This window comes from Stegastes partitus, unplaced genomic scaffold (assembly GCF_000690725.1).
Source record: "Stegastes partitus isolate 25-593 unplaced genomic scaffold, Stegastes_partitus-1.0.2 Scaffold103, whole genome shotgun sequence".
Lineage (NCBI taxonomy): Eukaryota > Metazoa > Chordata > Actinopteri > Pomacentridae > Stegastes > Stegastes partitus.
This window is the reverse complement of record NW_007577834.1, coordinates 438,897-510,985: the sequence shown is the minus strand read 5'-3', so window position 1 is coordinate 510,985 and position 72,089 is coordinate 438,897. Positions and strand designations below refer to the sequence as shown.

Genomic DNA, 72,089 nt, shown 5'->3' with positions numbered 1-72,089 from the left:
GTCCCATACCTGCATATTTATTTATATATTCGTACCATCTATTGAAGTAAAAAATTCTCTCGAGGACTGCTGATGAAGGTCACAGTTGTCGTACTATTGGACTTTAGCTGTAGCCTCTGACACTGTATTCTGATTATAAGATTGTAGCACGGCTTCTCTGGGATAGCCTTGAAGTGGTTTAACTTTATGTTATTAAAAAAAATCAATAAATCCATTTATGACCATGTTTCATTTATCCTGTGGGAGCACACTGGAGTACCCCAGGGGTCAATACTAGGCCCCCTTTTCATTTTCACTATATATATCCTGTCTTGGCCAAATGTCTGTAGGTATTGCAACCCCTTTAGGCTGATGACACACAGCTCTGTGTCTCTATAAGGCCTGAATAACTGTTCAAACGCTGTATTAGATTTTAAAAAGTGGATTTCCATGTTAAAAACTTTCTTTGTTTTTTTTTTTTTTGGTCCTGGCAATCTGTATCCATCAGTTCAATCTTCACTTTTCCTAACAATCCTGTGTTTTTTGACAGGAACTAGATTTATTGTTTAAGTCCAACTTTAATTTTGAAATGCAAATTAGAGTTGTCCATCTTGCCTTTATCACATATGGAAATCTGTCACTTTCTGTGTTTCAAAGACATCACATCCATCAAGCATGCTTTCATTTCAGGCTGGGACAAGTCTGGACGTAACATATGCTGTACTTATACACAATATATATAAATCATGCTATTATCTTTAAAGTAGAATCAATTTCTGACTGAATCCATTGTGCTCTGACAGCAGTGAGGTGTCACATAACCGAGGTGTCAAAATCGTCCCACAGCAACCTGTTAAAACACTACATTCTATTCCTGACACAGGACTGTAACTGTGAAGCAGCATGAAAATATAAGTAGCAGCAGCAGCCAGCAGTTTGGGTGAAGATATCCACACTGACAGAGCTGGGCCAGCGAGTGGAGGTGCTTAGAAAGATGTTTGTGCTTTGTGTCAGCTTTCCTGACATTTTTCAGGCATGCCACGCTTCTGTTGCTCCTCTGAAAATGGCAGTTTAACTTCAATATTTTGTCCATGCTTGGAATGAAGACGGATTGTTGAAGCCTTTTCTTTTCTAGATTGACAGTTCACGGACACAACAACTTCAGCAGAGTGTGTTACTCTTGGTGGGAAACATTAGATTCTTTGCAGGGTACAAACCTGTCCGGTTAATGCCTGAAACAAAAACATCATTTCAAACATGGTTGTTGGATTAATATTTGATTTGAACGTTTTTATAAAGTTAAAATTTCAGATGACAACAGCAGCTACTGCATAAGTTAAAGGTTGAACTACTCAGTTGTGCAAGTGTCGTCTGAAATTTTAACTTCCTCTCATCTAGATCCCAAAAAATGCTGATCAACCCCTTTAATCATCTCAATCCAAACAGTTCCTGAAAGCATTTTGCTCCTGTCACATTTTTATTCACCATGTGCTCATTTTCACCACAACACGGAGAGTTGAAGTTGAATTTCTTAGATTATTTAGTCTACAAATATTTTTTAAAATCCCTTGAATCAGCAAGTACAATATTTTACCAAGGCATTACTACCACTGGGGGAAAAAAATGCTGAACAGACATACTATAGATATTTTACAGTTATTTCTAAATGTGCTCTGTGTACACACTGCCTGCACTTCAGCCCAGTTCAGCCAAAAAGTCCCAGAATTTTTGTCACTTGACAGTTGATCAGAGCTAAGTTCAGTCCTTTACAGAATCTAGTTAATGCAGATGCTTTATTTTTGACAAATTTTGCATTGCAACATGTACAGCGATTTCAATATATCCCTTTTTATTTTGTTGTTTTCCAGACAAAACTATAAGTCACACATGGTAAGTTCTAAGACTGTAGGAAAGTTGAAAATCCAACATTTTCTTCTGTTTTTACATTTTCTGGCTTTGATAAACGTCATAAATTTTATGATTTTTGAGATGCCTTTCAAACCCACCAGCAGAAGTTTTGGGGTCCAGAAGGTTAAACACTGCGACTACACCAGACAATGAGGCAGCCATTATATTTGGTGCAGAGTAACATGATTGCCAAGTACATCTTGCCTCACCTAAATCAACTTTACTGATTATAAAAGTACACAAGGTGCAAGTTCTGCAGCTGCAGGCTTTTGCAGTATCAAATCAAATCAAGTTTATTGTCATGTTGCTGTACATACACAGTAGTACAGGCAACATGAGAGAGCGTTTCTTCAGGATCATTTAATGAGTAAGTTTTGCAGAATGCACGTTTGGGATAGGCAAGACACTCAACGTTCACTCTTGCTGTCTCCTAAAGGGGCGTCCATGCGCACCGCCATCACGTTGAACATGGCGAACCTCTTCATGTATAGTATGTATAGAAATAAGTACAGTGCGAATGAAATGACTGTATTTGGAGTCAAAGGCAGCAAAGTTGAACATTTGGCATAAGGACTAACACAGATGAGTCTCAAAGACCATCATAAAAGCCCCACCCCCATCCTCCCTGCTTCATGGATGCAGTCTGCCTCTGAAATACGGTAACACACTGATGGTGACTCATGTTGTGGTAACAGCGCCATAGCAGCCAAAGGGAACACTGCACGCTGTTTATGTTTCTCATCGCTTACCCTCCTGCTTCTTCCCCTTTAACAACACACACACACACACACACACACACACACACACACACACACACACAGCAGGTAATATATCCTATGTTCACTGATGGCATTTGTGTGTGTAAAAAAAAAAAAAAGCAAACTGTTAATTGGAGTGACTAGATTTAGAGCAGCAGCAGGCTGGTGATAATTATTGCGGAGAGAATCTCGGTCCTGACACTCAATCAGAGACAAGGTCACGATAAACATCGTCGGGGTTTAAACACTGAGCGGGTGTAAAGAGGACAGAGAGGGCGACGCGATGCTGTAGATTTTCTAAAGCGTAACCTTCAATCAAGCCGTAAGCCTGTTCTAACTTTCTTAACGGCGAGAGGATTAAGAGGTTAGGGCAACATGAGCAGCAGCACATAAAGATGGAGGCTGTTAAGAGCAGCAGGAGTGGCGGAGCCTGTCTTTGGAAACACAGCCATATTCATTTGGCAGACGCTCAAATCCTGTTACACTAGTTCTAGTTGTTTCGCTCTGGGCCGCAGATACCCTGCATGTCCTCTGATGCATGCTCTGGGTCTTGGGAGTCACACTGAGGAGAAGCTCAGTTGTCAAACCAAACCAGAAAAATGTTTAGAGACCCCTTGTAAAGCCTCTACTGCTGAAGCAGAAAGAGAAAAAAATCTGTGCTAAAAATACGCACTGCTCCTCTACCACATTATAATTCTAATATTTCAAACAGTACTGTCTGACTCTCTTCCCACACATCTCTGTATCATACTGTTAACAAGTGTTGCTGAGCATGTCCTGCCTGAGCCATTCCTCACTCCACTGAGTCCGGTGGCTGCCAGCATGGCAGATGGTCACATTAGTGCACCAAGATAATTCAAAGGAATAACCTAAACTTGGAGGTAACACTTTCAAACATAATAAATCTTTGTAAAATTATGTTAATGTCACAGTCACACGTGTAAATACTGCAGGAGTAAAGCTATAATACCACATTAATGTTATTGCCACCTGCTGATGGTTTAGATTGGAAGTAGCAAGATCTTCCCTGCAACTAGAATCTTACATATTAACTCTATTCTGTTTACAGATATATTTACATACAGCATACACATGCATTTACTTCCTCATAAAAAAAGATTTTTTATATTGCAAATCTTAAAACGTTTGGTAGCTTATAGTCTTTGCAACCCTCTGATGTTAGGGTTGGAAGTCGCAACATCTTCACTGCAACTAGAACCTTACATATTAACCCCATGAAGTGTATAGTTATATTTTCATTCAGTGTACATACATGCATTTCCTTCTTCATAAAATCTGACTTTTAATATTACAAATCTTGAAATGTTTGGTAGCTGTTTCCATGACACAGAGCTTCAAGTGGTCAAAAACTGCAAGTGGTACCTTTAATTTACAGCACAGCAAGCTTTTGCATCATGGCACAAGATTTTAAAAAAGGATGCCATTGTTATCACACACAAGCTTTTAGACAAAAAAAAAACAAAAACCACCAATATTCTTTAAAAAATGCTCTCCTTTGTTCACGGTAATAATCCTAATGTCTTGAAAAATTTCCACCCACTCAGACTCTTGAGTCACAGCTGCATCTCCTCCTCCTCTGCACCACCCTGCTCCTGCCCAGAGAAAAGGACGCTCAATTGGATCCACACTCAAGTCCTTTTACTGGGATGATGCCAGAGCCTTCTGGCATACAAGCACCTTTGTGGTGAACGTGCCTGCATGGCCTCACATGCATGGAGTCAGTGATTGTCTCCGATATCAGGATCTTTCCGTAAGACACGCTCGGGGCATGTGGGGTGTCGGGCAATCTGTGCCGCTGCCTGAGCTCTAATCTTTTAAGAGTTTCGGAGACTTCCGATCCGTATCGCAGTCCAGCTCTTAAAATAAACAGCAAATGTGTCTCCAAATTCTTGCTAAACCCCTGGAGACTCACAGCTACTACTGAGCCTGATTTATTTTCTCCCTGGCCTTTATTTGTCTATTATGTCCGCTGTTTGTGACTTAAAGAGACAAACCATTTGGTCAGTTATAGTTGTGTGTTCTTTTTGGGATATATAATAAGTTACACTGACAGAGGGTTTCCAGCATATATTCTCAGACTTTTCTTTCATCCTCAGCACCTAAATCAGTGAAAATCCTCGCTGACTTCAGATTTTCTCAGTTCTTCTTTGTCTGTCTCTATCTGAGGCTTCAGGGCCACAGAGTGATGAGCTTTCTGCTCTGGGTGTCACTTGAACCAGACCAACACACATTTGGCTGTTGGTGGAACAATCCATGAGAGGTATTTTTAGACCATGAACACGGAGCTCCCAACCCGAGTCCCCTTCACTGTTCGATGGAATTTTCTGTTTCAAACAACTTGTGAAGTCAAACAAAGGTCAGTACATAATACTCAGTATTTAGAACACGTGTATCTACCCGTTTCCAATTTTAAAAACCTCCATAACATTACTCATAGATGCAACGAAGGTCTTTTTTCTACTTAGCACTGGGTCTTTTTGTACTCCTAAAATATGAATATGAATTATAAGCTCAAACGTAATTATCCATCACACACACACACACACACACACACACACACACACACACACACACTGTTGTTATATCAGTCAGCAGACGTACAGCACCGCCATGCACACACACACACACACACACACACACACAGGTTAATATCCATGAAGTTGCCAGAGGGGGAAAACAAGGAGGCGCACCGATCTGAGCACATTTTTTTCTTAAAGAGTCTCAAAACTAAGAAAGTTGTGAGCTACTATGTTTTTTCGAGTTTACTTGTGTTATTTTTGCTTTCCAGGCTTTAACTAGGGCTCATTCTCTGGTAGATTTGATTCATGTTTTAACAAGTCATGACCAAAATGTGTCATCTTCAGGAACACAGGGGAGATGTACACCATTTTCAAACGTTTCATCTAAAAACACAGATTTGTGTCACATGTTTTGAATGATCGGAGTCTTGAGTATGAGCAGAAAAGACGCTACTTTCCCAAAGAAGGAGAGAAAAGTGAACGTGTGATCCTCTATAGGACAATAAATATGTGACATTAAGAGAACGCTTGAGAGCTTTCCTGCATTACACTCCATTATATGTCGAACCATCACCTGGTGTCTGAATTTTGTGTTCCTTTACATAAATAGACATTTTCAGTATAAACAGAAAATGCACAAATCATAAAATCACCAGAATGCAGGACTAAAGTAATGTATGTGCTTATTGCTTCCTCTTAATATTCAAATGGAGTCTACATCTGTAATCGACTTTATTATCTAATGGACGTCTCGACTGATGGTTGCAGCTCACTGGGAGAGAGACAGAAAAGCAAGATAAAGAGATATCTTTCAGTCATCTTAATTGATCTGTTGAGGTCATGTTTCAGGCAAACTGAGGAGCAGCTCTTCAGGTTGAGAGCCACAGTCCTCTCTAAATATGGAATAAATGAGAATTTGTCAAAATGTAAGAAGGCAGTCAATATTATCTTTCCAGCATCTTAATATAATTAAAATATGCAAATGACTTCAATGATAGTCAGAATAACTAGAAGTCAAAGACACTACATGCATGAGACTGTGTGGTTGGTACATTTGATACAGCTAGAAGTAAGGTGGACATCAAGCCTGTCATTATGAAACAGGACCACAGCGATTTCGGAGGATACTGACAACGCTTTTGGCAACAGGTTTCACAGACGATTAAGATTTATCTTTCCGCTAGCGGCCACAGACGAAAGCAGGACATTTTTTCAGTAGCCCTGAGCAGCACAGAGGTAAATGTCAGCTGTGGAGGAAACAGGATATACTGTAATGTCAGACAACAGGCCTGAGGCTGCTTCTGCTATGTGGAATGAATTCCCTTTTCACATTTAATAAGCAGGTTTGTTAATAATAAGTATGTAAAAACTCATGAAGTTTCATGCTATACTGCAATCTTCTGAGCACCTGTGGGTTTTATCATCTAGGACAAGTGCCATTCTGAAGTTGTACAACTGCCAACACTCATGCTGAGTTCCATCAAATTATGGTAAACTGGTAATATTTAGAGTTTCAATGTGTTGCTTTCAGCTCTGCATTTAGCTTTAAACCAGGACAACAGGTTATTAAAGTAGCGGTGACTTCCAAAGATTTTCTTGAGGCAGTTGTTTTGAAGACATCTTCACTGTGTCACCATATTCACCCTCCGCCAATATTCGAATATCTGAATTCACTTTTTCCACAACGGAACAAAAAAAAGTTGTGTCCATGGCATACAACTAACAATCCCACAATGCATCCACACAAAAGACAACTAGAAGAATGTGAGGAGATATTTAGCGACTTTGGTCCAAATTGCATTGAACAGGATTGGCTGACTATACATTTAAATATAAGATGAATAATGTGTTTGTTTTTAAAGTTGTTTATTCGCTCTATTTTCTCTGCATAAACACAAAAAGTAGAACACAACCTACATCAAAATTTCACCTAAACCAGTCAAAATCAGCTTTTCTGATTACTACAGCAACATGTATATGAAGACTGAACGTGAGAATGGATGGTCATAAATTTGACAATAGATCATCGGAGACTGTTTGTGAAATGTGATGTAGAGAGCAGTATTTCCTTTTGCACTCACCATTAAAACAAAACGCTGACACCAACTTTAGCAAGGAGGCCCGCTTTCCACTTAGTTGTGCTGATTTATTGCCGTTCGTCATTCATTTTTATATTTTACCGTGGACACGATAAAACTGGTGGATGGATTTCTCCCAGTGGGTTGAGTAAAGCATTTCCTCAGCCTTTAAACAGAGAAGTGGACTGTATGACACCCCAGAGGCTCCAGTCACACAGCACAATCGTTTTGCTGTAACGGCATCATCTTTGCTTTGACTTGTTTTCAATATAATTACACAAACAAAATGACACAAAAGTTATTACCTCGCTTGGAAGGTTCAAAGGCTTCCTTTCCTTCATCTCTTCTCTGCTTCCCAGTAAATATTCATGTTGCCACCTGTAACCTTTTCCCTTTGTGTCGATGTGGCAGCCATTTTGTTCGTACATTTATTAAGCGAATCAAATATTTTATTATATACTTTGATTATATACACTATTATTTTGTTCTGCCCAGAATCACAATGTCTTCCTTCATGTGCCAATATAAACATTTTAGCATACTGGTGCTCTTAACATTGTTTTCAGCTGCTAAACACTGCTAACTTAAGGTTACCATGAACTAAGCTAACCCTAATAGCGAGAAATTTTCTCTTTGTGGATGGTCTGCTATTTGTTTAGTCCCTTTTTAATATTTATTCTTGTAAATATTTATATAACAGGTACATTAGTTATTTTTTAGTATACTGCAGTGTCCTTTTTCATGTGCCAAAATAAAGATTTTAGCATACTGGTGCTTTTAACATTGTTTTTAGCAGCTAAACACTGCTAGCTTACTGTGTCAGTGAGGAATTTTCTCTTCATGGATATTCTGCTATTCTTCGTCCCTTTTTAGTATTTATACTTGTATATATTTATATAACAAGTACATTAGTTCTTTTTTTTAGTATACTGTAGTGAAAAAGTTGCTTTAACTACTAAGCACTGCTAGCTTTAAGATACAGTAATTAAGCTAACAACAAAGGTGTTAGCTTGGTGTAGGAACTGGAGCGGGGAGTTTTTTAAGGTGAGATTTAGAATAGGGGCAAAAAGTTGCTTTAACATCTAATGCACTGCTAGCATAACATTATGGTTTTAGGAGTATGAACTGGATCAAAGAGCTGTATTTCAGCAGCTTTATTTATTGCCAAGTGTGGTCTGGGTTTATTTTCTGTGTTGTATATTTTATTATGAACCATTAGCACTTTTCTAGTTTGGAAAAGAAGCTAGCAGACAATTATCTAAATGCACATTCAGTGGTTTTCTTGTTTGTTTGTGTCAGAATAAACTGGTATGAATTCCAACGTGATCTTGTTCTTGGTGCATATATCAGAGATGCTTAGCCTCCAAGATCACTCAGGGTGCTGTGTGTGCAGATGACATTCCCTCTAATGGCTTCACTACTGGTTACCACTGAAGACAAAGGCTGTTAAAGGATACACACATTCTCATTCAACTGGAGTCTTTTTCCATTAGTCTGAGAAAGCAATTGATATTGTATAAAGACACACTGACTAAATGAATGTTGGTATCTAATCTGGCTGTATAAATAAACAAAGATTGGATATTGACAGACAGTTTGTATGATATCTGAATGCTGAAAAACAATAGAGGTTTCATAGACCAGCCCACACAGGCATCTCCACACTGCTGTATCATCGGTGGAGAATGGTCTAGCTGGTGATAAAAGGATTCTGTATTTCTCTAAACCGGTCGTCTTGGGCCGTGCGAAGCCTAGCAGTGACCCCAAAATAGTGATGGGGCAGTATCAAGTGCAGGGAGGCGAGCACTGTTATTAAAATGTCATCCAGGTCATGGTTGTTCTGGTATATTAATCCTAGAAACTGGACTTGCTTGAGTTCCTTGAAGACGTTTCACCTCTGATCCAAGAGGCTTCATCAGTTCTGACTGACTAGTTGAGAGTTGCAGATGTTAAATCCTAAAGGAGCCATTAACACCTGAGTTTCGGTTTCAATTGAGGGTTGTTACTCCTCCCCCTCGTTATGTGAGTCATTAGTGCTCCCCCTGCCACAAAGGGGTTCGTTGGGGTCTGTTGTGGCAAGGTGTGAATGTAGAGAGAGATCTTAGGACTGTCCTAAGCCTTAGATCTCTCCCCAGGAAGATGAAACCATCGTAGGACTTAGGACATTAACATTTTTTAGATGTAGATCCCTTTCTTTATATTACAACCATTTTGAGTGATGTCTTCTGTAAACGCAGGATCTTGGGCAGATCTGGCAGCCCAACACATCTGAATACAAATGTGATCGTTACATTGGACTCTTTTGGTCCAATTGTCACATGTTTATTGTAGAATATCTTTAGATAAAAATCAGAGGCAAATAATTCTAGTGCTATGGTTGGAGAAGTTTTACTGAGTCGGTGTAAAGCTCTGAAACACAACTGAGCCATCCAGTGACATGTGAACACACAAAAAGACACTACATTCATGTGCATGTGGAGGAAACCACACTAGCAGCCAAACTGTGAAGGCCTATGTAGCGTTCACACTCCTAGACATCACTGTCTTAGTGTCATCTAATCTGTGCAACAGTCTTTGAACATTTCAGTTAATGTCATGTATGGACGCTCACCGGGGTTTGGCATTTCTTTCTTTATAAAACTGAATGGGTGGCAGGTCTCCTCTACCATCCCACTCGCTTGTTTGGACAAATCAATAAATCAAAAAAAAAACTCCACGAAGAAAAAAACATTGACAGCACCACACATCTTTTTTTTTGTGCCACCATCGGGGGATAAGGCCCCAATCCGAGAAGTCCTGTGTGTTCACTAATAGCTAACACTTTTAGCATTCAATTATGCATTTCCTGGCACCTGAGCAGCATGGGGGAGCCGGTCTACAGTCAGCAGGAGCTGAGTACCTGGTTCAGGGCTTCATGGGAAGAAGAAACCCTGCTGTGATTAGGTGATTGGTTTGATTTGTTTCAATGAGGCCTTGCATTAAAATCATGCATGTGGGGCTGAATGACAACCTCCATGCACATAAATGCTCACTGGAGAAATGGATGAAGGTGGGAGGGGGAGGGTGACCATGATGGCTCTGGTGCATGGCCTAGTTGTACATGTGGATGATGGATGGAGGGTGGGAAGGACACAGTAGAGATAGACAGATAGATAGATAGACAGATAGACAGATAGATAGATAGATAGATAGATAGATAGATAGATAGATAGATAGATAGATAGATAGACTCACATTCCAGGTGTTTCTTCTTGGGGGCTGTCTGTTCATGTGTGGTGGCCTTACACACAGCTCGGGACACCTCGGAGCCCGTCAGGCTGTACTGCGCCGCGGCGATGCGGTCGGTCAGCGTCTGCCCCGACATCTTCTCTCCAGACGGATGGAGCGTCCAACACGGTCCTACCCCCCCAACACCGAGGCTCAGTAATCCCACCTGGATTAGGAAAAGGAGTAGTAGTACTTTCTAAAGAGCTGCAGCTGGTTTAAGTTGCATAACAACTGGAAGTGGCTGATTCCCACTCAGCGTTTCTGGAACAATCATGAACTGACTTTCTTCCCCCTGAAGAAGCCCAGTGATCGTTCAGTGTGTGGGCTAAACATCCAACAGAAATGTCCTACTCCAGGGTTTAACGTGGGTTTCTTTTTCCCTTCTCTTATCGTCGCCCAGCCGCCCTGACAAAAACCCGTCCTCTCCGGATGATGCTGCTGCCGCTGCTGCTGCCTCCCCCCTCCTCCTCCCCTGTCTTCCTTCCTTTCCAGCCTCCTGGATAATCCTCCAACAACCACAACCAGCGAGCAGCCGACCGACGGTCCGTGTGTGTCAGCGGGGCGTGCAGGGGAGCATCAGGCCCTCATCCTCCTCCCCGGCGGTGTCTCCTCCTCCTCCGGCTGGACCGCTCCCTCTCTGCTGGCCCCGGGAGATGAGCGCTTACTGAAAACCGGCTCGGTCGGATGGCGCTGGTGTTTTCGGCGGATTTATTTAATTTTATTTTTTTTTTTTACATCCTGTTCTTTATTAAATTATTAATTTATTTATATTTCTCCACATGCCCAGCCCCCTCCTCGGAGTCAGGTGACGTGCTTTTTCACCAACCCCGCTGCTACCTCAATCATCGCGAGAGTTGAGAAGGGGAGGAAAAAAAAAAAGCGTAGTGGTTGTGGATGTGTGAATCCGTGAGGGTTAATGATGCTCTACAGCCAAGCTTGATGTTCGTCGTGCTGCCTCCATAGTATGAAGGTCGTATGAAGTGTGCTGTTATATATTTAAAAAAAAAAAAAAAAAAAAGAAAAGAAAAGAAAGGCTGCAGCCAATCACAATAAGGAGGAGAGTCTGCATTGTCCCTGTCCATGGTACTGATCTGCTCTGCTGTGCAGTCAGTGCCTTCAAATATAATCTGGTACAATTTTAAACTACTTAATTCATTTTAACACTTAAATTTGATGCTACCTTATAGTATTCTATACCACTGCATTTCAGAGGGACATGCTACACTGCATCTATCTGACTCCTGCATGTATTCATTTCAAATAAGGAATTTAATTACAAAATGCGCTGCAAGGTGGCGCAGTTGGTTACTACTGTTGCCTCCTAAGTCCTAAGTTAGCTGGGAGAGGCTCCAGCCCCTCGCAACCCTAGTGAGGATTGAGCGGTGTATAGATAATGGATGGGTGGATTACAAAATGTCAGCATCTAAAATATAGAATACTGTTCAATAATACACTGCTCAAAAATAAAGGGAACACTAAAATAACACATCCTATATCTAAATAAATGAAATATTCCAGTTGAAAAACTAAATTATTTACATAGTGGAATGCAATGAGAACAAAATAACATAAAAATGATCAATGTAAATCAAAATTATTATTTCATGGAGGTCTGGATTTGGAATCATACTCAAAATAAAAGAGGAAAATCACATTGCTGGCTGATCCAAGGGGCTGCAAGGTGGCGCACTGTTGCCTCGCAGCAAGAAGGTCGCCGGTTCATGTCCCGGTGGGGGCACCTGGATCTTTCTGCGTGGAGTTTGCATGTTCTTCCCGTGCAGCGTGGGTTTTCTCTGGGTTCTCCGGCTTCCTCCCACACAGTCCAAAAACATGTTGAGGTTAATTGGTGATTCTAAATTGTCCATAGGTGAATGTGAGTGTGCTTGGTTGTCTGTCTCTAAGTGTGGCCCTGTGATGGACTGGCGACATGTCCAGGGTGTCCCCTGCCTTCACCCTAAGTCAGCTGAGATAGGCTCCAGCCCCCCACGACCCCAGTGAGGATTAAGCGGTGTATAGATAATGGATGGATGGATGGATGGCTGATCCAACTTCAGTGGAAACTCCTCAAGACAAGGCAAAATGTGGCTGGGTAGTATGTGTGGCCTCTATGTGCCTGTAGGACCTCCCTACAAGGCCTGGGCATGCTCCTGATGAGGGAGGAAGGGATCTCCTCCCAGATTTGGACTAAAGTATCATCAACTCCTGGACAGTCTGTGGTGCAACGTTGGTGGATGGAACGAGACATGATGTCCCAGATGTGCTCAACTGGATTCAGGTCTGGCCAGTCCAGGCCGTCAATGCCTTCATCATGCAGGAACTGCTGACACACTTCAGCCACATGAGGCCGAGCATTGTCATGCATCAGAAGGAACCGAGGGCCCAGTGCACCAGCATCTGGTCCACAATGGGTCTGAGGATCTCATCTCAGTACCAAACAGCATCCAGGGTACCTCTGACTAGCCATGGAGCTCTGTGCAGCCCTCCAAAGAAATGCCTCCCCACACCATTACTGATCCCCTGCCAAACTGGTCATGCTGGAGGATGTTGCAGGCAGCAGAACGTTCTCCACGGCGTCTCCAGACTCTGTCACGTCTATCACATGTGCTCAATGTGAACCTGCTCTCATCCGTGAAGAGCACAGGGCGCCAGTGGTCAATCTGCCAACCTTGGTGTTCTCTGGCAAATGCCAATCGCCCTGCATGGTGTTGGGCTGTAAGTACAAGCCCCACTTGTGGACGTTAGGCCCTCATACCACCCTCATGGATTCTGTTTCTGAAAGTCTGAGCAGAAACATGCATGCCTGCTGGAGATCATTTTGCAGGGCTCTGGCAGTGCTCCTCCTGTTCCTCCTTGCACAAAGGAGGAGGCAGCGTCCTGCTGCTGGGTTGTTGCCCTCCTACGGCCCCCTCCACGTCTCCTGGTATCTCCTCCATGCTCTGGACACTGTGCTGAGAGACACAGCAAACCTTCTCACCACATCTCGCATTGATGTACCATCCTGGATGAGCTGCACTACCTGAGCAACTCCTGTGGGTTGTAGACACCGCCTCATGCTACCTCTAGGGGTGAGAGCACTGACAAAATGCAAAAGTGACAAAGATATCGTCCAGAAAGGATGACAACAGAGACATGGTCTGTGGTCACACCCTGCAGAACCATTCCTTTATAGGGGTTGTCTTGCTAATTTCTTCTCATTTCCACATGTTGTCTGTTCCATTTGCACAACAGCAGGTGAAATTGATTCACAATACGTGACACAATAAAGGGAGGCTTTAAGTAAATTATCTGAGTACTTCTAACCTTAAACAGCACAACTACAGGTTCATTCATTCATACCACTCCCATTATCAGAAAATCTTATTGTGGAGAGCATCAGTATCAGATAACAGGCAGCAAATACTGCCTAGTTTCTCTTTTATATGGCAGCGGCAAGAACAGTTATCTGGAAGCTCATAATGTTCTCTTAGAATGAATGACATTAACATAGTCAAAGTGCTTTTTAAATGTCATAAAGAGAGCAACAGAGCCCACGTAACCCTCCCATTAGAAATCTTTATTTATTAAGTCACATCAATATGGAATGGCACAGCATCTTCACCTTGTCCTCAAGGACTCACATGAAATGTTAAAAGTCATCAAAGCTGCTCCATATATACAAATAAGTAAAATTAAATACAGTAGCTTTTGAAAAGTAAAATAATCATTATAAATACAAAAAAATGTACAAACTATTTTCCCCAGTTAATTTTCCCTATTAATGTTCTTTGATGTACAGATTGAGGTTTTTCACTAGTGTTGATCAGTTATGTGTTAATTCTGTCCCGTCCCTTGCTGTGTTCTCACGTCTTGATAAGGCCCTCTAGAAAGTCTTTTTCCACCATCTCCTCGATGTTCTGTCGAGCTCGACTCCAGAAGACTTTCTGGCTCTCCAGCTTGTGGCCCTCTTTGTGGCCGGGAAAGGAGGAGTCTGTAGGGTTGTGGGTGTAGGCGGGACCTGAGCGGCTGCTGGCCTTACTGTTGAACACCTGGCTCAGCAGGTTGAAGAAGGGCAGCAGCTGCTCCATGCTGCGGATAACGTAGAGGGTCAGCATTAGGTGACCTGGCTCCCAGGACAGGGTTCGGGTGGAACAGTCCTCCTCTGGGTTTTTCTGTGGAAAGTGGGGGAATAAAAAGCTATTTAGTCAAGTAGTAAATTCATCATCCATCCTGCAGGGAAATTAAATGAGGTACAAAAAAAAAAGTGTTCTTTAATGAGCATTTTCCTGAGCATGCTCTTTGTTAGAGGCAGTCATTTGTCTCCATAATTTAATAACCTTTTGTAGACAGAGGGAGTATGAGATACCTTGGCTCGTTTCCTCAGCAGCTTGACCAGTCGGACCACGTACGGCTTAAACTCTCTCTGATGAGTTCCCTGACGTCTCACTTCCAACCCTGAATCGTCTGAAGCCTCTGGTATGAAGGCCCAGCGGTACCTGTAATGAGGCAGAACTCAATTAGAAAGAACACCAACTTCATCTACAATACCTAATGAGCCACCAAAGCTTTAGAAGAGTGATATCCACGTCCTGAGACCGAGCGATTCTTCTAAAATTGTCATCACTAATGATCTGTGCTGCAGTCATCCATCTCAAAAAAATGTCACATACACCGTAGCACACATTTACACTTTTAACCAATTATTATTTTTTAATTGTAATAATTTTTTCTATGATTCATTTCTATATCATGCAAAGCCTAATCGAACTCATGTTGGTTCTGTACTGACATTTGGAACTGAGGCAGGCTCTCGGGAGGCAGGGCCAAGGCCAGATCCAGGAGCTTGCAGGCAGAGAGATAGAGGTTGAGCCAGCGCTGGCTGTTGTATGAGGTGGAGAAGCCGTTTCCTCCAGAGTAAGTGGTCTCCAACCCAGCCACAGACGGCCCCGACGTTCTAGAAATGAACACGGAGAATATATCATCAAAGGAAGCCAGGAGGTAGTTGTATATGACTTGTGTTTGTTATATCACCAGATCATGTACCTTGATATGTCTTCGTCTGCTGTTAGCTCCTGCTCCATCAGTAAGAACACCTGAACCTACAGGGAAACCGACGCACAGGTGTATGAATGAGTGAGTGGGTCAATTTGTGTGAAAGACAACGAAACGAATGAAGGTAGAGTAAGCAAGAGAAAGACAGTCAGTGCTCACCAGCTCAGTGATCATGGTGGGCCACAGAGAGGTGAGGTGTTGAGGTGACATGCGCAGCAGCAGCACTCTGAAGAACAGGAACACCTGAGCATGAAGGATGGGCACCTGAGGCAGGCGCAGGCTCTCCACCAGACGCTCTGAACACACACACACACACACACACACACACAATATAATCATCTTCTTGACTAACATGGGAAAACATGCAGGGTAAAATACAGCTAAGAACTTCATCTGTCAGTATGAATACTTCATGTAGGGCTTTCAGGTGACAGATAAGATATTTATCTATAAGATAATATAGATAAATAGGTGTGATTTTTATTCAGATTTCTGTGGTGAATGTTCTTTCAAATTAAAGGTGTTAACTGATACTGCATGTTTGTGTAGATCCTGGTACACGTGACTGTGTGTGTTCACCTTGTATGTCTGGCAGGTATTTCTGGTACTGGTCGACCTCGCTGCTGTAGATGGTAAAAGCCAGGCGTTTGAGCAGCATGGCCCTCTGCTCCAGCTCAGCGTCTCTGTTGGTGAACAAACTCAGAGAGCTGCTCTGGGCTACAGCCACCCGCGCTAAAGGGAAACACGCAGACACAGTATGACTCTTCCTGCCACAATCTTTGACTTTTTAATATCTACATACATCACATGAGCATTTTTTTTTTGCAGTTGAGTAGGTGATAGACCTAATCTAAGTGGAACTAGAAGTTCACAGTGATCAAAGGACTTTGCGGATGCAGGATTAATTCTGCCCGAGATTAGATACGGAAAGGGTAAAAGCTCCAATGCCCTCTGAGTGTCAGTTAGTGAAGAATATCTGATTAATGGGCTGTGACTGTTCCCAGTGGTAATATCTCTACACCTAAATATAAATGAGACTCTAGCAAGAAAAGGAAACTTGAAGCTTACTCATGAGGTCTCTGAATGTGGTCTTGTCATGAGTCATCAAGTGGTCAATGATCGCTCTCCAGCTGAAAAATTAGGAAAATATTGTTGCAGCAATATCCCATAAACATAAAGAGACAGATTTTAAAAAACAGCCCTCATCTATCTGGCAAAAACATCTGCCGTATTTGGGTTATCATAACAGAAAACAGAGATAAAAATGCATGTACACTTTGACTTTAAAACCTATCTCTGATGTCCCTGATGTACAGTGTCTTCTCAGCATAGGGCAGACACCCCATTAATAAACTGTACTGTATGTCATTTAAACTTAAAGGAAACACATAGTCCTGGTTCTTTCCATGCACAGGTGTGATACTACATTTCAAACAAATACAGCAATATCCAAGTTTTTCATTTGATAACACTATATGGTAAATTTTGGGGTGAATATGTATTGTGGGGGTGTGGCATGAAACAAATAGTCCAGAAAAATGAAGTTAATAAATGTAAGTACTGTAACTGTTTAGAAAGTCTATTCCATGCAAAACACAATATTTCAATAACTCCAATAGACATTATATTTTTAGAAGTTGTAAAAATATGTCCCAGTTGTTTGGAAGAAAATGCATGTACAATCTCCAAATCTAAAATCTAAATCCCCCTGTTGGGTGGCACTGTCAACTTCACTTATCGTGAAATTGAATAATCAAACAACTTAGTGCTGAATTTCATTTTGGGGTGAAGTATTGCTCTGAACTTGTCTTTCTACTTCTAATTATGAAACTAGTTTAGATGTTAGAATCTACATGCATCTTGAGTTAATGCGTTTATATGGAATTATATGGGCTACAGCTGTAAGTGTTCATCTACACAGAGGCAAGGCTCCTCTCCTACTCACTGGCTGACGCAGGAGGAGTCCATCTGGAAGAAGGTGTGGTCCATGAAGAGGTCGAAGGCCTCCTTCTTCCAGGCCCGACGGGTGTACTGGTATCCACTTAGACTGCTTAGCAGTTGGATGCAGGCCCGGTAGCTGGGGGCGTTATGAGCACTGCCAGGACAGAGAGGAAACAGTACGCCTTTAGATAATTTTAATACTTGGCAGTTTAGAGCACTTTATCAATTATTATCCTTCCTGAAGTAAAAAATAAATAAATAAATAAATTTTTTTTCACTTGACATTTTAATATTGTTCACTTTCATACAATTTTTTTGTAATGAAAAACCATATATAACAGACTCATCCACACCTGTGGTTGCGGAGGTAGGGCACTACATAGTGCATGATATTAACCAGCAGTGGGATGACCTTCTCCTTCTCGTCACTGTAGAACACCATGTCCAACAGATGAGCCAGCACCTGACAAATAAATCAGTGTTCATTCAGTCTGACTTACATCATATGGTTTCAGCAAACACGGCAACACTGAGCTGCACCCTTAAAAAAAAGGCATTAATCTTTAAATACAGTTACTTTGACTCAATGGCTGCAACACTACTGCACCAATCTACAGTTTCTGCAGCATATACTGATATCCTGCCTTGAATGAACTCATTGACCTACGAGCTGCAACATTAATGAAGCACAGGCAACATCAGCATAGTTCGCTACACACTGAGCTACAACAGCCAAGATGGAAGAAGGTGGGCAGTGATTTCAATTGTCCACTTCCTCCACAGCATAACTAAACCCTACAGATGGATTTACTGGTTCAATAATAAAGCCTGAGGAGGCAGAAATATGGTCGTAAATCAGCTCAAAGGAGCTCAGCTGGAGTGTGTTAGTGTACTGAAGGATTGTGCAGAATCACAACAGGCCTGGACGTTGCTGGTAAATGTGAGTGAGAGCAGCTTGAGACATAATCAAGATGAACAATGGAAATAACTGCAAAACAGCAGTTAAGTAGAAACGGTTGAGTTACAGACACATGGGTGTTTTACCTCGGCCAACAGCGTGAGGGCGTGAACGCTGTACACTGATGGAGTGAAGCTGGAGGCCTCCATCACTGTGAGCATTAAATCTACAAAACACACACCAAACATTAGCAGCGTCTACATAGCAGATTATAATACTGCCATGGTGAAGCATCCTGAATGTATTTCACATGCTTTTTTGAGAGCAGCTAGCGTATGCGAACTGCAGGATCTAAGAGTTTTGCTCGGCCTTAGATACACTTACATTTAGAATCTAAAACTCAGGTTAGAACTGAACTTTTTGGTTGAATTGCATTCATCTCTGACAATGCAATTACATTTGACTTTCAAAGGATCCATGTAGTCTTCTGTCAGCTTCCAAAGACTTAAGTTATTAGATGTATATATGCCTGTGCAACATCTGATTCACTGCTAGAACCCAGACAAGGTGATAAAATTTGTCATACACAACTGAGCACAGAGTAAACCATTCATGTTAGCTGCACAACTCATAATTCGTGATAGTTCAGGAAAACAGTGTCAAAAAAAAGTTTCAAAAAAGTTAATCTACAACAGCGATCAGTGACACAGCTATTGGCACTTTTCCAATGCAACTATAAGGTTTAAGCAGTAAGTGCTTGTAAGCAGCACACCTTCGACATCAGCTTCCAGGTTGGTTCCATCCACAACTATCTGAGGAGAAGCCTTCACTTCCAGGTTTCTCCTCAACCACGTGGTTTGCTCCAAAGAGGAGCCTGCTATCGTCCCAATGGCCTCCACCACTTTATGTGTCACGTCCTGAATACAAAAATATTACACAATGTTAAGATATCATACTCAATGTGATCATTTAACTCTGGTTTGCTTTATCAATCTAAATTAAAATGTCAAATTACCACTGAAATGACAAATTTCCACAATACTCTACAGAAGGGAAGATACGTAATCTAAATGTAAGACATAATGGATGCAATCACGCGCTGAATAGGAGTCAGTAGTTGCAGAAAATACCTGCAGCTCTCGCTGGTCCTTCTTACTCTCCAAATTAGGGTTCTTCAAAATGAATTCATTCAGAACCCTAGAAAAGAAAAATAAAGGAAGACCCGTTCTAAGTAAGTTTAAGAATTCAATATGAAAGTGGAGGAAGGTGTAGTCACACTGATTTATTCAGACCCACACTGAATAAAACTCATTATCATTCATAGACTGACAATTTCAAGTGTGTATAAACAAACAATTCCCCAAGGTCTTGTGAGGATAAACAGACCCCGTAGGTCAATGAGGAGGAGAAAAGGAAGAGAAACCAACCCCAGAATGAGAAACTGTCCAGGGGCAGGCAGGCCTAACTGTACAGAGTCCTTCAGCAGTGCCAGCAGAGATGGCCAGCTATCAACTAAACTGGAAACAGGAATCCTAAGAGAGAGGGAATAATCATAAATGCAAAAAAGTCTTAGTGGTTCTAAGGCTCTGTACAAGTGTGATATTTTTGGAAAGCAATAGTGGTATCCTGTGCAATAAATAGCAACAAATATGTCGTCTAAATATATGCTGATGCTGGGAAGCAGCGTACTCACCTCTGGACATAGGCATAGAAGAACTGCAGCATGCAGACCTCCAACGAGAGGTGCTTCTGTGGAACAGTGGAAAAATACAAACGTAAATTAAAAGAGTCAAAGAACTCATGAAAAAACTCTAAATAAAACTAAAGGGACTAAATTTAAAACAACATATATTCCTGGTAGTAGTCCTCATTATTACCCACTTCATGTTCTGTGGAATAATTAATGAGTGTGTTCCAGTTCTAGTGCTGTAATGCAAAATTAAAAACTTGAGCTTGTGTTGTGTGACCAGCCAAATCTGTGATGTTGTTATACACTGGCAGCAAATCTTACAGCTCTTCACTGATTTATGCCGAGAGGAAAAAAAAAAAAGATCAAATGATTTAAACTCATGGACGTCAGCAACAAACACTTGAAAACCAACCTTGTCTCTCGCAATGGCAGGCGGCTGTTTCAGGACCTCTTTAACTGTCTGCATAACAGTCTCAGTGCGCATGGCACTCACTGAACGAACCAGCTCCACCAGCAGCAGCTGCTCTTCACTGGCTACAGGAATCACCTGAAAGACAAGCGCCATGAACATGCAATAGGACAAACATAATGATTTAAGAGTGGACTCAGACTGAGACATACTAGAGTCTGGGCATCTCTTGAAAGCAAAGCTAAAGAGAGAGCAAACAGAAATGTGCTGCCATCATGTTTTACCTGCAATACAGTTTACTTCAGCATGCTCATACAAACCACTACACTCTGCTGCTTACTACAGTGAATACAATGTAAATAAAATAGGATTTCAGCGCATCAAGACAATAACAGACATAATGATTAAAAGTGTGGGTGGACATTTTCTTATTTACCTTATTTCGGACTGGAGTCTTGACCTGTTTCCTCTCATTCCAAACGTAGGCTATTGCTGCCATGAAATGAGCACCATGGTTCATGGAGATTGGACCAAGCAGCTCCAGGATCTGCTGACGGAGGTTCTGTAAAACCAATGTCAGCAAGGAGGTGCGATTAGACATAAACAAGTGACAGCTAACCAGGCAAACAGTTCAATCCATACTGTCACTGCTAACTTCCTACAAAAACCTTTCAATGTACCTTGTAGTGTGATGTGTTAGCAAAAACACAACTGCATGCAAAAAGTGCATTACAGTTTACTGTCCAAACACTTCAGGGGAAACACTGAGGGGGCAGTCGAGAGGATGAGTAAGAAGACAGAAGATGAGGAAACAAGACTGATATCATATCCAAACATCCGCATTTATCATATTACGTTACACAAATAAACTGTCAAACATCATTTTTATGATGTGAAGTTATTTGGCCTTCAATTATTCCTCCTCCAGGGACACAGGCCCTATAATGATTACAAATTGTGTTCAGTGCAGAATAAAAATCACCATATTATCTCAGTGAAAATTCCATTTCCACATTTCCACCCACCTTCAAATACAGAGCTATTATTTCAGAGAAAACAGTCCTTTGCCACCAGTAATGAGATTCTGTTCCTACTGACGTGGTCAGTATTAAAATCTGTATGCATTCAGATATTAAGCCAAATTGCCCACATTCTCAGGTAAGCTCTGGGACTGTTTTTCTATTTGCCTTGTACGCTGCACACACCAGATTCTAGGGAAGTGTATCACAAAGTGGGATTAGATGATTATCCAGCTAACAAAGTCAGAGTTTATCAGTAAAACAAAGCTGTCTTAACAACAGTCACTTGTGCTTGCAGGGCTATAACCTGATCCACACCTGTCAACAGCAAAACTGCTGACAGGACGAATAAGTTTACAAAGTCGGAAATAATAATGAGACATCGATGCTTTAATAGATCACTTAAATCAATTTTCTCTTTCAGTCTGTTTATGTTTTACTCTGTTTTTAAGCTATAGGATTTCTGATAGTGTCAATGCTTTGTCATTCTTATTCAGTCATTACAACTCAGAATAACACAAGAAGCCTGCGCAACAATTGAAAATAAAAGCTAAAGATCCAGTTGCCTTTAATTACATAGATAATGCAGCAACTGTTAAATATTTTGAATTAGTATAAATACCACATATACACTTACTCCATACCAAAGAACCATATAACAATTCCAGTACCTATTACAAACCTTATCTTTATCTTTTTCTGGATTTTTTTCATTTTCTAATTACAATTACATCCATTGTAACATCTCTGAGTCTTTAGTCTAACCAAATTTACACACGTCTCACACGTTCACCTCAGATCATAAAAAGCACTTCATTTATGATTCTGCATATGTTGCTTTTAATTCACAAAGCTGTCTCTTCCACATGTTTGTGCTGAGAGCTGTGTAGGTAAATCCAGAGGTAACAGATGCAGGTGTTAACCAACCAGATACAATAGAATCTGAATAGCCTGAACTTGCTTCTTGGTAGAGCTCTTTGTCTGTGGGTGATGTCCTAAAAACTAATTTGCCTTTATCCAATGTGCTTTTTATGGACGCAAAAAGGGGCACAGTCAGGGTTATTATCACAGACACTCCACTCAATTTCCTTATTTAGCCGTCATGACATAAGTTCAACGGTTTGAGCTTTTTATCATGTGTCTAGACTTGCTACATTTGCATTAAAATACAGTATTGTGTCATTGAATGAACAACCATGAATACATAATGCCTGACGTACCTTTGTGGAGCCAAGATTGATGTTGGAAGTGGAGGCAGCAGAGGCAGCGGCGGGCTTGTCGGAGTTGTCAGCCTGGTGGAGGACGCTCCACAGCAGGGTGACAGAAGACATGATGGTGTGGAGAATGGACAAGATGCCTGAACGAGCCTCGGCCAGGTGCTTCTGGTCAACACTCACTTGTAACTGAACAGCAGAATATGCAACAAGACACTCAGTAGTGGTATACTGGTAAGTAATAGGCAAAAAACCAAAAATAATAATGATATAAATCATCCTCAGTAATGTATTAAATAGGGACATGTATTTCTATTATACAATAAAGACAACTTAATTTAAAATTGTTTCACACTAAGTATGTAAAGGGCTGTAACCGTTTACTGAGGTTGGTGCATGGTGCCCTCACCTGGTGATACTGGGAAGTGGGATCGAGCAGGCAGTAATGGATGATGGCTGTCACCCCCTCCAGCACAGTTAGAATCAGGTCAGGAGGGATGCAGAGAGCCATCCACTGGGGTCTAGATGATAGAAGGAGTGTATGTAATTTTAATAACACATGTTTTTAATTTACATTATTCAACATGTCAACACACAAAAAAATCTAAATTTTACACATTAAGCAAACTTACAATATCCAACTGAAAAATTATGTACAAGTGAGAAATTGCATTAGATGGTCAAGGGTGCCATCTGGTGACCAAGCCTCTATTTGCACTTTATTGTATTGTACTGCCCGTATATTATATAGTAAATAGGATCAATCCAAACATGAATACCTGGTGTCAGATAGGCCAGTCTCGTAGCGGTACTGCTGGAGAAGGTTATCCAGGTTCCTGCACAGCTGCAGAGTGACTGAGGCCACCACCCTCCTTAGCACTCTCCCCATGTAAGGAAGAGTGGCTGTGATGAGTCCTATCCACTGGGGATGCATCTTACATGCATGGTGCTGATGCAGGGCCCTGATCACTGCACACAGGAACATACCCTGTGCTGTGATCGGTTGTCCGTGGAGGTACTGGAGTGATGTCATTGGCTGTTGAGGGTTGACATGCTCCACTTCCCCACCAAGGATCTCAAAACCTGCTCCAGCACTGCCTCCTGTCCCTCCGCCTCCTGTCCCTCCTCCGACAGGTCCTCCTTCCCCTCCTTCATCAGCTGGCACCAGGACTCTGTGCTCAAGAACAACTAGACTCTGCAACAGTCTGAGCAACTGGGACTGGACGGCACTACAGCTGTCTATCTGGTCCTCTGAGAGGTTGATTACGCTGTCCTCTGAGAGACCTTCCTCCACCGTGTTCACGTTGACCCCTGCCACCCGCTGCTCGTGCCATTTCTGGGCACTGAATATGGAAGAGAGGAGGCAATGGAGAACCACCTTCTGTACTTTGCACTTAGAGAGGACATCGCTGATGAAACTAGCAAAGCCCTTCGCTGAGCCACCTGTGACTTTGGCGAGCTCACTGAAAAGGAGAGTTAAGACCTCCACACTGGTCAGCTGCATGGCCCGGTTACCTGCCAAGTCCTGAGGGCCTGCTGACACGTGGGCAGAGTAATAGCTTCGCAGGAAGTAGAGACAGAGCGAGATGATGATCTCTAGGTACATGGCACTGCGAAATGAATGGGAGTGGGAGTCCTGGGGGATGGGGCAGTAAAAGTCTTTGCCCATGACAGAGACCCTGTGACGAGCTAGAAGGTTTTGGAGCAAAGAGAGCTGTGGAGTGTAGGTGTTGTTGATGCTGGTAGTGGAGATAGCACTTACAAACCCTGAGGGAGCAGCTCTTAGCATGGCTGCGATGGCTGACAGGGAGTGGAGGGTCCGGGAGGAGTCATACAGCTGAAGGTAGAGCAGGACATGCTGGTAAAGAGGATGGATGTTAAAACGAGGTGGGGCAGTGGATGATCTGCGTCCTGTGACACTGACACCCCCGACAGTTCCCCCAGAGCCGCTGGGTGAGCCAGTGTCACTCTCAATCTCTGATACCTCTCCTTCCCCACAGCTGTACCAGTTCTCTAGATCCAGACTGTCACCAAAAAAGATACTGGGTGGACGCAGTTTGTCAGCTTGATTTGCTGCCTTTTTCTGTCGCTCCTCGTCTTTCCTCTTTGTCTTCTTAATCTTAGGCTTTGCCCCTGGAGATTTGTCTGCCAGCCTCTCCATGATCTTCCCTTTAAGGCTGAGCTGGGTGCTGCTATGGCTACGTTTGCGGGCTTGAGGATCGTCTACTTGCAGGTTGTGGTCTGGGGTGGCTGGATCGGAGCTGTCTGGCAATGTGACGATGGAAGGTGATGAACTGTGGCGAGTGATGCCCTCTTTGTGCTGCTCCTCTGCTGAGAAATCAGCTGTTGTGACAGAGAGAAACTCCAGTGTGCCTCCAGCTAACATCTCTGGCAAAGTTTGGCGATTGGGGCCATGAGGAGGACAACAGTCCAGACGGGGACCAGTGGAGGTATCTGAGGAAGTGCTGTCAGAGTCTGTTTGGGGCCAGTTTTCAGGTGGAGGTGGGATTTCAAGAGAGCCCTCATCTACCAAATTCAGAACTCTGTCAATGAGCTCTTTTATCACACAGGACACAACTTCCTCTATAGAGTCCTCAGACATGTCATCTGAGGAACCAGGTTGTTGGTCTGAGCCATTTGCTGTACTGTTGACCCCCTCTGGTTCCTCAAAGCTGCCATTTTCCACTGTAGATGAATGAGAACCACTGGATCCTGAGCTTTGGGCCTCCACCTGTTGGTCAGCAGGCTGATATTCACCAGCTAGCTGCAAGTTTTCACTGCTCAGGCTCAGTATAGACAGACTATCACTCAGGGGGTTGACAGTGAGGCAGAACGGCTCCATGTCACCTATTACCAGGCCTCGGAGATCCTCCTGTCCAACCCGTTCACCTTGGATCTGACTGAAGTCTAATGAAAAGAAAGATTAAAAAAAAAAAAAAAAATACAGTTAACATGATGTGACAACACTGATGCATAAGACGTTATTATCATCAAGAATCCCCATCATTATCAACAGAACTGAAAAAAAAGAGTTAAAGGCCATTTCTCACTGTCTGAGAAGCCAGAGTCTCTGGTGTAGATGGGCTCTGATTGCTCTTGTTCAGGTGGTTCAGGAAAGACCTGGGCCCAATGGCGCTGCGCCTGTACCCTCTGAATAGAGACTCGATGGGTCTTGGGGTGGAGCAGAAGGAGGAGGAGAGGTTCGAGGACCCGGGCTATGTCATGTCTCTGAAGGACTTGATTTAACCAAGCTCGACCAACAGCACTGGTACATGGATCCCAATAACTCAGGCTGTCTAGCATGATGAAAAGAGATCTGAAGGACAAAGTGACAAGAAGTGAGGAGAGGAGAATAGTGCAGATAACAGAAAGATGAACACATGAAAAGATATCACAAGAGCAGGCGATAGCTGCAAACAACTGCAGTAATGGTAGACCTGTTCAATAAATCAGCATTGATTCCTTGTGCTCACCAGATTTAAACATACCTGTCAAATGTGCGACTGAAAGGAGAAGACTTGGTGATGTTCAAATCTCGCGTTAAATGCCACAACACAGAGAACTTGACGTGGGCTTCCAGTCGAATTCTCTGAAAGAAAACAGGCAAGTCAGCACAAGCAAAGAAAAGTGAGTATGTGTACTTTTGTGTGATTTTGCCTGGTGATGTGACCACTGTGCTGACCTTGTCTCTGTGCATGAGTTGCTGGCTGATTACGTCCTCACAGATGCTGGAAGAAGGAACCAGGTTGTGGAGCTGGTAGAAGAGCTCCACGCTGCGCTGATGGTGCTGAGGTGTTCCTTCATTCAGTTGGTCCCACAATATCAGAGCCACACTCTGAACGAAAAATAGAAAATTAAACAGGGTCGCCAGTGTCACAAAAACAACAAAAGACCAACAACAACTTCATTGTATCCTGAAACCAGATTTGTACCTTGAAGAAGTCTGTCTTGTCAGCAATGTACTTAAGGATTCCCTGAGTGAGTGGTGGCCTGATGACCACAGCCACTCGACCCTGGCTGGGGCTCATGGGCTGAGTGGACTCAGAGCCACCACCAGATGCCACACTCTCAGCAGTCACCATGGCAACTGACTGGGTAAGTCCCACAAGGTCCATGAGCAAGGAGATGGCAACGCCCTGCAGGCTGAAGTCATTGGCAAGGCAGCAAGCATCCATCAGTGTCTGCAGCCACACTGGCAGCCGGACCTGCTCATTGTCTGCAAGAAAGCAGGAGGTACATTAAAACAGAATATATTTATTTTGCACTCAAAAGGTTTATTGCCTTGCATGCATGTACGTTCAGAAACTCCCCTTTTCTCCAGATACAGAAATGCTCTGCTGTGTAAGAATGGCAATAGTTTGCATCCTCTATGGATTTAATGAAAGAGAGAGATTTCCTCAATTTGTTAAGTGTTTTGGTGCTTACCAAACTGCTCTTCCTGTGTGGGTGAGGACTTGAGGTTGCCTTCTGCGATGTAGACAGGGAAACTGGAGCATTCTAGGAAGAGCTGGCAGGCAGCAGTGAAGGCAGCGACACACTCTCTCTGAAGCATAACAGATCCTGTACACGACTCCACATGATCACTGTGCTGGGAGCCCTCTGAAACCGGGAGCCCTAAGTGCATGATCTCACCTCTTTGACCGTCAGCTTTGTCTACCTGCCCAGGAATAATGTACAAGGTGATGAGGCGGGAGAGAAACTGCTGGAAGTGTTCCAGGCAGCACTGCATGACTGGTTTGTCTAGAGGCTTAGCCTGACATGGGCCTGAGGAACGACGGCCTGTTTTCAGTGTAGGGTGGGGATGAGGGGTTCGCTCTGTCTCTTCAGGGCCGTCTCCTTGGTACTGGACAAAATCTGTAAAGCCACTTTCGGAAGAGCGACTGCTGGGTGGATTTTCCCCATCTTCAAACACCTCCCCACTGCCAGGTAGCTCCAGAGTGGAAGACAGAGTCTATCAAGCAAAGTGCAGACAGCAAAGGAGAAAAAAAAAAACACATGTTGCTCAGTAACTACAAATACAGAAAGCATTTTATGCATTTCACATAACAATGACACATTATCCATCTGTCTTTTGCCAGTCTACAAGGCACTCATCACATCAACACCAAATGAACAAAACCAATAAAAACAAAGGTCCAACAAAACTAACAACTGACTGGTGCATGTGCACACCTAGACAGTCCTGAGTAGAGATCTAATCAGGCAACATAACACTTGTATAATTAGATGACAGGGGTGCAAGAAGTACAGTCAACTGTCACAGCAGATGTTTTAACCTGTCACAGTATGAAGAGCACAGGTGAAGCCTAATAAAGGCTCACTCCAATTAAATGTCCCTGGAAGTCATTCCAGTGAGCCAGCATGTACAATATTGTGGGACCTGGAACAGATCCATCGGAATGAAATGCAATCTTAATTAAAATTATTAATTACAACTGTGCTTTCTCTTTTTATTTACATACCCAAAGTATGGGTATCGGATTTGGCAAAAGAAAAACTGTACTTCACATGAGATAATGTAATTTGTCTAGCACCATACACCAATTACACTAATACATATGTAGACATCTCTTTATTATCTCTGAATCTATAAGGCTCATCAGACAACGATGCTGGACACGATATGGCAATACTTGTGGCAGTATTGAATATACAAAACTTTTGTATCACACTTTAAATGCAACTTACATAATAAAGCACCTTGATTTCCAAGGTTTTAATTCAGCATTCACCACAAATATCTTATCTTAAATTGAATCAAATGGCTTTTTCTGAATTAAACTTTGAGAAATTGCAGGGAAATTGCAACATGTATGATAATGCAACACAAAATAGCAGACTTTATTTACACTCCCAACACCCAGAACAAGTCTGTAATTTATTCAGTTAAAATGTGTAATCTACCTAGTAACTATACTATTAGTTGTAATAGTGGAGGTCTCTCATTAGACAAATAAACGCCTGTGCTGTGTTCTGAACACTGGTCTGTATATAGTGAGGCTGTGTACACAGCTGCTGGCTCGGCCCTGAGGGACTTGTACACACTCAACTGTACACCAGGGTCGCATCTTGTTGCAGACAGACTGACAGATTTAAGTTCTTACAATTCTTTGTCGCAGTCATCCTTTGGGGGCCTGAGGGCTTCCTGGGATACAGTTTGATCGAGGCAGCGTGCGCATTCTGGAGCCTGGACTCAGATGGCACGTTAGCTAGAACGGTCCCTATATGCCCCTCAGGGTGGGGGTGGGGGCGTTATAGTGTTCGGGGGATGTATGCAGGATGTTTTCCACTCCGATGAATACGACACACCCTGGAGGCATCTCAGGCTAGTTTACTCTTCTACTTCCTCAGAGAAAAAAAAGGGCTCAGCTGTTGGGTAACCATCTTCTGTCTTTCTAATCGTCCTCTCTACTGCCCCTCACGGGTCTACCTCAATCCATCCTGCCCCTATCCATCTCTGGGCATGGGGCTGACAGACTGAACTTTAAATCATGCCTCACTGGCCTCTTTCACTTAAACAACCAGGTTGCTGGACAAGGACCAGGAGGACCAGGACGGCCAAACGAAGCATTTGTTCTGAACAAGTCTTCAAATGCCTTGTGTCAAGGGAGTGTGGGATGGCAGGGCCACCCAGCCAACTGCAGTACAGGCCAGGAGGCTGGCAGGCGGCAACAAGAGGCCCTGTTCAGGGACCAGGACACACCATCAGAGCCTAAACTGATGGGTTTTTGGGCAATAACTTGGAGGGTAAGTGGGTCACATGGATTTGATGTGTCTATGGCAGCAACAAGGCCTATGTGTTTTTCAAAAGACTTTTTAAAGGATCAGAGACAGAACAGAATTATCAGCTGGAAATGTTTTTCAAAGTCACGGGATAGCCTAGTAGTAGCTTTTGTTTTGGTGCTTGTGAATAGTTTTCATCTCTAACTGACAACTACGGTTTGCAGATACTCTGATCGTATAATTACTAAAGTAACAGGAAAACAACAGCACTTCTCAATAATCTGTGCCTGCTTCTGATCAAAAATAACATTTCACTACCATGGAACATTTTCAAACATTTTCCTCACCCGTTTGTCCTCTGTGTCTCTACTTTTGTCCTTTACTGAATTGGAGGAGTTGCCAGTGGAGTTGGAGAGGCCCTGAGCCTGGGGGCCTGAGGGCAGGGCAAGTGGGGACACCAGGGGAGGTTGCACTTTACTGAGGATCTTGGAGCACAGTCGAAGGCAGTGGGTGAGCTCCCCGAGGCCGAGAGCCTGCAAGTGACAGGTCAGAGCCGCCACCATCCGCAACAGCAGCTGAGGGAGATGCTCTGTCTGGATTTCTATGTACGTCTCCTAGAAATGTTGACAAAAGTTGAAGAAAATGCTCAATTGAGGAATATAAGTGTAAGTACTGGGCATCTGGAAGAAGATAAACACAACATGATGTTGCTTAAGTTGTTAGCTACATCCAATGCTGTTCTTTGACTTTAGACATCAAAATAATTCTAACATTTTGCTTGAATGATTGTTGATAAAAATATGACTCATGTGTTGAATTATCTTTTGTACATCTGGTTGTCAAAAAGAAAATCTCAAGCCCTTAACCAGTGCATGAATACTATAAGTATTTGTCTTTTTTAAACACATATCAACCAATTTTATGTTTTCTTGTTCAAACAAAAATCTTTCACATCCCTGTTCTAGTGCAGTTGCAGATGGTCTTTTACTGTACAACTGATAAACTTGCAGGACAAAATGCTATCAACCACTGTTGGGTTAAGTTTAAAAATATCAATAATCAAAATAATAACTACATAAAAATCACAACATGAGAATGCATATCCAAAAATGTCTTCTTCTCTGTTTTTGTAAGTTAAAATGTAATCATATCTTGTCTTTCATTGACTAAAAATAATCTTTGTGTGCTCAGTCCGAATTCAATTATTTATTTGGTCGCCTGATCATAAAATATACTGGACTTATGAATCTATATGGAAGTACTTTTTACTCAACAAGCAAAGCACATTTTTATGAAACAAAAACAAAAACAAAACTCAAATGACAAAATAAGCATTAAATCATGGAGTACAAATATGTGAGCACTGCAGTAGCATGTAACTGCATGCAAGCTTAACAAAAAGCACATACACACTGGGCAGAGATTTCATTTTCACAAGATCCACACCAAACAGCCAGGGTAAGTTTTGACCACATGTAATGACTGTTATAATCCCATGGGATCATGTTCTTATTTGACATTACAATATGATAACAAGTCAAGTTGTTCTGAAATGATCACTCAAAGCAGGGAAGGGACAAAGATGGCCTGAGGGATGTTGGCAGGACGTTGCAGAAATGTTATCGTAGCCTCAGTGAAGCAGGGTGAGGTGATAAAGCAGGAAAGAGCAGTACTTTACCTGGCAGATTACCCTCATGCTTCTAGTAGGCTTCAAGGAGAAAGAGCAGATAGTTTGAACAGACAGGAGCAAGCAGAGCACAGGCCACACAACACTTGACAGACACACACACACAGGCCCACACACACACTCTCATTCTCTCTCTCACACACAAGAATTACTCACGCACACACACATGCACTCACGCACACACACAAGCTTTTAGACAGGGTAATAAAAGAGTGTGGGATTTCCAAACTATTCAGATTGGAAATACAGTTCAGACAAGCACACGGTATCTCTAAGAAGATGCAAACAATATCTTAGGCAGGGAAATAAACACACAGGCTTTTTAAACCCGTGTAGGGATTGCACACACACAACACACAGATACAGAAGAGACAGGAGGAACACACACACACCCTAATGGTGACCGTAACATCCTGAGACTGGACCCAGAAACCGAATTGAATGACAAATCTGACAACATGGATGTCAAATTGTAAATGTTTGTGGAAGGTACTTGTAGGAAACATAGGGGATTGAAGGAGGAGGTGTGTGAGTCAAGAGGGAGTGAGAGAATGAGAATGAAAGCCCAAGCAGGGGTGACAAAGAACTGCAGGGGAGGTGAGAAAAGATGTGGTAGAGAGATACAGAAACAAAGAGGAAACTTGTGAGAAAACAGAATTCTGTGAAGGAATGAAAATTAAAACCTTAAATAATAGGGTGAAAGAATGACCAACACAGACTAAGGATGTCACAAGAGCTGGTTCATCTGTACTGAGTCGACATCAAAATTTTAAAACTGTGAAGTAGCTGCTGGAGATACTGGGCAACAATAATAACAACATGTAGAACTGCTGTGTTGTTTGTGAGATAATACAGTTAACAACTGTAGTAGCAATGCTGCAAACAAAGCATTCACAAAATGCTATTTGTTTAGGCTAATGCAGCAAAAGCACATAGTGTGACCTCAGTGTTGCTTGAACATTAGTGGGTTACTATCAGTACAGCTGTACGCAACTGTGATTTTGTGTTTTAACAAACTGCGGGTGTGTAGCAGTTCTTTTTATGGCATTGAACTTAATAACGTCAGTGGTATTGGAAGAGACTAACAGAGTTTTGGTATTGTGACATCCCTGGTATCGAGTTAAAAAAAGACAGCAAATGAAAAACTGAGCAAGAAAGACACTCACAAGAGATCAAGAAGTACAGAGAAAATATTAACAATGAAAAGAACAGCATTAAAACGCGTGACAGGAAATGAACACAAGAAATAAAAGTTTAACAGTTTTATAGTAAAATATTTGTAAAAGCAAAGACAGAAAGAAAAGATCAGAAAAAAGGCAAAATTAGACAGAAAGAAAAACAGAAAGAAAAAACAGAAAGAAAAAGATAGAAAAACAGAAAGAACAGAAAGAAAGAAAAACAGAAACAGAAAGAAAAACAGAAAGAACAGAAAGAAAAACAGAAAGAAAAAACAGAAAGAAAAAGAAAGAAAAACAGAAAGAACAGAAAGAAAAAACAGAAAGAAAGAACAACAGAAAGAAAAAGAAAGAAAAACAGAAAGAACAGAAAGAAAAAGAAAGAAAGAAAGATAAAACAGAAAAAGAAAAAACAGAAAGAAAGAAAAAACAGAAAGAAAAAGAAAAACAAAGAAAAACGGAAAGAAAGAAAGAAAGAAAGAAAGAAAGAAAGAAAGAAAGAAAGAAAGAAAGTCTCACCAAGGAAACTATATCCAGTAGAAAATCAACCAGCTGACAGAACTCCACCAAAGAGAGCTCTGGAGGATCTAAGCTTCCAGCATGTCGTGTTGCACGTGTGCTGCTGGTTACTGTTCTCCTGCAACAGACGAATATTGTAGATTATTGTTAGATGATAGAGAATGATGCAAAATGGGAAAAGCATCCAGGCACACATTAGGCTCCGGCTTCCAGAGAGCAGAGCAGTGATTCAACACCACAACGTACCCAAACCAGCGGAGCAGACCAGTGACATTACTTCAAGTAAAAAAAAAATCCCATCCATCATTATCATCTTTATGTTTCTGTTATAAGCTAATTGGTGATTTAAGTGTTTTTAACAGACCTGCAGCACTCCTCAAACCAGCGAGCGATGTAGTCCCACATATAGTATGGTTCAAAAGAGTTGAACAGGAGATTGGCTGTTTTAATCAGTTCTGCCGTCTTCTTGTTCTCTCGTAGTTTACTAGGAAAGAAAACAAAATTAGCATCATGCCATTCATGATTTTCCACCATCTCTTTAACAGTGCTAGAGTCTGTATCAATTATAGAACTGGACATGAGGGATGAATTCTGTAAGCAGATAAAATAATTCTAAGTCCTGTCTTTTTTCCACTTTTAATCAATTTCTTTTTATCAATAAATAACATAAAAATAACACCTGACACATCTGATAATATTTGTCTTCGTTACTATATCATACAGAGGTCAGCTAATCTGTTCAGACCACTTGTGACCATAAGAACCACTCAGTTTACAAGAGGACTAGCATGATGGCTTTGTAGTATTCCATTAAGAAAACTCTGTCTTCTCCTTATTGTACAGCATGAAACTTACCAACAACTGAGTGTTTTTTTGTGATTTGTAAGCTCACAAGAGCTAAGGCGGTTTTCCCACACCATCACCTGTCACTGTCTGACACCATGTATCTGCTTGCATGGCGTTTGTTGTAGTTTTGCTTTTCTTGTGTCTGAGTGATTTATGTATTTGATGTACTGTCTGTGCTTCTTTTACGTTTGTTTATAATATTGTCTTCAGTCCATATTTCTATTGGCATTATTGTTCTTTATGTATGTCAGACAATGCGTAAAATATGCATATAATGGTGTCACATAGGTTTTTTTTTTTCAGAACGTTCATGAAGAATCTCTCTAATGTAATTTTAATCTTATTTTGTGTTTTTAGGGTGACACTGTAACATCTGTCTCCTGACTAGAAAGACCAAATAGCTATTTAGAGCAGTGCACTGTCCTTGTCAAAAACAGGTAATACATAACTGGGGTCACAACAACATTGTCATCACATGGTCCATTTATGCATTATCATAACACAAGTCTGATCAACCAAGAACGGCGAGTAGTAGACTGGACTGACCTGCTGAGGTGTGTGTGATCTTTGCTGAATGGACTCTGGTTTTGGAGGTCCAGCTCTGTTCGGCACTGTGTGTGAAGAGTCCGAAACACCTCAATCAGAACATCTTCCAGGATGGCTGGCCCTGGGGAGACACAGCAGAGTATGTAATATATCCAGAGAACAAATTCACATTCAGTTTATGTTACAGGCTGCTTGCACAACACGTTCTATATTTACAACACTAACTAGACAGTTGGTGTCGACACAATGACACACTGATTACCAAGTTCTGGTTTGTCCAGCAGACTGATTAAGATGCGAAATGGCTTAAGGTCATGCATGAGAATGCTCTCCTCTTCTCCGCCTCGGGCTTTGCCCTGCAAGATCCCCACCATTGCCTGAAAGCACAACGAGACACACACAGACACACACACACAAACCTCTGTTACAGTAAAGATCAAAAATGTCTGTTAACTCCAGAGCTCCTTTCAACACAGTAGAAGGCACATTCCTTTGCTTTTCATCTTTTTTTGTCAGTTTCAGTTTTTTATTATAGACCTAATTTCATATTTGCATTGAAGTCCTTTCATTTATTCTTTTTTTGTGTGTTTCACGCTTCGTCTGCCACATAATCGGCTGAACCATAGAACAGACGGTCCCTGTAGTATCAACCTTCTCCCTGTGGAGGGAGCTCCAATAACTAGCTCTGAGCAAATGGCCAAGGAGCCAAAAAAACAAACCAAAAAATGATTTCAAAAACAAAACTTCCCCTCCTGGCAATTCTCTGTGCCCACTGTTCCAACCCCTGGAGTACCACAATGTTTCACATGCCAGGAAGGCTGGAGCTGTTCTGAGCGTGACAGGACATACTACACTAGAACTGAGAACTGTATTCAAAGCAGAGGCTGCTGGGAATAAGAGCAGGCCGTACAGTATATGCAAACCCCAGAGAGAAGGTGTGGGAGGACAAGGATTAAAGAGGATGGATGAAGTGTGCAGCAGACAAAAGAGACAAAAAAGATCTTCCAAATTTAGGACGAACTCCAACCAACACACACACTTCCCCACAATAAACGTATACATGTCCACTCTCAAGAGACATCAATCAGTGACTACTTTGGAAGCCAATTTGAAACACAAGAAACTATTTTCCATCTGCGACCTGAATATGCAATTAGCTTGAAACCTCACCTGGACCAGCATGTCCTTAGAGAAAGTGTTGAAGTAGTGGCTTGCGTGCTCCTCTGGGTTGCTCTGTCGAGTGCTGCGGGGGCCTATCATCACCCCATTGTTGTCAAAGCCTTTAAAGATCAAAAACATACAGTTAGAATCGCTTAAACACTCAGATGTACACGTAGCACATCCAAGCACAAAGAATGAAGCAAAGCACATAACCGGAGAAAGCAAATGGAGGTTGAATCTGTGCTGAGATTAACTATCTGTGTGATCAGGTACTGCTGTTTAAATGACGTCTTTCATAGTTCACCCTGTTCTTCTTCCTTCCTTTTAACCTCCTTATGGTTTTTGCCAGCATTACTAAGATTTCAGCCAAGGTACAGTAAAATATGTCTTGGACTGCTTCACCCTACAGAAGCCCGTAGGACAAAATTAGACTGGGCCTTCAATATCACTGAACCGTTAAACACAACACCAACTAAATTACAGATAGTCCAGAGACTACTCACGTCACAAAATAATATGCCCCATGGCCTAATATTTGACTCACAGATGAAATTAGAACCACACTGGACTACCTTAACCTCAACGTAAAACCCTGACCTGATTTGTTCCTTATCATTCGTGGTAAATACAGAAGTTCGGCACATTCTAACATCACAGTCATGCCAAGCTGCTTTCGCTACATAGTGTACGTTTGATACATTCAGTGTCCATGTTTTAGCCGTGCTTACACTTACCAGTGTTTTCGCCCACAGTGAGTTGCAAACAAGAGAAAATAAAAGTAAGACGATGACCAAAGCAGACACAAGTCTACTGCATGTTGTTTAAAAGAACAGAAAAAATTGAGGACACAAGCAAAGCACACATACCTGGTGTGCACGCAGTCACAAAACAGAACAGTGTGTTTGTAAAGATTGTGTATCAGGGTTCCTGCCACTGTCCACGTAAAATGTCTTGATATATTTACTCAAAATGGCTTCATTATATGTAAATAATTCTGCTGAAGTAGTGACACACAACAACTTAATAAATGAGTGAGGTAATCAATTCTGGATAGGCTTGTTCCTCAATAAATGCAAATTCTCTTACATACCCTTGTTTGAAAACTTGGAAAGTATCTCTCCATTTCTACAATATCCACAAACTACATGATGAGCAAGAACTCTGATACATTAGCGTGTCAGTACTGTGTCTGTGTGTGTATTTCGCACCCAGCAGCCAGGCGTAGAGTCTGCGGTTGAGGGACATGTCTCTTCTTAAAACCACATGCAAAGCTGCTGACAGGATCCGGATCATGTCAGGGCGAGTGGCCTGAACACAAGAGACCACAACATTTGTGACTGTGACTTATCTGTGTCCCTTTCACGCATATTAATACACACATACAAGCACACACAAGCAGACAGATTATGGGGGGAGACCTACAGATATCAAATGGGAGCTGTGTCCCAGACCAGACAGGTTCAGAAATATTTTGAGGGGAAGGATTTAACAAGTAGACAGCATAAGTCACCGAGCTGGCTGCTAAAGAGGCCTCATAATTATCACACACATGCATCTGCAAACACACAGACATAATAACAACGCTAATTAATACTAATACTAGCCGGTATATCAATATCAGAGTAAATATTTTGGTGTGAAAACCAGCACACATAAAGACCATTATCATGCAACAGACACCTCTTAGGTAGAGAGTTTCAGCCAAATCTCACACACACAGTTTCTTTACCTGGCTCATATGGAAGGGGAAGCAGAAGAGGATCAGGTCCAGGGTGCTCCTCTGCACCAAAACACTGGAGTCCTGGACTGAAGTACTGACCGCCTCCACCTGGTGAGAATAGAAACAATTCACTATTCAACCAATCTACATAAAATATGACACAACCCACTCACACCAATGCAGTGACCCTGGACAAAAGCTGTGCTGGCAGATGATATGATTAGGTCATCACACATCACCCTGCCTTGGTTAAAGATGTGTCAAAAAGTACTTCAGTAAATGTGATTTTGATTCACGTTTACTGACCTTTGAACATTTCATCTGAGTAGGTGCTGAGCTGAATTAATTCTTGAGACTTCTCTTAAAAAAAACAATGGAGAAAGATTGTTTGTTCCTCCATCGTGCTTTAATGCAAGATAAGTTTTATTTAGCTTGACTACTAATCTTGCAGCTATCTGCACTTCTTCCTGGGAGGGAGGGAAGGACGGACAGACAGACAGATACTCTATTCATCCCTGTGGGGAAACTTACCTTCTTTTTTCTGTTTATGTTAAGGCTTTGTTTTAATTCTTAACCAAAAAATTGCACTTGGACAACAATATTGATTACTGAAGCTAAAAACATGCACTGCTGCTAAATAAACTAAAGAAGCAAAATATCTGCATTATTTTTTTTAAGAAAGAGGTGCAACATACTTTCTAAATTAGCACCCTTGCTGAAAATGTCCTGGATGGACAGATGGATAGTGTATTCTGTATATAGCACCCTTACTGAAAATGTCAGGAGTTGAACTATATTATTCATTGAAGGGCATGCAATGCTCTCATTAAGTACTGTCAGCAAAGATATTTTTAGGAATATTCTGTCGTGTACCATGAGCTCGATGTCGCTGCCCATGACGTAGAGTTGGTCTTCCATGGAGAGCTTGCGGTTGAGGTGCAGCAAAACAAAAGACACCCCAGGAAGACGCACAGCGGGGCTGGTCAGGATGCTGCCCCACAAGGCACTGTAGAAGGCCGACTGCTCCACGGCTGAAGCTACCTTCTCCAACAAGGTGTTGGTTCTATGGTGAACACAGAAAGGACACATTTACCAAGGTTATTAAGTACATGCCAGCATTAACCTCAAACCACACTGGCGCTGCAAATGATGCAGTAGACAAAACAAAATAAAAAATGGTTTTATCAAGATATCAGCGTATCCCAAGGTGAAGGACATTTACACGAGATAAAGCTTGACCAAAAGAAATTCCAAGAGGAAGGCTGTTCCCATTGCCAAATTAGGCCCTGGCCATCAGCATGACAACTAAAAGGGATGCTAAAAGAGACACACTTAAGTTCAAGGAAGTCTTTACTCTTTTCAGGTGGATGGTACGTTTGGAAACTGAGGGCTCAGAGAAATCTGTTGATAGACGTAGCTGTGTTAGTGGTACTGTAGTAATGATCATTTCACTGGAAAATCTTTTTGTGAGTGGCCTGTGTCATTTCAAAGGTTTTTCTCATCATCAGTCAGAAAACAATATAATTTAAATGATAAACTACTGTGGTCTACTGTAGTCATCATTTAATATCCGTGAGTTATATGAGATAATGGGCCAACAGTCAAGTGTTGTAGAATTAGCACCGTGTCGTTTGGATGTTGAATGGAAAGTTGTAAAATGACTGTAGGATATGATGAAACCTTAATGTCCTCTGAGAAAAATCAAACAGCAAAAAGTAACAGGAAATGGCATTAGGAGGGTGTGAAAATGATGCAATTTCCTGGTAATGCCATCTGGCAGAAGCCAAATCAGCTCAATAATGCATAAACAAGTACTAAAACTAGAACTGGTGATAATAGAATAATCGCACAAGAAAAGCAAGGTGACAGCACACATACAAACACATAGGCCTTTATGTAAAGCAGCCATTTTGCAATGTTATACTAGAAAATGCACAGGTGTATTTATTAATATTGATTACATGTGGTTTTACTAACTGAGACACTTCAATTAATTAAAGGTAAAATTATTATTATTGTTATTATTATTTGACCTGTGGTTTTCTGGCTAAAATGAGTTTGATGGTCCACTATGTAGAAGATCTATGATGCAGGCCTCATATCAGCCAGTTGTGCCAGCATGACTTAACTGAAACTGCAGCGCCCTCTACAGTCATCTTCACATGGGAGATATAATCATTTTTCAAATGTCTGAGATATTACTCACAATTAGATGTACAAACAATTGTATGAGTGACTTAGTTAAATAAGTGAAAAATGTGCCTCTAGTCTCCAGCCTGGGTGGTTACCCTCTAGCACTTCAGGATGTTTTTCAGTAGATTGTTCTCATGATCATCAGGAGAACAAACAGTTTGTTTGAAAAGTCCACACAGAGACACAAGTCTGAGGCTATGTTCATTCTAAAATATTAATACCACAGTGACTCACATATCTCATGTATCATTCATACCGCAATCAATTCCTTTCCACATTATGCAATAAAATGCTTTTTCCTAATGGTCTATCCTAATAGCCGTCTGTGCAGTGTTTGTCTTTTCATTCCTGCTCTCCTTACCTGTCGTAGTACTCAGAACCCTCCTCCAGACCAGGCAGGACTCCAGTCAGCAGTCCCTGTAGGCCCGGTTTCAGAGTCTTTCCCAGGGGCAAATAGTAGGTCTCATAGAGCCCCAGCAGCACAGGCTTCACAGACATAGCGGCATTGGAGAGTAAAGGGAAGAGCCCAGAGCTGTGGTGACGAGGAAGACACGTTTGAGGTTACACTCTGCTTCCAGCTTAGACACATGTGACTAGTTTGCTTTGCAGGCTCTTGAAGCTGGTAGTGCAGCATTACCTATAAAGAAAGAGGTCCTTGGCCAGCCTCTTGGGTCCAATGATCTTGAAGATAATCTCATAGGTCTCCAAGGCCTTGCGGTGGACACCGCTGGGCAGGGCAGGGTGGAGGCATTGGGCCAGCCGTTTGCCTATTGTCAGCTTCTTAGGGACCACTTGGTACTTTGCATTGTTCTGCAAAACCTGAAATAGGATGCAAAAGTTAGGATGTGGGCAAACATTGTGACGACTAGAATATGATCTGTACAATTCATACAAGGGATACGATTGAAACTGATTTTTTTGTAGTCATGAAAATGTTGCATCGCTCTTACTTTAAACTCATGCAATATGGCTACATATCTACAAAAAGTATTAAATGCCATTACAATTTGTGTTTGTCAATTACAGTAAATCACTGAGGGGAGGTGTAAAACCAACTACATTTATGTGTTCTGGTTGTATGCATTCAGTCTATATGTAAATTCATAATAACACCGTTACTAGTGCAGCGTAAGCCAAGCTGTGTTCTGCCTGATTCTTACTTTATTGAGTTTGCCCAGTGCAGAGATGAGGTCTGCCCATTCACTGGAGTACTCAAAGTTCTTGAGGGCTTTGTCCACAGCTGCCACATAGTTCCTGTACTTGGAGTCACTGAGCAGCTCCACTTCCTCTGCATTCATTCTCCTGGGTGGTTATTGAGCTAATGTACAACACCAGCCACGCATATGTACATCACACCTGCAATTCAGAAAACAGAGGAGAAACGAGGTCAAAAATTAACAGAGATCCTAAGCACACTTTAGCTCACGATGTCTGTTTGTTATCTTCATGTCGGACCTTGAACCAAAAGGCCTTTCAATCAAAACCCGGCTGTATCTGGAGCCACTTTAATAGAGCGAGTCGTATAAATCAGCAGAAGCAAAGTCTGACATGAGTATCCATTACGATATATATTTCATGTGTTTGGGAATGAAACAAGACATCTGACAAAATAAATCATAAAAAAAAAAAAAAAACAATCTACAAAGTTCGGAGATAAAGAAGAGTCACTCCTACAATGCAATCCTTCAAGAACACATTTTGAAGGAATGATGTTCCAGCCAACATATGTCTGCAGACAGGAGCGGAAGAGGAATGAATCTGTCTGGTATTTATAAGTAACAGCTCCAGCATGAAATGGGTTTTTGTTGGCATGCCGTGTTGTTGAGTCCACATGGGTGACAAGAGGCTTTGTCAGGCCTGCTCCCTGGACTACACAGTGTCAACCAGGCTGACACACTACAGCTGAATCTATGAATACTATTAGACTGGCTGCATGTTCTTATTCTTATACGGTATTGTATACGTAGTTTAGCTTAGTGGTACATGCAACGTGACCTTTAACGAGACAGTGCTAATACCATATTAACATTTATCATTTGTTGCTACACTACCACAATAGTCATACTGAGGGATGCATTTTATTCATTAAATGCCAAATTGTTGTCTGAACTATCAACGTGGAGTTTGCATGTTCTCCCTGTGCAAGCGTGGGTTCTCTCCGGGTTCTCCTGCTTCCTCCCACAGTCCAAAAACATGTTGAGGTTAACTGGTGATTCTAAATTGTCTGTAGGTGTGAATGTGAGTGTGCTTGGTTGTCTGTCTCTAAAGTGTTGCCCTGCGATAGACTGGCTGGGATGGGCTCCAACCCCCCCGCGACCCTAGTGAGGATTAAGAGGTGTATAGATAATGGATGGATGACCAAGATGGACACTGGACCTGACATTTTGCAGAATCAAAATAACCTTGCCGCTTCTTGTGGTGGACAAATCATGTAACAGCAACACTGTTACTACCACTTCAAATACCTCAGACTAATTGGTTGATAGATGCACTGATGGCACACACAAATAGACCAATACGCTCTGAAACAAATATCGAAATCTTCTGATGTAAGTGGGACTCAGATTCACATATATGTGTATTGGGCTCTAACCACAGACTTTTTCTGAACATACATGACTTGTCAGAGCAGGAAATGTGACCCTAATAACATCCGCAGTGACAATTACAGTGCTTGAGGAAACCCTATCAGTGAGCCATGGTGCACAAAGCAGCCATCACTAATTCATGTTATTAATCACACCTGCGCTTCTTCTGCTGTCATGTCAAAGTGTCAGCCGTGAAACCCGTCTGTGGCACAAAGATAGACGCCTACAGGCATGTTGTTTTTCCCCTTTACGGTTTCAGACGCATACTTTCACTTGGACTTCGTGTGGTTGAGAATTCAGGGAAGTTTAATGCAGTGAAACAGACGCTAGCTTACACTTCTGCTCTCACTGAGACACAAAGTTCAGTGGTGCTGTAAAGTGCCAACAATAACAACAACACACAACCGTCCCATGTACCTCTTGTACTACACCTATATGTAAACGTTATGAGGCGGACAATATATGTTACTAAAAGCAGTATAAAAACGCCATTACAAGAGGAAATATTCCCAAAATGTTACCACCGTTATGGTAGTAGGCATAAAGGTAACAGTTACAGGGGCTAACAGCTACCTTGTCTCTAGCTAGGTGAGGTTATTACAGCTAACGCAGCGTGTACGACATTTTATTACGTTAAAATCCAAGCATATGTTAAAAAATCTTACCGTTAGGATATAGACGAGCTACTGTCATTCAATCATGTACCCGTCTCGATGGGTAAAAACGACTGACAACGTCAATAATACGACCCGTGAGCTAGCTCTGTTATTAGCAGGTTGTTTAAATGATGGGCCCGGCTCCGCTGTCAGCCGTTCAAGCACGTAAAGGTCCGCTGGCAGGAAGGCTTCGGAAGCAGACACTTGATAAGGATGCTCTACATATTCATTTTGTCTCCCGGTATTGTTCCGCCGCGGATAAATAAACAGTGGTGAGCGCATCAGTAGCTCCCAGCGCCAGAGATACAAAGCTAAACGATTGACAGTTCCCAGACTGCACTGCAGATGAGCGCTACGTCCAACCCGTAGCGTCCCACTGCTCTTCCGCATGGACGTCTTCCGCCTCCCCGCTATGCGGCGGAGACACGGCCGGAAGAGCGAACACACGACGAGCTGCGACTTCAAAATAACAGCAGCATAGTTGAATGAATTTGAAAAGTTGTTCTGTGGCTTTAGTAGTTGCAGTGTATCAATATTTTATCATATGCCATTATTTGTTTGCATGATGGCTTTGACAGATGCTCCTGTCTCCAGTCTCTGGAAGCATACACTCAATGAGCACCTTTTTGTCAATGTAATATTTATACAAGAAGTCTGCTGAACACATTTAGAGAGCAAACAAATCATATCAAAATAGAAGTTTATTATTATATACTATTACAACATTTTATGACTTCACTGTAGCTTTATTATCATTGACATTTAAATTCATGGTGGAGCAGTTTCTGTTTAGCTACAGTGCCTTCCTACAACATTCATCTTTTTCTATTTTGTTTTTTTTCTTCTTCTTCTTCTTTGGTTTGGTTTTGAATTCAATAAAACATAACTCTAAACTGATCCAATGTTCTTTGAGCTCCTTCTCCTTTTCTCTCAGTAATGTTGGGTTATCTTGAAGCTTTATTAATACTAAATCTTTTGCAGGTGCTACAGTACTTATGGAGGCATAAATGCTTCTCCATCAGGACTCTGACTTACAGGACTTTTCCCACTTCACTTCACAATTCAGATATGAGCAGCTACCACATGTCTAACAGTTCTTAGGAAGCGTGCATCTTTTCTCACATGTCCACGGACAAATGACATGTTTTTAAATTACTGTATATAAACTCTACAGTTTGCATATTGCAATTGGAAAATGCAGGAATATGTATTTACCTATTTATTTCATGCATGCTAAGGTGAACAAAGTGACAGATGTAATCATGATAAAACCAAACTGAATTTTGATATGATTTTTGATAGTATTTGAAAGGCCTTAAGGAAATAAAGCCAGAAGTTTGAGAGGGTGTATAGACAGGATCCAGTCAAGTGCTTTAGCTGTATCTATTGTTTTGTGTCTATTAAAAAAATAATCTTCATTTTACCAGAAAAAGGCTCACTAAGATTAAGAATACCTTCTACTTATTTATTTTTTAAATGTTGTACTGTTTTTAAATGTTGTAATAGTTTTTAAATGCTTTGTTGTTTTTAAATACTGTAAAGCACTTTGCGTTGTTGTTGCACATGAAAAGCGCTATACAAATAAAATTTGATTGATTGATTGATTCTACAAAAGCATCCTGGGAAGACTGGCAGCGACACAAGTGAACAGGCCAAAGACATACAGACATGTAATAAAATAAATAAAGTTAACATAAAGATTATTCATGCATTAGATTTCTTTGCTGCTGTAACTAAATTTCCCCACTGTTTGACTAATACAGGCTTATGTTATTGTTCTTGAAAATTAAGAAACATCTAATGTAAGCAGCACTTACTATTTATTATTTTAAAGTCAAATCCCAGTCAAATCATAAACTGATGTTTATGATTTGACCGTAAAACCGTAAAGAAAAAGTGTGGAAAGTGGACGATTTAACAGGCCTTTATTTTGAAATGACTGACCGGATGCTCTTTTCTTACTATACCACACTTTACACCGGTTGTGTAGACACGCTGCAGACAAGCACTAACTACATTCACCACCATAGTAACACTCATATGACTTTATGTTTTCTCTACTTTAATCTATGCTACTATTCGGAGTGACCCACTTTTAATTAGCGCTTGAATCCTTTTTTTTTTTTTTTTTTTTTAATTTTTCCCAAACATCCCGCTGTTTCCATGTCAGACGAGATGCCAGCCAAGACACATGGAGCTGAAGTCTTCTTAGAGCTGAGGAAAAGGCTCCAGAGCGGACTGCTCATTGTCAGGTAAATACCGAGCAGAGAAATACAGCTACGACAGAAAACTGCTCAGTTAGCATCGTCCTGTTTCTGGGCTAGTTTACGGTGCATGCTAGGCTAGCTAAGAGAGTTAGCTGACTTAGCTTCAATGAAATGATGCAGCAGCTTTACCACAGTGGCTCAGTCTTACCTGTTGTATGAGTCAGAAATGTAAACATTCACTTAAGTCCTACATTATTTAAACTCTTGTCAAATGTTAAACTATAGTGAATTCTTCTTTGACTAATATGTTTCTTGTGGTTGGAAATAGCATAAACAAGTGACAAAAGACGTGCAGGAGATGTTAAAGCTACATTTGAACTATTATTATTATTATTGCATTTTCACTAAAGATTTCATGACATAAATTATTTTCTGAGTAATCAAGGCCTTTATTTGCCATCATATCAAACAGTTCGTCTGACAGGCTTATCACTGGGGACCACTCCTCCTTCTGAGGCTGGAGGGCTTCCTTGCCATCTGTCCTGTATTCAGTTCCCTTTATAGTTCATGTCTGGACTCTGGCTGAGACACTTCAAAAAGCTGACATTGTTTTTCATCAGCCATTTTTTGATCACTCTTGCTGTATGTTCTGGAGTGTGATTTTGCGAGAAGATCCACTTCTGCCCAAGTTTTTCTGCGCACTGCCTGATGTTTTCCCCCAGAATCTTAATGTAGTCCTCATCTCATGATGGTTTTTACTTTGTCAAGGTTACCAGAAAAACACCTTGAAAGAATCGGATTCCCACCAGCGTGTTTCACAGTGGAGATGGAGGTGTTGAGTTTGAATGCTTGTTTTCTCTTGGGTTAAGGTTTTCATTGCATCCGTAAAACAGAACCAGTGACAGAAAGCTTTGTCCAGGTGAGCTTTTGTGAAGGTTAGGCAAGCTTATGTGTGCATGTCTTCGAGAAACTAAATCCCCATTGGTCTGCATCCATGGAGAACTTGCTCCGATTCATAAGGATGGCCTTGGAAGGGATCCTTGGATTCCTTCTGGCTTCTTACACTACCATTCTTGACGGTGTAGGGGTCACTTCTGTCTTCCCTTTGACATTTTTCATAGTGTGAAACACCTTGTAAGCTGTACTCTGTGGCCACATAAAAACAATAGGATATTATGGTTTTATAGCCTTTCCCCACTCTCTCAGTTATGACTCCTCAAAATAAGCTCAATAAGCTCTTTGGTTTTAGTCATGACTTGCAGCTGACCACGAACTGACAAAAGACTAATTTGTCAGCTGTTCTCGGTTTATAGTGTATTAAGATGCTTTAGAACATGGTACAAATTACCAGGAGCACTTGGGATGGTACAGAGGCTGCATTTTGATGAATATGAATCATTTTGGACAAAACATTTTTAAAACATAGTAATAGCTCATATGTAACAAACATTTCTAACACAATGTCTTCCTGTCTTTTGTCACTTCTCTATTTCATTTCTAGCCAGAACCAACCTATTCAGTGTCTATTAGGTGTTCAGATGACAGATTTGTCCTTGTTGTTTGTTTTTATTTATGTGTGCTGCTGTAGCTGTAAACGAAGGTCTGCCCTGTTTCTGTACTGCAGTCATCGAGGATCTACTCTTAGCAGACCTCTAGAGCTCTCTGACATTTAAGAGCATTGTGTGCAGGAGAAAAAGTTTAATAAACATGGGCCCAGAGCTTATTGGAAGTGCATGTAGTACATTTACAACATCACTAGATGGGGCTAATGAGATTTGAAATGCAGCTAAATAAGTCCTGCTTCTTTGCTCTCTCTCCAAGCGCTGAATTTATAGTGAAGAGGCAACTCTGCACTACGTAGAACTACATTTTGTGCAACTGTACAGTCCTAAGATCGCTCAGAGTAGAACCGTATACTGTACAGTACTGTAACGAGTTTGTTTTCACTTGCTAGTGGTGTTAATAAACTTTATCATTATTATTATTCAGCTTCCTTTAGCTAAGACAACAGCATCCATTCGGCGGTCAGGAGTTCTTTTGTAATAGTTCTTTAGTGTATTACAGGTTTCCACTGAGAGTACCTGTTCTAGAAAACAACTGATTGTGTTGTGCAGCCGAGGCTCGCTCATTAATCACTGTGCTGCTTGAGACTTTGGCTAATTATAGATTCTCCTGAATCCATGTGCTTTTGGATAAGGGACTTGTGCAATATAATTTCAGGTTTTGGGGAAATTGACGCTTCATTTATTGTGCATTATACTAATAATAATAACTTTATTTGTGTAGCATCTTTATGAACAGTAATTCACAAAGTGCTTTGACAGGTAGAACATAAAATACAGGTAAAATATCAGGCAGGACAGGGCAAACACGGGTAAAAACTAAATAAAAAATAAAAAGTGTATGCAAACACATGTAAATAAGCACCGTAGAAAATGAAAATGTACAGAAAGGATAGCTAGTTAAAAACTGGTTAAAAGGACGGCATCACATGAGGGGGTTAAGAGAGAAGCTGAAGAGAAAATCAAAGATAAAAACTAGATTAAGATCAGGAGGTTAGAAAGAGGGACTACAAGCAGTAAACATTTTAAAATGTGTAAAAGGGCAGAGAGTGATAAAAGAGAACTTTACGTGAAGGTGAGTCTATAAAGTGGGTTTGAAGAAGTGATTTAAAAGAAGTTACTGATTGAGTGACAAAAACAGAGAGTACAAAAAGATGCAAGTATTTGAGCGACTATTTAATTTTATTTTATCTAGGAAGCTGTGATTTTTTTAAAATAATTATCTGACATTTTTAAATTAAAAAAAAATCAGCAGATTAGTTGTCAATCAACGTAATTGTTAGTTGCAGTCATTGCACTGTTAATAAAGATGGATGACTCCTCTGTGACGTCACCCAGACGTCTCCTGTGTAGAGATTTTGAAGCTCAGTCACCATCTTGGCAATGACTGACTCTGCTTAACTTTTAACTAATGCAAAAATGAGCAAAGCGGTGAATTAAAGTAGAGCTGAGGCTGGCCAAGCAAGTGTCTGTTGTGTGAAGGTACCTAATGTCACTCAATGTGGCCACACTTATTCTGCTCAACTTTCAGTTCACCTTTAACTGAATACAATTTAAACAGGTGAGTTTTGTTAGAATTCCCCCCCATACAGATGTCATGACCTGGGAAATTAGGGAGAGAGACCAGAGTCATGCTTTATTATGTATTTCTGGTATCAAGTTGGACATTTTATCATGACAGTCTGAGGATTGATGCAAGTTGAAGCCAACCTCCAGAAGCCATCTGAGGAACTGCAGTTTTTGGCTCCTGCATGTTTGCTCCATGTTTAAACCTCTGTAGATTGCAGCTTCAATACATTTCTGAATACACTCGCTTCAAGCAGCCATAGAACCAAAGACGTAATTTTGAATGATGTTTGTGTGAGTATTGTGCCTATTTCAGATTTGGATTTTTGTCTGAATATGAATAATATATATAATAGTCTTTGACTCAACATAGTGTTTATTTAAGTTGAAACCTGTGGCTACAGTTTATTTTTATAATCATTTAATCTGCCAGTCAGTTTATCAGATAATTGTTTTTCCTTTAAAAATGATGTAAATAATGCCCATTCGTTTATTTATTTACTTTTTTTGCAACTGCATATGGTGATGTACAGATTGCTTGTTTCATTCCATCAAAGATATTCAGTCTCACTCTTGAGAAGCTGGAACCACCAAAAATTTGACACTTTACTTAAAAAAAATAAAAATAAAAAGACCATTAATTAGTTATTAGAGGTTGCTAATTAATTTAAAGCTCTACTGAAGTGCTCATGTGAGGCGCTGAAGTGATAGATGCACTGAGGTGACGACAGGCCAAGCAGACTTTGTGCTTATTATTTTAAACATGCTTTATCCGGTTTCCAGGAAAGACGTGGCTGGAAGTCCTCCTAATGTTGTTGTGACAGGCGGAGATTCTTCTCTCCACATCCGGACTCCCAGAGGTGAGCTGAGCCTGACTTTGCCAGCAGGAGTCACCTTCGAGCAGGGATCCTGCATTCAGACGCCTGCGGGAGCATCCAGTGAAGACGAGCTGCATTTCAGGCTGCGCATACATGTCGGGCGAAGCGCAACTGAAGGTAACGTACTGGACGACTACTGTACAGAAACACATCCAGACACGTGCATCCTCCCTCTGGGCTTCTCCGCTCTTCTGTGCCAAGACAAGAACAAAGACTTTTGGTGGCTATTTAGAGCTTGCTGTCTATTCTGAATTAATTGGACTGAGTCACTTGGTCACCTGAGACAACCAAGGTGTAAATTTTGCTCTCAGGATCCTCAATGGCCCACAAGCAACTAATCATCAGCCGTGAGAAAACTCCCTTTAAGTGGTTTGAACTGACTTCATCTAAAGTGTACCCCAGAGTCGTTGCATAACATCCCCCAAACTCCGTCTTTTGGCATTTCCCGAGATTGTTTGTTTCACTGCCGTCGTAACAGAAAGTTACAGCTAAGGACAGCCAGTGACAGTCCAATCAAAATCAGATTGATTGCTCGCTCTCTAGCCAAGCCACCTTCGCCACCCTGTATTTTATCGATTTTGTGCTCAGTAGTAGAAGGTTACCACCCTTTCACCAAATCTGCCTCATTTGTTTGTTTGCCTTTGGCCCTCCACAGAGGCCTGTGACAGCGGGATGGAGACACTCCGGGCAAAAGAGACTTATTGCTTCTCCTGCCAGGGCTGCATGAGCAGGCTGCTGGAGGACAGGTGAGGAGCAGACGGGACGAGGAAGAGCATCAGTGGGTTTTTATTTACACCCTCCTCCGCAGGAAGACAAGCGACTGTTTATTGATGCTGTGACCCAGTGATTGTCTGGGAGAGAAAAATTGATGTTGGGAGCCTCAGCGGAGTCCACAGTTGTCAGCCTGACTGGGTTAGAGTTATAGAGCCTGTGTGACGTAAAGGTCTGCGCCACTCATTAAAAAACAATTGTGTTTCGTACCTTGAGGTGGTTTAGCTGGACAGTGGTATTGTTCTTATTGCCTTGTAGCTTTCTCTGGTCAGCAATGTGACATGCTGAAAATTGCAATAGCTGCATTATGGAGCCCCCTCGCCCTCCGGCTGGGTTCCTCAGCAGTAACCCACTAAAAGCTGCCACAAACTTATTTTTGCTTTCAACAAGGTCCAGGAGAAATACAAACATCAGGAGAAACATTCTTATTTCAACAACATTCTGCCTCGTTATGCTTTTTCACCAGAGCGCTGTAAGTTATTAATGGTAGCAGTGACTGCAGTCATCACAGAGTGCCCTCTGAAGGAGCTCTTTGTATAACCTAAAAAACACACACTAAATGCTTTGCTGGAATGAAATGAAAAGCAAGTGTTGTTTTAAAGCTGCACTATAAAGTACTTTTTTGTTTTTTTTTTATTTACGACAGATCAAATGACTTTGCAATGTGTGACGGGCTGCTCACAGTGATCCCACAGAAAACCCTCAGGCCCCCTCAGCTCTGCACAATCTTTTAGCATCTTTTAGCTCATTGTTTTGGTTTTGGGCCAGCTGGTCTTAGCGCAGAAGCTCTAGCAACCAGCAGACAGTTAAAGTTACAGAACAAAGTGAAGCCTTTGGAAGCTAAAGAGCCGGATTATTGCCTTGAGGAGTATGAGTGTGAATATTTCATTCACAAAATGGTCAGAAGCATGACTTCAGATGAATGTTAATGCTGCTTCATGTTACTGTTTACTTAAATGTGGTCTATATTTGGAATGACCTACCCCCCCCTTACTTTCTGTTGTCATTTTTTTGTCCAGTTTTTCTCTTCTGTATTTGATTTTCTCAGTCCTCAGAGAACTCTGTGCTTATTGAGAGATAACACCTCTCACTGCAACACCAACCAATTAATAACGTTTCTAAATATCACTTGACGATAATAGAGAGAAACCCTGTAATTGCTTTTTTTCCTTGTTTTCCCTCTCCTTCAGAGTGTTTAAGCGAGTTCTTCCTCTTCCTAATGGCAATTGGAACACCATCGTGGACGACTGGTGCTGCCACCCGGATCCATTTGCTAACAAGAAGCTATTGCCCCGAGCAGAGGACTGTTTAGTGGGCGACACCTTCGTCCTGCTCGCTCAAGATGCCAGCTGTGAACAGACTCTGACCAAGGAAGTGAGTCCTGTTGGCACAGAGGACAGACAAGACCCAAAGGTGAGTGAGGGGCAAAGGAAAACAATAGTTTGTCTATTGTTGCCTCTCAAGCAGAATGTGTGGTCTAGTTTACTCTGGTTATTGAGTTCCTATGAAACATTTTTAGACGAGATTTTTTTTGAAAAAAGGCAAAAATTGGACGTGTTGCTGTATCATACAGTGTACTCACCCACACAGACACTCTCTCCTCAGACGGCTGCATCAGTGAAGTCAAACTCTAGCACTCTGTAGATGAGGATTGATCTCCCTGTACTTCCATTAGTCATTCTCCACACGACGGGAACTCTTTGCATGACTGAAACCGAGAGAAATAGAAAGAGAGGCAAATAGAAAGAGCAGGAAAAACAGTCTACCTGCTGTATAACTCTCTCTGGCTCTCTCGTCTTCGTCTGTCTGCCACCGCGGTTACAGTGGCTATTGATTATGGTTTTAAAACAGGCGAAGATAAAGATGCGTTGTGTATTGCAGATTTTGTTTTATTCCTTGTAATGTGTACAGAAAACCTGCCGCCGACTGGCACTCATCTCCTGTGCGAGTTGTTCTTCAGTGCTGGGAGAGGCTGTCGAGCCAGGTACAAACCGTTCCGACAGATTTATAGAAATGAATATAACTCTTAACGGTGCACATGAGCCTGTCCCTGTTGTATCTTACAGAGACCCTGAAGCTGTACATCACACAGGTGGTGGTGGAACCTGCTGTAGGAGACAGAAAACTAGAAGCTTCACTTAACAGGCATGTTTCCTTCCAAGAATTTGATGGTGACAATTTGCAAACTTGCTGTTAAAGCAGACTCTGTCATGGGGAAATAAATAAAAAGAGTCTGTTATATCCAGGTGATGTAGGAGAAACAAGTCACACAGTTTTTGTTTTTTTTCTAGGTTCCTCATTGTGACCACTGTCCTACATTTTTAGTCCTTCACAATAAAATCAGTACAGGGCCTATAAATCAGTTCAGGTTCATTTGTATGTTTGTCTGAAATATCTGATGTGCTGCCGATTGGATTTTTGCTGAAACTTGGGGGAATGAGGCGTATCAGCACCGTGTCCAGGCTTTTTCACATATAATTACGATGTTACAAATGTAGGTCTGATTAAACATTTGAATCCCACTGTGCAATTCTGAATCGTTTAAAAAAATCTTTGCACTGTTTTTCATTTTGTTTGTTTTTTGCAACCTTTTCATGAAAAACATTTATACATTTCATAACGTTATGACTTGTGGTACAATTTTAAAGCTTCTCCTTGACATAATTCTTCATAATTTGGACTCTTTTGGTGAACAGGAAATGTCATTTTGCCAAAAGCCACAGTACATCCCACTCTGTTTCACTGTGCATGACCAAGAAGATGAAATGACTGACAGTTAGCATGCTGTGCAAAGACAGAAAATGTAGATGAGTTAAATTTGTGTCTTTTGGACAGATCTCTCTTCCTGGAGAAGACAGTAGCAGCCAGGCTGCTGGAGCTGTCCAGCTCACTGAGCACCTTCCACTTCTCAGTTCAGACTCCTGATGGAAAAAACTTCTTACTGGTAAGAACCACCCCCCTGTAATCAGCGATATAAATGACATTTTATTTAAAATAGAGCGCTCTTTTGTGTGAGAAATGGACATGGATTTGACATGGCGGGCTGTTAAAGAGGCAAGCAAGATGATTGACTGTGATTTGAGAGTTGTTGAGCTCGCTGCTAGGCTTTTAGCTTCTTTTAAATCAGCTACAAGTAGATTATTACAATGGCCCACTTTGAAACCACAGTAACACTCCGCTGCACTACAAAGAGATTGCAATTACCCTATAAGTTATTTTGGGCACCACAATTTTTCCATTTTATACCACAGCTTTGTGTAGCCGTAGTTGTGTTTGTCAACAGCAGCATTTGCCCGTGTGATTGGTACGTTCACACACCCACACAAACACAGTGCACGGTTCTGGTCTGACCTTCCAGTGGGGTTCAGTGTCTTGCCCAAGGACACTTCGACATGTGGACAAGTTTATTATTAATATACTATCTTACCAGAAGTTTAATGTGATGACCATCTGCACAACAAAAATATCCCAGAGGTATTTCAGCTTTACGACTGTGTTCCTGGCAGACTTTAAACTGTGGGACATTAAAGATTTTCAGGAAAGTCACGATAGCCTTAACAATAGCATTTATATTGTGTGAAACTGGCCAGATTCCATATGAGAAAAAAAGAATAATTACAAAACCATTTTCCCCCCCTTCATTATTCATCTAAAACTCATCATAAATTATTCATAAATTATTTCAGAAATTAGGATAGTAGCATAAAAGTAAAATGATGTTAAGCGTATTCATTAGGCTTCCCCAGTTAACCTCAAGCGTCACGCTGCATAGAGTTCACACACGATGGCGTGCCGTTCCTTCCTCCTTCGACTGTGTCTGCAGTGTTAAGTGACCCGTCTGCTCCTCCTGCAGCTCTGGCTGCTGAACAGCGACTCCATCACAGTGTCAGTCCCAGAGGCGTGTTTCGGGGTTGAAAGGTCCATCAGCTCTCCCGCTCCTCACAGTCCATCACCCAGAGCTGCCAGGGCCCTGAAACTTCTCTACATCTCCTGCTCCGATACGGGCTTCCAGCAGAGAGAGTAAGTGAGGACGCTTACCATATCCTCTCCCCCCTCCTCCTATCTTTGTTCTCCTCTCCTTCTTCTTCCTCTTATCCTTTTATCTTTCCTCTCAATCACCACCTGTCTCAGCTCACTGCCAGGGATGAAAGACTACTTTGTTGGGGAACAGATTTAAGGTCTTAATGGAAACACTTGACGCTAAGGGTCCCTGCTCACACATAATTGTCTATTATTTTGTGAATTAGCTTGCCATCAAAAACTGCCTTCAAAGTTGTCAGTTGCATAAGCTGCATTCGTGTTTGTTGCACATACAGGGGTGTTGTTTTGACTAGAGCGAGGTTCTGTGTACCTTGCTGTGATGCATTAGAGAAGTGTAGGAGGATGTGCTGCATGTGGTTCTCCATGTTCAGTACAGCAGCACCCCACTGGAAGAGCTTTCCACCCTCATTATTTTCAACTGAATCAGCACTCAGCATTTTTTTTCTCTCCTCCTCCTCTTCTTCTTCTTCTCCTTCTTCTTCTTCTTCTTCTTCTTCTTTCCTGCGGCCGCGAGGAGTGAAATCAGAACAGAGAGGTTTTGTTGTTTCTAGCATTTTGACAAGCCCCCCGGCTGACTGACGGAGAAAGGGTAATTAGAGGCAAAACTCACACAAATGGAAAAAGAAGGCTAGTCTTCTCAGTCAAAGCGGTAAGAGTGCAGCTCAATGACATTATGAACTGTATGAGCTGAGTGCTGCACAAGAACTCTTTCACCATAGGTACATGTTGGGTACCACGTAAGATGTTGTTTTGCTAAAACAAGCTTTGACAGCAACTTTTCACTGGAGCGCTGCTGTTTTTGTGAAACCTGGATAACAATTAAACTGTGGACTCCAGTTTTTCAGTTATTGTACCAGTCATTTTTATAACATAGAGTTAATATTAACCCCTGCTAGGTATGAAGTAATAATATCTGCTCTTGCATATTTCATATAAGCTGTTTGAGATCAGTATGAATATACATTTTTGAGTGCTACATGGGTGACATATTGATGAATATTTACATTTACATTTTTTATTTTTAGAGCAGATCTGGTTATCTTTTCAAAACCAAATCCTTATATTGCTGTACTCTGATGTGTTTTGTCCTCTTCAGCCTGCTAGTGGGGCAGTGCTGCTCTACTTTTACCACAACTCTGTAAAAAAAAAATTGTTGGGTTGCACCAATGATTCAGCCTGATCTGACACCCAGGTTGGCAAAATACACAGAAACTCTGTAGCTAAGATATCAAATTGCATCACCTATCAATAAATGCATGTACGTTGACAAGTATAGTGCTACAATCAAAAATGGATACTTTGGAGTGACTATACTGAAAATACAGGCCAAAAGTAAAAACTCAAAGCAACAAAGCCTTGTACACCTGTGGTTTTCAATTAGTCTAACTGCATAAACATGGTTCTAAAACAACACTAGAAGCTTCTCAGTTTTGAACCTATGGGCTAGTGCCTATCTACATATCTATATCACAGCTGCACATGGAAAAGAGTTGCCAGAGGAGTTAAGAAATCTGATTGTGTGACTTCACAGAGATGGAGAATGATACAGGAAGACTGGGGAACAACTACTGGCGACCTGTCCAGGGTGTCCCCTACCTTCGCCCTAAGTCGGCTGGGTTAGGCTCCAGCTCCCCCGCGACCCTAGTGAGGATTAAGCGGTGTATAGATGATGGATGGATTGATGGGGAACAACTAAAAAAATTTGTCAAAACACAGTTGCAGCAGTAATCTGGAGGTATAGAATGGGCTTTAGTATCAATAATCAGAGCCGCAGTGGCTGTCCTCTTAAAAGAAACAACTGATGCATTGATTTCACCATCTATTTCTGAAAAACAGAAAGACAAGGGCTTCAGACTTGGCATAGTGGTTATGAATAGAAATTGGAGTTTCTGTGACAGCTCAGACAGTATGGAGGATATTTCATACCGTGAACCCCTATAGATGGCATCCACTAAAAAAAAACATTGCTCTTAGGTACTGAACTGCAAGAGTAAGCTGTGTTATAATACATGAGTAGAAACCTGATGAAAATTTGGAGCACATGCTTTTGTCAGATGAGACAAGGATGAGTTTGTTTGATTTACATGGAGTCCAGAATGTTCAACATGAGCCTGGTCAATACTACCACAGTGAATGCATGGTCCTGACGATGGAGCATGGAGGTACGAGTGAGATGATATGGGGCTGCATGTTGGGGTGATTATATTTAAAGATGACACCTTGAGTGCCTGTGGATATACCAAAATTAAGGTTAACAAGATGAGTCCTAGCCTGCAAAAGCTTGACAGAAGAGGAAAAATATAGCATGATAACAATCTAAAGCAAACTGCCAAAATCACACAGCAGGTTCTAAAGAATAAAGAAAAGTATGTAACCTGACTTGAATCCAACAGAACACCTTTGTAGTAATTTAAAGAGAAAGGTGAAGCAACACAATCGATCCAGCAAAGAACAGCTGAAAAAAAGAATAGCAGAGCGTTCCAGCAGAAATTTGGTATCGTATATGCAGAGGAGAATTAAGTCTGTCATTAAAAATAAGATTGGATATACGAAGTTTTGAAAAAATGCATGATTTTAATTTCAGTGATGAAACGTGCACTGACTCTTGTTACATTGAGTTCCTTCTGTGGGGTCTGGATTTTTCTTAAAGTAATTTGAAAGTGTTTGAAAGAGCAAGTATCCTACTGTTCAACTTATAAATAATGCAGCTATTAAGATCTGAGACAAATTGAATTTGACATTTAAGTAATATGATAAAGGGATTTACTGACTTCTGTTGTGTGCTGTATCATGTTAACAAATTAGTTGCCACCATTTAGAAGGTTACACCTGTTATTTAATGTGTCCCATATTTAATTGAGATTTGAGTAAACAGGATTTGCTCAAATGTAAATTTAATGAGATGTAAACGAGGAGAGGGGACACATAATCAGCATGTCCCTAATAAAACCGTAACATACATAAACATTTCTGATGAGGATTCATGCTTTTCTGTTTTGTAGTGAACAAGACATTTTACCATTGGAAAACTAACATGTCATTTCTCCGAGGTGAAGAAATAACTATTCACACATAATGTTAACTGAGACAACCCATATCAATATGTCTAGTTTATCAGTCTTTCCCTATTTGCTGCTCAGTGTTTAAACCTACAGTAAGGATCCCTGTCAGCTATAAGACAAGCTTCACATTAAAAGTCTTGATCGCTTCACTTTATAGCAACTGCTCTTTTAAATTTCAACCGTTTCAGACTTTTTTCTGAACTCTGGCAAAGCTAAATGCTGGTGTTACTCACACTTCCATTTCCCCCTAAATAATTTACCATTCATCCTTCATCACTCATCTCTGACATTTTTAAATTAAATGTTATGCCTGGGGAGCTGAATTCCCATGATGATGGCCCTCTTATTCGGGATACAGTCGGCTACAGTTGACTGCGGCCAGAGGTTGCAGTATGCGTTGTTAAAACTGCCAGTAATTGGCTGGAGAATCAGTGAGCCAGTGCCTAAGTGGATTATGCTTGTCACTAATGGCAGTGACTTGATTACGACTTGAGTGAAAGTCGGAAGCACCATCACAGTCCGGTACAGTGGGAAATGGTAGGTCTCATAGGTGTGGAAATTTAGACAAATGGAAATTATATGCACAACTTTTTTGTAGGATTCATTGTACCATACTGTATGATTAGTCAGGTCCTGCTTTTGAGGACATCAGCTACATTTCCAAGCACAAAGAATTGTGTTGTTACCTGGTTTGAGATCTAGATTTGCAGCAGGTAAACCTAACTGAGACTAAAGCCTAGTCGATATCTATAGACCGATGTTACCAGTCAATATTGTCCTAACACAGATACACATGTATTGGCGTATATTTAGCCCAATATATGTCAAAATGTTGTTTTTACTGAATAAAGTACAGAAAAAGATGATTAACGTAATTTTTAGAAAACTACATAGTTTATCCCACCAGAGCAGCTCCAACTCCATGATTTACTTCACTCTCAGCACCGTCTGCAGCACATGTAGCAGAGCACACATCACAGATAAACAGTCAGTGGTGCGGAGTCAAGCTGTGTCTTCACCATAAGTCACTACCTTGGGTGTGAAACACATTGTTGGAAAATATTGAACAGTAGCCCAACACACACACAAACACACACACAAACACACAATATACACACAATACGTACCACAGTAAAAATTAACACCACAATTAACTTTTGCACACTGTGTGTTCAGGCTTAAACTAAATTGTGATATTGAATAATAGGATTAAGGGTTTTGTTTCAGTTTTTCCATCTTGCCAGTTTAACAGGAGACACATATTTGAGGGGATTTCATACATAAGATTCTCTAATATTACTCTTTCAAATGTCCCTCAGTCACGAATATAGAATCTGGCCACCCCTGACATGGAACAATGCATTAAGACATAGTGGCACACTGTCTACAAGCTTGTTGATGGTGTCAATGGGCAGGGCGTTCCACTCTTTAGTCAGATCCCAAAGTCAGAATTGGTTTCACCTGGTAACTGGGACTCAGTATGTAATCACTGAACCTGGTCAGAAGTGATTACTGCTGTGTATAAATAGAAATAAAAAGAGGAATGTGTCAAATAGTAAACATAACACAAACATATCCATTAGTGCAACAGAAGTGTTTTTGTTGTGTGATGTGTTAAGTACAACTGCCAAAACTTTGGAAAGACTTTATCCTCTCAGGAGCCGCACAGATGGCGAAATGTCACCCAAACAAACTGGATCAGCTCCTCACATTGACAGAGCATCAATCTTCTCCCGGTCCTTCAATCACTCTTCCTTTTCTCGTTTCAGGCTCCTCTTGCTTTTGTCTTTCTCTCACACAGACACACACAACATCAGGCACATAGACGTACAATATATTAGTGTACACACACACACACACTCTCGCTATCAATCCACTTCCATGTATCCCTAGTTATCTATTTCAGTTTACACTTTCAAACCACTTAATTAAAATGTCAGAGCAAACGCTTTAACATGAGATTTACAGCAGCTATTCTGGGCATCATCTTCGTTGTATAATGCTGTGGTAGTCACAATAAATCACCCGTACTCAGTGTGTGTGTGTATGTGTGTATTTTCAGGGTTGTTGCTAGTTGGGAGGTCAGTGCCATAGGACATCCTGTGGTGCTTCCGCTGAAGGTGTGTGAGGAGCTGCAGCAAGTGATACATGACAGCAACGCTACACTTCCTGCATCGATGCGTTGCATGACGTCCTACGAGGTGAGATATTTACTATGCGCCACAAGGCAACAGATGATGACCAAGGCATGTGGATGCTAGGCTCAGTCAGATGTTTTGATGTTTCTAAAATGCTTACGCTGATGCTGTGTAATAAAAGCAAAAAGATGCTGAAGGTCTTCTAATTCATCTTCACCTTTTGTAAAAGCTGCATTAGCAGCACAGCACAGCCTGTTTTAGCTGACAGCAATCACTTGCTTCACTTTTTACTTACAGCACCTTGTTTTTCCATTATTCAGAAGTGCTTGACTGTGTTTTTTTTTTTTTTCATCCCGCCTTAATTAATTTCATGATTCAGAGCTTTCAGTTAACAGCCTTGCTTTAGGGATAATGTTGGCCAATTGCAAGATTTTACTTTTGTCAGCCTTATTCCAGCTTCTATACACCTGTAATTGTGCAAAATGTGTATATTTAGCCCGAGTTGCCTTTGACTACAGAATAGGAGGTGTTAACTTTGCTGACAGCTCTATTCTCCGAGCTGTTTTAAACATCCTGACGGGGGTAATTAGCGCTATTATCCTCCACTTCCTGCTCACAAAGTTTAGGATGTGACTCCTACCGCTTCAACAAGTTTTCTATTGGTTAAAAAATACACAAGCTGGAATTGAGCCTCTAGAAGGAGGAATACTTTATTGCAATGTCAAACCAACACACAGCTCAAAATGGGCCTTTGGGGGGTGACTATGTATGAGAGTGAGCATGAGCTCTCCATGTACAGTAAAGGCCTTATTTGACAGAAATCTGTACAGAGCTGTTATTTTTGACCATTTGATAGACAGAAATGTCTATTGTGTAGAGTCAGGGTAACCCAAACAGACTGGTTAAACAAAAATACATTGTTTGTATTCATAGTTCTTTAGTTTTGGTGCTGGTGAGTTTCATTTAGTGCTGTCTAAAACCTGTTTGGAAGTCACCAAAAATGTATCTATACAAGAAAAACAATGACATATCGAAGAAAATATATTTTTTGTTGTCTGTGAAGATTTCATAGTAAAAACTCATTCAGGGTTAAGTGTTTTCTTTTGGGTTTTTTTCTAATGTAAACTGCAGTTGTTAGCATGTGCTAGCTATGTAGCTCATTACATGCGCTAGCAGCGTAGCATTACCACTACCACTTAACTACCCGCACGTCTGAAAGCCAGTCCTAATTGAAGTCGGTGTTTCAGCTAACATTAGCAGCACTGTGTTGTTCATTATAATTTGAAGACAAATGGCTTACGGCCAAAACATTTTTATTTAACAGAGCATTATATTCACCGGAATTCTCATCCTAGAAGCTTTTTTCTCTTGTTCAGCAAAAAACTGAAATTGGATAAAGGAATATTTAAAAATAAATACAGCTTAGTAAGCTAGGCAGTGGCAGCTAGCAAGGATGCTGCTTTTTTTCCTGGGACAAATTTAGCCTCTGTCATTTAGCGTATCATTCTTCAGTCCCTTTATACAAGGGTCTTGTTTTAAAATTAGTCAACTTTCAAATATACAAAGGTCAGCTACCTCGCAGACCTAATGTTTGCTTAATTAAGTAAACCAGGCTCATGCTGAAACAGCTAGTGTTAACACTAATAATACTTTGCAGTCCCAAAGACAAACCAAAGCAGAAGGCTAAATTAGTCATAAATAAGTCTTATCAATTTTCCTGATGTGGTTATTGAAACCAACCAACATGTGATGTTATTTGGGCACCCCAATGATTCTGCAAGGTTTAAAATTAGATCTGTTAACCCGTCTCATTACCAAATAATTAGGGCCAAACATCAACTCACACCAAGGTCCCTGACCAGATTTCCCCTTCAATTGTTTGGAGGTGATAAAACGCAGGTAAATCAGCCTTCAGCTTCAGTCTGCTACAGCTGATAAAATCAGTTTGGGAAGGTTGTCATCTCAGTGGGCAAAAAAAGAGCAATTTGTCTTTCTGAACTGCAATAAAGTACTCGTTTAAAAAAAAAAAAATGACTGAGATTTGACTGATAAGTCTGCCACCCTTATCATTATAAACTGATGGAGTGAGAAAAGAAGGATTGATGGCAACAGTAGCTGAAGGAGACGTGTTTTTTTTTTTTTTAACATTCAGTTACATTAAGGTTCTGCTGTTGGTTTGATATGTTATAGCACCTGTAACTTTACACACTCAGGTCTCTGCTCTACTAAACTCAAAAGTATTTGGATTACACTGATGTAAATCAAAACTAACGCAATCTCAAACTAAAAAAGATCATTTCACATCTGAAATTCGGCGTTATGTCCCCTTTAGAAAAAGTGGTATTTGGACCACAGAGCTTCCACCTACTGATATTATAATAGTATCACCCATAATAGCCTCCTATATTGTTGTATCTTATAAAAGCCTTATTGTGGCGTTTGCTGTCTCTCTACATTGCCTGAGGAAGACATACTGAATTCAGAGCTGTTTCTCTCTCTTTCTTTTTTTTTCTCTTATACAATGTGGTGATGAGATAAGCAGTATTGTTTTCTGAGGTAACAACATGACAGTGGTGGGCGGTTTTGCTGAAATGGAGAAGGCTACCGACACAGCGACCCAGATACAGGACACAGTATCTGTCTGGTGGCGGAAGCAGTTACAGTGATGGTAGAAAAAAAAAAAAAAAGTGTGATAAATGGACACACTTGAACACTATCTGATAGTAGATGCCTGTTGTGCTATAGGCGAACGGGAAGGTAATGTGATCATAGGGTCATCTAAAATTACCGGAGTTGGTCCGAGAGCGTCACTCTTTGAAAAACACTCCAGCGCCCCGAGTATCAGAGGGGGAGGACCAGCATGCAGTGTAACAACAGCCTGGGAGCTTATAGTGATCTGAAAAGTTCTATCTGCCAGAGAGGATGAGGTGAAGATGTGAGGGAGAGAGAAACCAAAAGGGGAGGATGCTGTGAGCAACAGTATTGCATTACCAGTGCTTGCCTTTGAAGCCTTTGGAGACTCAAGTGAGCAAAGGGCTTCTTTAGAGGAAAAAATGGTGTTGTAAACATCTGTCCATCTATTATCTATATATCGCTTTATCCTGTATCCTGTATCCTGAGGATCGTGGGGGAGATGGAGCCTTTCCCAGCTTGATTTAGGATGAAAGTTGCATCCTGGACAAGTCGCCAGTGCATTTGTAAACACTTTAGGCTTTTTTAAAGGAAATTTTATATTGTTTTCATGCCCTTGATCCTTATATCTAATATGATTTTGCACAATACAGAGAGCATTAGATAGCAAGAAAATGATAAGATATTGTGATTATAGGTGCTAATGTGTAGTTTTTTCCATGTATTTACTCGGTGGGCGTTAGGGCTGGACCCGAACATCCGAATATCCAAATGTTCAGCCGTTGTGGTGGTATCCGGATATCAATTTTGAGATCTGAATATTCGGATAGGGTTAGGGTTAACCCACCACTGCCACAGTGGCAAACTGTGTTCTGGCCACTTCCACCCCGTCACAGTGCGAGCACACCCACCCCCCTGGACCGTGCCGAATATTCAGACATTCGTCATTAATTGCGCCCGAATATCCAAAGCCCAAAAATTGCTATTCGGACCAGCCCTAGTGGGCACACATTGTAGCTGACTTGCTGAAGGTGTATATGCATGCATCTGCGGGCATGTGTGGGGCAGAATTGTCAAGGTATCTATGTGAAACAAAATCTTAGTTAAGACTTAAACAGTCATACTATGGGGGGGAAAAAAAGAATTAAACAGACTGTCCTGCATCCCTCATTGTCCCAGGAGGTCAGGTCCTATGAGAAGTCAGAAGGGATGAATGGTGCTGGACATAGGGCGACACCTAACACCGTCACCCCAACAGGACATCCCAATCCCAAGCCACCATCAGCGCGTCACGCTTTCCTTTATCTGGTGCATTTTTATTTATTCATTTTCACTTCTTTTTTTCTTTCATCCTCCATCACATACAGATTTACAGTGGAGTCCATTTGGGAAATCAACAAGAGTGGTCAAGATAAGACACCTATCTAAAATCACTCTTTTGGAAATGAAAATATTTTTGATAACTGACTCAAATTTCTGAAAAGATGCTTCATCATTCTTTGGAGACTGTTTTTTGAGCTGCCGTTTGCTGGAGGGCTTGTGCGGGTCTGTCTTCTCTTTGAAAATCCCAAAAGGCTTTGTATTGGACTGAAGTAAGGACACATATTTGGCCTGATCATAGTTTTCACATTTCTGCCTTCCAAACCTCTTGAGTGCTTTGTGTCATTATCATGCTTGAATATTCCTCTTCTGGCAAACTTTTGTAGCCTGGGAGTCATCTTGTTCGCCAGTATTTTGATATATCCACAGGCATAAATGGTGCGATCTACAAATGTCATCTCCCCAGTACTTGTTGCACTCATGCAGTTCCGTATCGTCACACTCCCACCTCCGTGTTTCACTGTCAGGACCATACACTCACTGTTGGAGTCCCAGCTAGAATCACACTAAACATCATGGACCCTATGTGTGCTGATTAAACTTATCCTAGTGTCATCTGATCAAAGAATGTGCTTCCAATAGTTCTCAGGCTTCTTCTTGTTTCTTTAGCAAAGTTTTATCTTGACGTTTTTTGTGCCAAAGAGAAAGCAAGGCATTTTTTCTTTGAAAGCCATCCAGAGGCTGATGTTACACAATGTTCTTTTCACTGTCTGAGCTGTCACAGAAACTTTGATTTCCATCGATAACCGCTGTGCCAAGTCTGAAGCACTTGCCCGTCTGTTTTTTAGAGGTAGATTGTACAAGTAGCGCATTGTCCGTGGCCACTGCAGCTCTGATCAGTGCTACCGTTCTATACCTCTTGAGTACTGCTGCAACTGTGTTTCCACTGACTTTAGTTGGTTATCACTCTTCCTGTAGCTTTTGGAGTTGTAATGCAGACATGTAGATGGACACAGCTCACTGGTCCAAAATTGAGAAGGTTCTGCTGTTCAACGGTCATTTTAAAACCATGTTCATGCAGTTAGGATAATTGGAAATCACCGCTGTACTCAATTTTGTTTAGTGATCACAGTTGTATTCATTTTTGTTGCGTTGGGTTTCTACTTTGGTTCCTGTATTTTAAATATGGTCTTTTTAAAGTAACTGTTTTGGATTGTTCGTCAGACAAGAAAGTCTGTTGTTCAACTTACAAATAATGAAAGAAGACTTAGTTTAAAAACTCGTGATAATTAAGTGATACTGCAAATTGGTACTGGTATAAGTGCAGACCATTTGGTATCATGAGAAATTAAGTATTAATGAGCAATCTAAGTTGTAATCACATAGGCTTTCCTTGGCTGGAAGCTACTTAAGTGAGCCAGTACTGTATACACAAAGGGCCACAAAAGACCTTTTAACACGATAGGAAAAGAAAAATTAATATTTGCTGAATATCATTTAACTAGTTCCTCAGTCCTGTCATTGCTGCTTCACTGTCACCCCATCAAGGCCTACTGGGACATTTGAGTACCATCATGTTATTGGTAGCATTTACTCTCCTGCTATGACAAGTCAGATTGTCTGCTGTGGCCTGTACCGGAACCTGGAACTGACTCACCAAACAGTACACAGACATGATGTTATTAATTATACCTGTGGTGTTTTCTGCTATGATGTCAGCATATCAACCACATCAACCCAACCCAACCATCACCGCACACACTGTGGCTTTGTTTGCAGGTAGCTGTGTTAAAATGGGTGTTTCTCTGTATGTGTGGGTTGTTTTTTTTTTTTTTGTATAATTTCAGTCCCTGTGAGTAGATCAAAGTGTGCATCATAACCCACCCTGTTATTATGCTGCATGTGGAATGTCTCGGCTGCTGTGTTCCCCGCCCTCCGTCCCTGGGACTGCCAGTGTAATGGTGTGGAAAGTAGATCCAGCTTCGAGTGTCACTCTTGAGCCCAGGAACAGACAGCACCTCCCCCCCCCCACCTACTTCATTAATCTCCTACTCACTCCCACGGCGATGGCATGTACGTCGGACAGGGACTGATCTAAAAAACGCTCTTGCATGTTACAATGAAGCTTAGGGGATAAATATCGATCATACATCGCCTCAGTCTTTCTGGAGTCCGCACAGTGTCACACCAGGAACAGCTGCACTTTGTCGAAATAAATTACTTCCTCCAAGATGCGCACATCTCGATTCACTGCCCATGGACCAATGCATGAGAGGACGAATTTATCAATAGGGCAGGCGTCTGTGATACTGTTTCGTGTCGGTATTTACATCATGATTGAACAATTATCTTAATTTAATGACATAAATGAGTCTAATATTGCTCTTTTATGGAAAAGTGTTCTTTTGACTTTTGTGTGTTCATACGCTTTATAATCAGAATGAGAAAACAACTTGGACTCTACAAAGACAAAGGTTGTATTTTATTATATTCATTTATTTTATTGTATTTTAACAACACTTCATTTTCTTATCGCACTAAAATATTGCTTAACCTGATTTATCAATATTGTAAATCACTCTACATGGACAAAAAATGACTGTTAGTTAGCAGAAAAAAGATATGCAATATGTAAATTTGCAACGTATATCACACGTTTTTTTTTACTGTCAACCAAGCATTTACTTTCATTCACCAATTTTCTGCATTTATAACGTCAACAACTTGTCTACCAACACTTTCGTTGTCCTTCCGAGTTGTTGTTCCAACTTGTGGGGGTTCTTAAGCATAGTTTCACAGTCCATCCATCCATCCATCCATTCATTATCTATACACCGCTTAATCCTCACTAGGGTCATGCGGGGCTGGAGCCTATCCCACACTCACATTCACACCTATGGACAATTTAGAATCACCAATTAACCTCAACATGTTTTTGGACTGTGGGAGGAAGCTGGAGAACCCAGAGAGAACCCACGCTGCACAGGCAGAACATGCAAACTCCACGCAAACAGGATGCGAACCACCAACCTTCTTGCTGCGAGGCAATGGTGCTAACCACCAAGCCACTTTGCAGCCCCAGTTTCGCAGTCGTAAACTCATATTTCCAGTTATTCTGATGCTACGTGAATGTACTGTACCTCTTGTGTATGAGATGTCCTGAGCCTGAAGTTGCAGTGACATTTGCAAGAGAGAAATACTGTAGACAGGGTTATACATATTAATGTTAATAACGTATAAATCGGTGGTTACTAACATGTTTTTGTTTGTTTGTTTGTTTTTTTGACTCTATTCATTACATTCCACATGTGTTCACGTCAGTTGACTGAAAGTAGATCTTATATAGCACAACAACAACAAAAAAAATTGTAATATTTTATATCTGATCATTTGTAACTAGTTAAGCATTCATTTTTATAATTTTCCTCCATTTTTACCTGTTTGAACTGTTTTGTCATTTTTAGCTATTTCAATCATCCATTATCTATACACCACTGAATCCTTACTAAGGTCACGGGGGGCTGGAGTCTATCCCAGTTGACTCAGGGTGAAGGCAGGGGACAACCTGGACAGGTCGCCAGTCTATTTCAGGGCTACAATTACAGACAGACAACCAAGCACACTCCCATTCACACCTACGGACAATTTAGAATCACCAATTAACCTCAACATGTTTTTGGACTGTGGGAGGAAGCAGGAGAACCCGGAGAGAACCCACGCTGCTCGGGGAGAACATGCAAACTCCACGCAGAAAGATCCCGGTCGTCCTAGTATCGTCTAGCTGCGAGGCAATGGTGCTAACCACCGAGCCACCTTGCAGCTCTATTTCAATCATCTATCCATTATATTTAGCTAATTACTTCAACTGTTCTTGGGTTACTTTATGCCAATAGACCTGTTTCATGGAGAAAATTTTGAATACCAGAAAAAAGACGCAGGTGAATCACATTTTGATAACAATACCCCAGTTCCATCAAGGAGTCAAGACAGCATGCATAAGACCAGGACCCTGAAACTGGCTCACCTCACTTGGAATGGAATGTGGCCTTTTTTAAAAAAAGAAAAAAGAAGAAGAAAAAAAAAACAGGGTTGTCAATGTTCTTCCTGCTGCGCCAAGCCAACATTAGCTTTAAAAGATGTCTTTTACTTCAGCTGTTACTTTTAACTGACTTATTTAACTGTTGATTCCCTCCTCGCTAACTGCTTTGACTTCGAGACTTGTTTGCAGAGGAGTTTATATACAGTTGGTTATAAGGTGTTATCTAACTTACTTAAGTAGGTGGGAGGTGTGTACCGTACCAGCAGCACATTGTAGGTGGCAGGTCACTGCTTGATGTGACAGTAAATGTATTTATTTTTAATGCCAGCAATGCACAAATTTGTCACCCGGTTTGGATGATTCCTCCGAAACACAAACATTTGGATGTATACCATCATGAAAATCAGTATTTCTACTCTTGGATTAGTCGAGCTATGCTGTAAGCCTCAGTTTCTATATAAGATGATTAGAGGAAGGCGTCAGAGTGGCTCTCACCTGTTAATGAAACTAAATGTTATTTTAGCCCGTTCCGAACTAATCACACTGAAATGTAGTGTATGGCAGGTAAGAGAAAGCTGCTCATTAATCACGTATGCAACAACTATGAAACAACGCTCAGGCTAATAATAACATGATGGCAGCTGCATTTACTGGCTGCTGGAGATAATCTGAAGCTGTTACAGAAAATTTTGAATTCTCAGCACCTCAGAGGTAGCCATCATTTTTTTTGTGTCCCCAATTTGGAACCAGTTTCTGAGATTCTTTCTTTTTCAACTCGGTTCATGTCCTAAGGGAGGGGTGGAGACACACCCAAGGGTGGTAATGGCATTGTATCATTACACGGGTCAGTGGATTTGTTTATTTTGTTAGGAATATATCCCCATCCATCTCTATTATCTGCTTAACTGCAGGACACTCCTTTGAATTTAACACTCGTGCTTTTTTCATCATGTTCTACTTTCCCTCACCTCTTTCAGTCTGTTGCTTTACACGTGAAGAAACATTCTCCGTGCTGCTTGCCAAGTTTTTAGTGTTATGATAACAGAGTACTGGCACTGAGCATCAAAGAGTGTGTTTGCTCTAAAGACTTCCTTATACCAGCCTCTTGTCATTGTCTCAGCGAATTTAATACCCGGACTATACCTCCCGTTCTGTAAAAAAAATCATAAAACACCCTGAACTAAAGAGTTGGTTTGCAGAGATGGGAAATAAAACTACCAAAGGTAATCTCTTGCTACAGCTAGATGTATTACTACTGAAGCTTTGCTGTGATATTTTACATTTCACTGAATTCCAATGAGATCAAAGAACTGCAACACCCCTAAGCACATTATAGTCAAGTGTTGTGGGCAGACCTGCTGTCAGCATCCCTGAAGACTTCATAGAATTTTTGCACTGATAAATACAAACTATCTGAGAACCTTTTTTATGCAGCTTCTCATAATATAAACAGTAGATTTGTATTTTTATTTTATTTTTTTCACAATATGTGCTCACTGGAAGCAAGCTTGTTTCCATTATTAGTCATTTCCGTCAGGCCTTCGACTCGCTGGTGTGCAGCTTGGAATTAACGGCTCATGTTATGGAGGAACTTGAGTTTAAAACGTCACAGCGCTGGCAGCTTACTTTTGTTATCTGCATATGAGCAATTACTGAGAGAACCAGGTGACTCATTCTGACAAGAATTTGACAGATGTGCTAGATTTGCTTGCTTTCTGTGGGTTGAACATCTAAGAATGTTAAGCAGGGTCCCAGTGATACTGTGGATCCCTCTGAGAGAATACTGTAAGATTTTCTTCTTATTTATACAGTTTATTGTCGAGAATAGGTCTACACTAAAGATTATTTATTATAAGTTCATCTGCTTATGAGTTTCCCGATTAATCATTCAGTAGTTTCCAAGATAATGCTAATGCATCCGGTTCTCAAGGCCCAAGTTACTTAAATTGCTTCTACTGCCTGTTGATGTAATTTTAATTATGATTTTATATCCCAGAAAGAAAGAAACAAAGTCCAGTGGTTGGAACTGTTTGGCTTTCTGCATGTTCTGCCTTTGCCTGTGTGGGTTTTTTTTTTAGTTGCTCCAGCTTCCATCCACACTCCAAAGACATGCATGGTAGCTGAGTATGTGTGAGTGTGAGCCTGCACGGTTGTCTGCCTCCTTGCATTAGCCTCGGATGGACTGGCGACCTGTCTAGGGCGTACCCACCTCTTACCTGATGTCAGCTGGGATGAGCTCCAGCCCTCTGCAGGCGAAAGCAGTTACAGGTGATGGATGGGGAAATAAAAGAACATTTGAGAACCTGGAACCAGATAAAGCCTCACCTAAAAATGTGTTTTAAAATAATCGATAATAGCAAGTGTTTTTTGACCACTTGACAGTTTGTTTCAGCTCTAATCACCTAATGTATATATATTTTTTGTTGCAGTGTTTTGGACACATATATCCAGTATATGGTTAGAAGAAATTTAAACTTTCACTTGATTAATCAGTCATTAGATTGAAGCTGAATCATCTCTGTTTATTCAGGCAGGTTAACAGGAAAATTCACCTTTACATAATCATTCTTATAAAACTTTCAAAAGAAATAAGTTTTTCTTTAAATGCCCTGAAAACCTTTTTTTTTTCCCTTTCTTTCTTTCTTTCTTACTCTGAGCATTTGGGTTCCTCCGGTCACAATCCTGCCTCACTGCTCCATCCAGACTCCCATTGCTCCAGTTGCTTATCACGCTCTGTTTCTGGGACTCGGGGCTGTGTTCGCAGCAGCTCACCTCTAGTTGCCGTTTCTTATCATTTGTATGAATTACCATTGATGCGCTTGAGTGGTGAGCAGACACTGGCATGGGGACGGAGAAGACAGGGCCTTGAGTGAGGCAAATGCCCTCATCCATCATCCCAATATAGAGCCCTCAGTGGAGCGCAACCATTGTCTGCAGCAGGCAAACACCCAGAAATAGCAGATGGAGGAAAAGAGAGGGAAGGCGAGAGAGGGGGGACGGAGCCGAGCTGATTTGTTTTCTGGGCTTTGTTTATCTGAATGTGTGTTTTTTGAAGTTGATTAAATCTCTACCACCTGTGGTTTTTTTTGTTGTTTGAAGGCAGTAATTGCAGATAATGTGTTGCTGCGCTGATCAGTCGACCAAAGAGATCCAGTACATCTGTGCTTTGGGAAACAAAAAAAATAATCCTCACTGCACCAAACTGGCATTTTTAAATGCTAAAGTTAAATTAATTTCACTGGACTCTTCTGTGTCACGAGTTTCCTCATAGATTTCAACACTAACTAAACTTTTGTCGTTCCCAGGTGGCATACCTGAGACTGTGAGGTCACAACGGGGAATCTGAGCGATCACGACTCCATTCATCGCCCTTGATAAGGAGCTCAGGAGCACATGGGACAGCTGAGAACCTCCGTGAACACGCACTGTTTTTGTAAGTTACGGTAACATCCTGCACAGATTAGTATGAGAATGGAGTTTAACTGCAGAGGGAAATGCAGCGAGCGTGTAAGAGCTTGTCCAGCATCTCAAGTTGTGGTTTCTGGTTAAAATGTTTGGTAGTGTGTCATCACTTGCAAACGGATTCATGTTGAAACAGGACACTGCCAGGCTGCGAAACATTAACACATATCCAGCAAATGCAAAATAAGAACACTGAAGTTCTTTTCTCACAGAACAGTTTTCTTTGTGGTTGTAAATCTTTTTCAGTCCTTTTGTAATTATCCCAAAATGCATCATAATGGTTCAAAAGCCTGTATGTACACATATCTGACCACTTCTTTTTTCTTTTTTTTTCTTACCCTTTTCAACACAATTAAACAGTTGTATTTTTGAAACAATCATCTTTTCTGGGGTTTTTTCTGTCTGCTGGAGAACACTGCTGGTTTATATGTGGGACATTGTTCTTGATGAAAGCTTATTATAGAGACACTCCAGCCCTGGGGTGCAGCAGTTCATCCTCCACTTGAGTGTAATTACAGTATGTGGAGCTCTTTGATTTTTGTCTAGTTGTGGGTTTATTTGTGAATGTGTGTCAATGCCTGATGATATTTATGTAACATGCGTGGTAGTAAGAATCACTGTAAAGATGTATGGTAAAACACTGAACATGGCCCTTTTCATTTGAAATATCGCACACTCTTCACCTTGTGAAGTTCGTCATGGTACGATGGGCTAGTCAAGTAGTTTCTACAGAATGTTCAATAGGAGTACTTTAAAGACACTTTGCACTGTGGATCCAGGGATGACATTGTTACATTTTGTCAGTCCAACAGTTTGGTTTAAAATAAAATATCTGTACTGGGTGGATTGGCATGAAATTCAACACAGATGTCATGGCTTCCAGTGGATGAATCTTTGGTGATCCCCTGACTTTTAATGTGGCACAACAGTGATGGTGACATTTTTGGTTTTGAATTAAATGTGTCTATATATCTGGTGGATTACCATGAAATTGACTTCATACATTCATGGTCCCCAGCAGATGCGTTCATTTCAAACCTTGTCTTGATCCATGACTTTAGTTTATGAGCAAATACCTGCTAAACCATTCGTTCCACCATCAGCCTCAGCTTCTTTTCACTTTTAGTTGTAATTATCATTAGCACTTAGCATCCTAATGTGCTAAACTACCATGGTAAATATAATATCTGATGAATGTCAGCACATCAGCGTGTTAACGTTCTCATTATGAGTGACACTGAGCATTACTTCCTCACTGAGCTGCTAGTGTGATAGTAAACCCTTAGTCCTGTATTTTCCAAAGCTTGGATCAGTGTGACATTTGAATCTTTTAACTTTTTACCATAAATTTAGATGAGACCATTTTTTGTTGTTTACCCGAATAACTGCCTGCAGAGCCCAGCCAGTTGAGTAAAGCAAAAGGATCTATTACAGATTGCCACTGGAGCCTATTATGCCCACACCTCTACTTCATGGCTCATGAACACAGCATCTAGTCTGCATAGGTTATCTCTGACCAGCAGTGCAGCATAATATCTGCCTGAATGTCTATTTTTACAAACCCCTAGTAGGGACGAGGGGACAATTTTTTTTCCCCTCCTCCTGACTGCATGCCTGGATCCGGTGAATGCTGATGCGGCAAGTGACAATTACTTTAAAAAATACAAAGAAGTATTGTGCCCACTGAGGCGGCAAAGGAGAGAGTGAATTGGCTAATTAAATACATCCAACGCTGAACCGTCAAGGGGTTCTCATTTCCTTTCTGCCCTTTTTCCACAAGTGCAAATGAAGTAGGCTCTAAATAACCCATTTGTTTCGAGCCCGCTGAGCAGAAGAAGCTGCTCCACATTACAGGCTGCTGCTGCTGTT

General features: G+C 41.2%; 3 protein-coding genes across 3 annotated transcripts in view; 1 reads left to right on the top strand and 2 right to left on the bottom strand.

Annotated features, from left to right (window-relative positions):
- Positions 1 to 10,973, bottom strand: part of snap91a (synaptosome associated protein 91a) — a 60,868-nt gene extending 49,895 nt beyond the window's left edge. The window contains exon 1 of the mRNA XM_008277618.1: positions 10,498 to 10,973. Within this exon, the coding sequence (XP_008275840.1) occupies positions 10,498 to 10,627 (130 nt within the window). The 5' untranslated portion in view covers positions 10,628 to 10,973. The remainder of the gene's footprint in view (positions 1 to 10,497) is intronic.
- A 3,089-nt stretch (positions 10,974 to 14,062) lies between these two features.
- dop1a (DOP1 leucine zipper like protein A) lies at positions 14,063 to 42,864 on the bottom strand. Its single transcript, XM_008277617.1, has 37 exons — positions 42,553 to 42,864; positions 40,460 to 40,655; positions 39,937 to 40,118; positions 39,661 to 39,831; positions 37,980 to 38,169; positions 37,116 to 37,214; positions 36,595 to 36,694; positions 35,396 to 35,505; positions 34,488 to 34,602; positions 34,226 to 34,346; positions 33,198 to 33,317; positions 32,834 to 32,951; positions 29,800 to 30,066; positions 27,155 to 27,680; positions 26,662 to 26,945; positions 26,412 to 26,564; positions 26,218 to 26,318; positions 25,780 to 26,045; positions 23,509 to 25,636; positions 23,139 to 23,250; positions 22,736 to 22,918; positions 20,933 to 21,058; positions 20,500 to 20,634; positions 20,091 to 20,146; positions 19,825 to 19,929; positions 19,528 to 19,594; positions 19,170 to 19,314; positions 18,544 to 18,623; positions 17,853 to 17,962; positions 17,504 to 17,653; positions 16,627 to 16,688; positions 16,138 to 16,290; positions 15,718 to 15,854; positions 15,550 to 15,605; positions 15,296 to 15,460; positions 14,873 to 15,002; positions 14,063 to 14,678 (listed from the first exon to the last, which is right to left on the bottom strand). The coding sequence occupies exons 2-37, from the start codon at positions 40,595 to 40,597 to the stop codon at positions 14,370 to 14,372; spliced, it is 7,470 nt and encodes a 2,489-aa protein (XP_008275839.1). The 5' UTR covers positions 40,598 to 40,655; positions 42,553 to 42,864; the 3' UTR covers positions 14,063 to 14,369.
- A 1,749-nt stretch (positions 42,865 to 44,613) lies between these two features.
- On the top strand, positions 44,614 to 70,597 carry ube3d (ubiquitin protein ligase E3D). The gene is made up of 10 exons (XM_008277616.1): positions 44,614 to 44,795; positions 48,662 to 48,873; positions 49,412 to 49,502; positions 50,718 to 50,940; positions 51,439 to 51,511; positions 51,594 to 51,672; positions 52,363 to 52,471; positions 53,381 to 53,547; positions 58,693 to 58,831; positions 70,064 to 70,597. The coding sequence occupies exons 1-10, from the start codon at positions 44,707 to 44,709 to the stop codon at positions 70,082 to 70,084; spliced, it is 1,203 nt and encodes a 400-aa protein (XP_008275838.1). The 5' UTR covers positions 44,614 to 44,706; the 3' UTR covers positions 70,085 to 70,597.
- Positions 70,598 to 72,089: the final 1,492 nt, after the last annotated feature.

Excerpts from the sequence above, each read along its gene's own strand:
- ube3d (XM_008277616.1), top strand. The coding sequence starts at position 44,707 with ATGTCAGACGAGATGCCAGCCAAGACACATGGAGCTGAAGTCTTCTTA. Across the intron at positions 50,941-51,438 it reads AGGACAGACAAGACCCAAAG|AAAACCTGCCGCCGACTGGC; the intron begins GTGAGTGAGGGG and ends TAATGTGTACAG. Across the intron at positions 52,472-53,380 it reads ATGGAAAAAACTTCTTACTG|CTCTGGCTGCTGAACAGCGA; the intron begins GTAAGAACCACC and ends CTCCTCCTGCAG.
- dop1a (XM_008277617.1), bottom strand. The coding sequence starts at position 40,597 with ATGAATGCAGAGGAAGTGGAGCTGCTCAGTGACTCCAAGTACAGGAAC. Across the intron at positions 40,119-40,459 it reads CACTGGGCAAACTCAATAAA|GTTTTGCAGAACAATGCAAA; the intron begins GTAAGAATCAGG and ends ATCCTATTTCAG. Across the intron at positions 26,046-26,217 it reads TTCAGTCGCACATTTGACAG|ATCTCTTTTCATCATGCTAG; the intron begins GTATGTTTAAAT and ends TTTGTCCTTCAG.